The sequence below is a fragment of the Electrophorus electricus genome, chromosome 13 (genome assembly GCF_041902795.1).
Source record: "Electrophorus electricus isolate QZ-2024a chromosome 13, ASM4190279v1, whole genome shotgun sequence".
Taxonomy (NCBI): Eukaryota; Metazoa; Chordata; class Actinopteri; order Gymnotiformes; family Gymnotidae; genus Electrophorus; species Electrophorus electricus.
In genome coordinates, this window is record NC_137509.1 from 9,522,680 (window position 1) to 9,592,850 (window position 70,171).

The window sequence follows — 70,171 nt, forward strand, 5'->3', positions numbered from 1 at the left end:
TATGTCTGTATACTAACTGATCGTTTCATGTTCGTGCACCCACGTGGCATTAAGGTAACAAGTTTATTGCCAGTGTCCCATAAAGTAACGGACCATTCCTCTAATGAAGACGTCTGTAGTGCAAAGGAAAACCACTGTAGTGAAGAGGACAGACTTCACACCGAATGGAGATCTGTGTGCGTTTGACTGAGGGAGATCTCTGATGAATTCATACACAGGTGTGCAACAGCAACAGGAACTGCCACTGTAACCGAGGCTGGGCGCCGCCCTTCTGTGACAAACCGGGGCTCGGAGGAAGCGTGGACAGCGGCCCGGTGGAGTATGACAGTGAGCTCCCCTCCCCTGCCCCCCTACTCCCCTCCCCTCCCCCTCTACACCCCTCCCCTTGCCCCCTACTCTCCTCTACTCCCCTCCCCTCCCCCCTACTCCCCTCCTCTCCCCTCCCCCTCTACACCCCTCCCCTTGCCCCCTACTCTCCTCTACTCCCCTCCCCTCCCCCCTACTCCCCTCCTCTCCCCTCCCCCTCTACACCCCTCCCCTTGCCCCCTACTCTCCTCTACTCCCCTCCCCTCGCCCCTACTCTCCCCCCCTCGCCCCTACTCTCCTCCCCTTACCCTCTACTCTCCTCTACTCCCCTCCCCTCGCCCCTACTCTCCTCTCCTCGACCCCTACTCTCCCCCCTTCGCGCCTTACTCCCCTCCCCTCGCTCCCTACCTCACTCCGGCTCCTGCTCCTTTCTCTCTCCTAGCCTCAGCTTCATCCTCTTTCATGCTGTCCTTCATCCTCTTCCTCTCTCTCTCTCTCTCTCTCTCACCCAAACATTTATCTCACTATATCTTCTTGGCATATCTGCGCCTCTGTCTCCCCTCAGCCTTTCTGACTGTCTCTCTGATTCTTTTTCTCTCACACTTACCTTTTATCAGAATGTCACCTTCAGCATTAATCTCCATCTTTCCTCCTCTTTCCCTTCTTGCCCAGCTCACGGCTTTTTCATGTCTCAGATGATTTAAAAAAAATAAAACTCTCTTTGTAATATAAACTATGGTTGGTCATAGCGTTATATAGTGATTGCAAGTGCTCTGTTATATTAAGATGTCTTCACGTCTCAGCAGAAGTGGTATGCCGAGTCTGTCTGAAACATCTCTTTCCGTATTTTGTCCTGCTTCCCAGGCCAGGTGGGGCTGGTTACTGGTCTGCTCTTTGCTTTTCTGGTCGTGATCCCTGCTGTTCTCATTGCTTTTTACTGCATCAAGATCAAGACCTCCTATTACCACAAGTGGCTGTCACAGAGGGAGAAGACCAAAGCCAGCAGGTATTTCAGCAGCAACAGAATTAAAGTTGCCCTCTCAAGAAAATGGGGAGACCAGATGTTTGATTGAGGAAGCTTATGACAGATTTTTGGAAAGAAGAAGAAAAAAACACAAACCTGAATCATATTGTGGCGTGGGCACTGCAGCAGAAACTGCCAGACAGTAAAGTTTAGAGGGGTGGAGCCTAACCTGCAGCAGGTTGCTATTAAGGTAGCAAGGTGGGGCCCAACCCTTAGAGGGGGTGGGGCAATGAGGCAGGGACTGGTAATGAAAACCTGGAGCTTTCAAAGTATTCACGCTGGAAACAAGACTCGGAAGTGTCTGAGTCTTTTAACAGGTCTGCATGCTGTCTATATGTAACATTGAAGGTGCGTGGTGGAGAATAATTTCAGTGAGTGGACTTATTCTATTAATCTACTCTTAAGTGCACGGAAGCACACACACACACACACACACACACACACACACTTCAGTCTACCACATAGGTTCCCAATGCACTTTCTCATACCTTAAAAATTTGTCTAGATATGTCTCACCGATTTTGTTGAGAGTTTGCAATATTGTCTGGTTTCTGAAAAGGAGCTGTGCCATTGGCTTTCACAAACCATTAAGAGGTTAATTTGTGTTCAGAAAAAAAAAATGTTTTTGAAAAACTCAGCCCTCAAAATGTCAGCCCTTTTCAGCAGAGTCCTGTGAAATGAACTGAATGTGCTTTTGACGTACTTTTCCCTGTCACATGAAACTCTGTGTGTGCGCGTGTGTGTGTGTGCATGTGTGTGTGCATGTGTGTGCGCGTGTGTGTGTGTGCATGTGTGTGTGCATGTGTGTGCGCGTGCGTGTATGTGTGCATGCTGTCCTCCTTCAGTAGACGTGCGAGCTCCATAGAAAAGGGGAAGAATGGACAATTAAATCCAGCCTTCCATCTGAAGGTTGTTGGCCCTCCCAACAAAACTACAAATCTTAAGGTTAGGAGAAGCCTCAGGTTTATGGATCCATCAGCTCTCATGATTAATGTCTTGTTACAAGTTACTGTCTAGTGACTATCTGATAATGCAGACCACTAATAAGGCAGACTGTACTTTTTGTTCCATTGCCCTCTACAGCTACCTCACACCAGCAAGGAGGTGCTTCCCCTCCGACCAGGTCCCGCCTCCAATGGCACCCAGCCGGTCAACATCGTCCGGCCCCTCCGGCCTGCCCCTTCTCCCCATCTCCGTGATGTCAAAGTGCCTCGGCCTCCCCCACCCATCAGCAGACCTCTGGAGGCGGCGAAGTCCAGCCCCTCTGCTCCCAAACTGAGCCCGCCCAGGAAGCCACTGCCCCTCAACCCCACGCGCAGCCCGCCGGTAAGGGCATCAATTGAATGGCATGCTCCTTCATTCGCTCCGACAGGTTCACTGAGCAGCCCTCCCTTCCGGCATAGAGCCCCCAGAGGCTAGTTTCCCTCAAGTGCGGCAGCCTTCAGATCACTTTTACCTTCAAAGTAGAGATTTTACAGCTCCAGTCCAGGGCCCGCAGTGCAGCCCGTAGTTTTATCTTCCTCCTCTTTAAGTGCATCTACTTCATCTGATCATCATCACACCGTTTATGAAGTGAAACAGAAGGGTACAGCAGGGGAACATTCATTTGTACAGGCCACTGGAGCCCCAGCCTTTAAAAAAAGCTGCATCAGAAAACGAAAAAAAACCCAGCGTTCTTTGTGCTTTATGAAAACCCTAGTCAGGGCTGGTGATGTGTGTTGTAGTATTTATGATGGATCTCTCCAAATGATCTTGAATGCCACAGAAAAGCAGGTGCATGTCTGTGGAAACGTCTTCCGTGCGAAGCTACATCAGTGTGCGTTTGTTTCGACACACCGTTTTCTAAAGTCTGTTTTCAACTGTCATGGATCTGGATGGTGCTCAGGGCAAAGGACAGTATTTTACAGCCTTTTCTGATTGTTCTGAATCACACTTTCTGCCCGTTTCCCTCCCACAGGTGGTGTCACAGCTGCAGCCCAAGCCTTCCCCCACCCCGCCCCAGAGGCCCCTTCCTGTGAGCCCCGCTCGGGGAACGCCAACCAGGCCGTCAGGTGGGGGTCTGCTGGTGATGATGCCCCCTACTATGGGCCCCAAGCCTGTGGGCAAGGTGACCACCATCCCCCCTCTCAAAGTACTCAGGTACGAAAGTACTCACCACACAAGTCTTAGTAGTCTTTCGTTCTTTTTGGTAACAAATGTGACATTTTCCTTCTGCCTTATTTAATTCAAGAATGTCCTTGGGCTAAGCGCGAACGTACCGGACACATAATCAGATAAGTCACTCGACGGGTCACGGGTACAATCTGCCATCCTTGACCTAGTTGGAGGGGGTGGAGTCCTTTCATGCTGCTGCACCAAAACAACACTTGAATAACTCCGGATAACCTGGCGGCCACCAACCTATGGAAGTCTTTTCAAAAGAGGCGTCGCCAGAGCCCTCTACTGTAGTCCCCACAGCGGCTCCACGCCTTTCTGTTATCTCCCCGCAGAAAAGCGTCATCATATCACACTTAATTCTCCAGATACAGCCTGTAGAGCTTAAGCCTGTAAGGCCGCTTAATGCCTCTCCGCACAGGAGCGAGGCTCCGCTCGGAAGCTCTCCTTTGACGCAGACGAGGGCGCCGTTTCTCCCTGCCCGCTTTCAGAAAAAGGAAGGGGGGGGGGGGGGGGGGAAGTCGCAGAAGGTTTTCCTGGGCTGGCCTCGGCCTTCGCGAACTGGCCAACGGAATATCGATTTGTTATGGACGTACGGTTCATAAGGAGGAATCCGCAACAGCGAATGATCGCCGGTGTGCGGCGGCAGGCTCGAAAGAGTCTGGCTCTTGTTTCAGGAGCTGGATTGGGTCCTGATGAGCTCGGCGGGGGCGTTTGTCCCGTGACGGGTGTTCGTGTGCGTGCAGGCAGGTGTGGGAGGGCGCCATTATTATTTCCCTTCAGCCTGTGTGGGCACAGATGGGATTGGAATGGAGAAGGAGGAAAGAGTTTAGACTGAGCCAAGGTCAGCGTGTGAGAGATGCACAATATTCACAGCCTTCACCTCCGTGGTGCATTTACAAGTAAAAGGTCAACAAAGATTCATCGAACCGACATGCACGGACTTCTAAACACTGTAACAGAAAGCAGGCCTTTGCAAAACAGCTGCTAGGCAACAATTGCAAAATGGGATGTTTTTTAAACGGCATATGTCAAGTAGTATGTAAGACAATTCATTATGCACCGAGAAAGGTGCTTTTAAGGAAATAACGTCGTGTTAATCAATGTGTTTTTCCCCTTTCAGACCTGTTCCTGGACCCAAACCGAGCGCAGTCTCACAGTCTCCTTTTCGAAAATGACCTTTGTGGGGATCGACTGTAGAAAGCAGCAGCAAGCCTATTTGCACTATAACAAGGCCTTTGGTTTGGAGAGCAAGACTGGTACTAGATTGCAAAGGAGGGAGTGCAAGAGTCCGGTGCTAAGGCCAGAATTTTCTAGGCCTTGTTTTTCAGCCAGAGTACAATCCAGCCCAAACGCAGTTTTGCATGGACGACAATGCAGACTTAGACAAGATATTTCAGGAGGGCCATCACATCGCCAAAACCGTGATTTTATGTTGTTGTTTTTTTTCTTTCCTGTTTTTAAACTTACAATTTCCTGTATGATGTTGACTTACTGTTGCGTTATGACATTGTTTACATGTTTTTTTATCATGAATTTTATGTCATGTGCCAAAGATGTTTTGATTGTTGATTTAACGTGTTGTTTGCTGTTTGTGCATTTGTTATATAAAATGCCCCATTACAAGTTTTTACTAAAACAGCACCATTCTCATTTTTTATAAAGAAACCCCCCCCCCCCCCCCCCCCACTTTATTAGGAAAATGCCTTACAAGTGTAAAATTATACAGTACAACCTGTCCTTTGCACATTCTCTTCATCACTCGTAGATTTCGGACCACTGAGCTGCTATGGGGTAGATATTTTTGGGATAGCAGACCACTCTCAACCCTGCAGTGTTACCAATGTTTAAAAACTCCAGCTGGGGGAAGCCTGCAAGGCCAAACAAATGGCGCCATCGAACCTTCCAGACTGCGCGTTAGTGAAAAGGCCTCGCAGGTAGGGTGTGCCTCAGCCTGCCGCTGAGGCGAGAAGGTCGACACTCTCCACCTCCGGGGAGGGCAAACGGAGTGGGAATTAGAGCTGGCGCACGCGGGGAGCACCAGGTGGGGTGGGCGTAGTACAAACACACCCCGGCTTGCCGTCGCTCTCCATAATAGATTCCAGTGAGCAGAAAAAAAAAAAATCAGTGGAAAATGTATTTGGGGAGCGCCAGGCTTCGGTGCAGTCCAGCAGGAGAGCTAGCTGTGGGCACACACGGAAGAGATTTATTGACGCAGACATTTTCCAAGCCATTACCGAGATGCCCAACCAGCCCCCGAGGCAGGACACCGTGTTGGTGATGTGATCTAAATGAAAGATGGGCTGTTTGCTGAGAGGCTGGATACTAATCACAGGGTCTGCCTCTCATAGGTGATTCAGGAATGGATGTGTGGTAACTGGTCTTTTCATTAAAAAAAAAAAAAAAGAGCCAAATGTCTATGAGTGGACAGTTGCCAGACAGCTATAGGAGTGTTTAAAAGGGAACCAATGCACCATAATACAGCAAGCTTTTGATGTAATGGTCCGTTCCTCCAGGTGGGGAACAGAGGATGTCAGTAAACACTCTTTTTAAGGCACATATTTGCTGTTCATATTTGCTGGATAACAGGCAAGTTCCCCTCTGTCCATGCTGTTGGTTAAGTAAAAGGAAGTTAAAGCATTGCATTAATGGAATGTCTTCCCTCATTTCTTGAATCTTAAACATTTACACCAAAGCCTACCACATTCACAAGAGGAATATGGAGAGAATATTGATGAGATTTTTGGAAAATGTTTCAAAGGTCTGAAGATGAACTAAGTTATTTAGTTTTTTGAGGGAGTTTACACAATAATGTTCAAAGGAATCAGACATCGTGTAGGATATTGTGCTATCATGCTATTAAGTATGCTCAAAACCACCAAAAACAAAACAACATCAACACAAAAACGCACATCATAAGAGGTTCTCCCTTTAATAGTGAGATAAGACTGTTTACAAGGTCTTTCATATGCTTCAACACTGTTTAGCATTTATTTGCCAAGCATTTTCACAGCTTTTTAGTCACAAATCTCTAACTTGGTAGTATTTGTCATGCTGTAAACAACTCCGTTAAGGTTGCAAATAAACTGCATCTTGTGGCCAAATTGTAGAGTTCTGAAAAAACAAACCAGAAATGTCTGCATCTGCAAAGGCAAAATGGAGAATGAAACACTGGCACTTACAAGACTGATCATGTTTCGGAATAAATCGGTCAAGCGTCATTACCAATGAGCAAAGGTCCTACAGCTACCGCACAGTGAGAATGCTGTCATCCTCCAAACCTCAGGGGAAGCACATCCACGTGACCAGCGGCTAGATCTGCTCATCTCCTGGCTTGTGTTAAATGATCAACCAGTTCTGCAAGATTTATTTGTTGCCGGCCCCTGTCCATCCCTGTCCATCTCACTCTCGTTGCGAGCTTGGGCGTAATTCCTCTGCTCCAGTAGTCCTTCACAACTCCTTTAACCGTATTCAGACATATTTGTTTGTGTACATTTGTGTGTGTTTCGGTTCTCCACGTAAGGACTTGGTAGTACTTCTTTACTTCTTTAAAAGGATGGATAGTTCACATTATCTGGGCCTAGAACTAAAGTCAAACCTAAAATTGCCTCATCATTTCTCTTAACTTCCTTTAACTTCAGCCTACAGAAACCTTTTACTGGCTGCAGTAAGAGTGGGACAACTTTTAATGGGCTATTTTTTTAAGGGTACACTTTTACAGCATATTTTCACCCTCTCTGCAAAGGTTGTCTTAGCACTGATCTGGGACAAGCTTCACCCTTTATGGAGTGAATGGAGCAGAAAGATATGCAGTCCTGGAGCAGCACCCAGCCAGCAGGAGTAAACCTGAAGCTGTTTTCACCAAAACCCCCCCAGTGTTTTGGGGGGAGTTCAGCTTTGCTGAAACATGAGCAGCAAGGAGAGATGGGACAGTTCTGTTCTGATCATCCTCCACTCCCACTCACTAATGCACCCACTCAGACGGAGACCCATGACTGAACATGGTTGTGTCCATGACTGGACGTGCTCTCGACGTCTTCTTGCTCTCCCTCCATCTCTCTCCCTCCTTCTCGCTCTCTCTCTGTCCATCTTACAAAACACTACTGGAGTTTTTCGAGTCGTTTCCTTTAAAGCTATCTTTGAGTATGCACATATCTTACTTCTTCACTGATCCCTTAAGGTATATTTACACACATTTTTTTTCCACCCATCCATTATTGCCAAAGAAGCTTTGAGCATATTGAGCATGTCAATTACTCTACAGTGTACTAAAAAAGTAATATAAAATTCATTATAACAATACAGCTGTTTCTGTACAAATGAAACATATTTTACCATCTCCAGACACTGTCACTACTGCACAGCACTCGGAATTAATGCTACAGGCCTTTGAAAAGTTCAGGTTGATTTGTAGTGTGGCGGTTTTTGCCCCATTTCATTTCATAAGCTACAGTAAAGTTTCTCTGACAGGGATGTCTATTGCAAACTCAGGGTAGAACACAAAATCTCCTGTCAGCAAAAACTCTCGTCGTCCCGAATTGTTGAACACCGTCACTGCATTAATTTATTTTTTTTAAACCCCAAACTAAAGTGTGTGAAGTGTCCAGGCCTCTTTGCTGACCCGACAGATCTAACCAAGCTGTGCGCTTTCTATTGTATTGGTTTTAATTAGATTCAGTTCACAGCGCTCTCTCTCTGCCAGCCCTGAGTGGATCTCCCCGGAGTGTGTGGGAGATGACGTGTGATTAATTATGGAAAGAGAGAGAGAGGGAGAGAGGGTGGAGGTGTTAATCCAGGTGCCAAAGGAGTTTGGGATGGAGCAAGACTGGAGCAGGCGAGACATGTGATGGAAAATCCCACACGTTCCCTCTCTTGTGCTGGGGAACGCTGGAGAACTGATGTACGCCATCAGGCCTCTGTGTATGCAGCTGAAACATAGTTTAACTGTTTTTGAATGCATTCAAAGATTCGGACAAAGTAGAAGAAAATTACTTTGATGTTATTTATATAAAGCCAGGGACCCTGGTCTGTGCCGGCGACTGTCAAATCTTGACTGGACTGTGCTGCGAGGAATTCATTTGCATGAAAATGTGCAAATAAAATAATTTAAAAAGAAGGCCAAGATATGATGGATTGGCTGTAGCGTTGCAGCGCGGGGCACTGCAAGAAGTGGGTGGCCGAGAACAGAGTGAAGTTCCTTAGGCTCATAGAGAAGGTGGAGGCACCGGCTGACTCCATGCTGCGATGCTTAGCCTTGCATCTGTGACGGAGGCTGATCAGGGACCTGCTCGTTCCAGAGTCCAGCAGAGAGCAGCGGTCCAGCGGAAGGTGTTCGTTTACTTGAGACTCGACAAAATGAATCATGTTCAAAAAATGTATTAGGCAATAATGCGGGGCTGAATAATACATAAAGCCGTGACTAGTGCTCAAGGAAACCTTTTTTTTTCTGTTATGTCAGTAATTTAAAAATAGGCTCTGGCCAAGTTCATCTTGACTTTTGAGAGCAGGTGAGAAGCTGGTGCCTTGTTCGGATCGTCACCACACAATTACATCTATTTTTAACAGTCAGATATTGACAGAAGTAGACCAGGCTATTTGCAGGCGAGTGCTTCTTGAACACACTCTGGGCTGACAGCTGAGCTTCCTTTGTTCTGTTCCCTCCTCGGAGTTGCGGACTGATTACAAAGGCAGGGTCCTCTTTTCCGTGCAGAGATGATGTGTGGAGACCTTCACTTCCACTTCTGCTCAAGGTTACCGCCCCAAACGAGGGCCGCCGAGGGCGCTCGTGGTGGGCTGTGTGGGGACCGGACCCACCCCGCCCACACAGGCGCGAGTGGGACAGCAATATACTGAGTTGCATTCCACATTTAAGTCACGTTAGAGACGTGAATAATTGATATACGCCATCATTCTTATACGTCTGAATACCGTCTGTTATTGTAAAGCTGATCAACCCTGCCTCCGCAGATTGCCAACCGAGGCAGAAACAGAGTCGGGGGCAGATGGCGCCCAGAGCTTGTCAGCCTCTTCACCCAGCACGGTGAACAAAACAAGAATTAGCTCATCACAAAGCGACTGTTCCTGTAAGGAAGACAGCTTCATGTACTATTGCCTTGCTTTCACTGCCAGAGCTTTACATGGGCTTATGCACATCTGCTTAGGCAGTTTATTTCAGCAGTTGTTCACAGAAGGCCAGTGTTGGCTTTCAGCTGTGGGGACCATCCACCCCGTCCCTTCACCTGTTAGGATAGAGACCCATGTGTTCAGCAAGCACCTGTCCCAGATAGCTGGTTCGCCTGCTGATGACACATAGAATGTTTCTCAGAATGTGATGTTTCACCAGACAATATTGAAGCAAGTGTATTCATGTGTCTACAGACGGTGTGAATAAGTCACATCCCCTGTGAAAAAGGCAGGGCTCTCCTGGTCAGCGAAGCTGCTGTCATCCACGAGAGAGAGCGAGAGAGAGAGAGAGAGAGAGAGAGAGAGAGAGAGAGAGAGAGAGAGAGAGAGAGAGGATATGTGTGAAACAAATAGCCCTTTTGACACAGTGTTTACTACACATAAAATTTGAAGTTTACAGTTACAGATGGCAGGACGAACCTTGCTGGGTTTGTAAACTTTCCTGTGTTCCCTAAGACACCCATGTCTTCTTCAGTCGAGTCATGGTGAAAAGTTTCCACAGCTTGCTGAAGGTGTTTAGGAACAGATCATGATCCTGTCCTACACGGTATGTGATGCTCTGAGACTGTACCATGGGCACCTTACATTCACCATCTTAGCAGTGAAGAGTGATGGTTAACCAGCTTAATCTTTAAGAACATGCAATATTCATACTGGCCATGTGTTGGCTCTTAATTCTCCTGTGCACCTTTGCCAAGGCAACACCCCCACCTGTCTATGTCACACCTGGCCATATCACAGGCAGCTGTGTGTTGGGAGGTTGATTGTCGGAGTGCCGGGCAGCGATGTTCAAAGGGCTCTTGTAATCTGCCTGCGTTAAGTTTCCGTTTTTGCATGCAGAATGCCACAGAGCCTGCACAGATATGCCAGTGAAGCACCACTTCTGAAGTAACACTCTCCCATATTACTCTCCTCTGGGTCCATTTCCAGCTACAAGTGTACACTAAACAGAGATCGACAGTTAAGGACAAAATGGGTTGTTATATCATTGCAGCCATTCCTATCCCTAGCGTATCTTATCCAAGTTCACATTTGCTTGTTATCCAGAGAATGTAAATTTAAATGTGCATTGATCTGCATGCAGTCTTTAGCTCTGCACTCCTGCACACAAATACACTGGATACAGGCACATTGGATATTATGATCATAGATATACTATTTCATTTGAGGGTGATGATATCTGTATTTAGTTACCTGTACAAGACTCACTTAAAGTCTGCAACCCACAGACATAACCAGGCAGCAGGCATCCTCCCTGGTGCTCAGCCAGACCTGTAATGCTGCCATTTTTAGCGCTGCTTTGTTTCAGCCTTTTATCTTTGGTCTTCTCATCAGGAAGTGAAACACACGCTCTCAGGTCAGGGGGCCTGCCGAGAACTACGGTCAGTTTTTTAGATCCTCTATGACCCTGAAATGCTCCATAGTTACTTCAGTATTGTTTCAGCTCATTGTTCTGTTATGAAGCACCACACAGAGTTCTGAGACCTTAGGTTTCAAGTGCAGCACAAAGGTGCTTCTGCACAGAACTCATCCTGCGGCTGCTGATGGGGGGGGAGGTATTTTCTTCAATAAAAAGGGAGCTCCACCAGCATTCATACATATGCACACCGCCATGCTTCACCCATGGGATGGTGCACTCTGAGCAGGTGCGGTTTGGCTCCACGCTTACCTCATTTCATCATTCTGCTACAATTTAATCTTTCTTTTTCGATCGATAAGACCTCATGGAAATCTCCAAGACTTTATGAAACTTTTAAGCAAGCTGTAACCTTGAGTTTCTGGTTGCAAGGCTTACTGGATGTCATGCTTTATTGTCCATGCCTCCGTCCTGGACAGTGTTCTTGATCTATTGCACTGTTTTTCATTACGGCAAAGCATTCTTCAGCCATATACTACTGTGGTCTTCCTAGGACTGTCAGGTTGGCTACTATTGATAAGCTCTTCAGAAAGTGAACTTTTTAAAGTTCACTGATTAATTACAATACGATACTTCAAACAAACGGCCTTCACATACCGATGTCTTTAATCCAAATAGTGATATTTTGAGAAAGAGAAAAAAGTAAATAAATAAAAACTGCAGAGCTAAACAGCAACTAAAAATATAATCACAGATTGCATTACATAATTAGGAGAGAGGGTCTTTGGACAGGGGTTCGGATGGAGGCTGTGGAACTGAAGCGTGGGAGTGGACGCCTTTAGCGCCTAAGATCTGTAAAATTCATTGCAGCAGCTTCAACAATGTTCCAAGTGCTTGATTGTCACACTTAAGGTAGGTTTCCCAGACACGTATCTGTCTTAGACAGTAGTGCCATTGTTGAATAACCATTGGAAATGATTTTAAGTCTAGGCCTAGCCTGTAATATTTCACCTGTCACTCTCTGTGGCCTGTTTTGCCAGCATTGACAGTTCTTTGGTTTTCACAGTTAGAAACAAGAGCAATGGACTGTAGACACAAATACAACAACAACAAAAAAATCAACTTTAGACATTTTGGGAACACTTCAGTATGTGAACTTCTCTCCTCTTACTCATGGTCCGTTGAAACAATTGGTTGATTGCCATTTCTGTATAGTTCACTTAATACTGATGTAAACACCCTTGAATCAACACTGAAATTCTGCACTCTAGCATACGAGAACACACAAAAACAGGAATTGCAACACGCACTAGTCCAATACTTAGCGAGTGTTTTATCTCCATGTCGTTCTTGGTGCTCAAGCGCTTGCATTGGCTTATCATAACACTCTAATGACTTCCAACTTATCTGCAGTCTGCCACTACCACTCCTATGCAAGAGTAATTACCTGCGGAAAACCAATTAACTTTGCATTGTAATAGACACCAGATTATAGACATAATTAATTTTCAATTACAAACAAGTACCAACGAAACGATTATACAAGGACTACCTCAGCAATGATGTTCCGTTTGCTGTCAAATAAATACTTTGCGTACATCCGTCATCTTGAAGTGTGGTGATTATGGGGGGGAGGAATAAAAGAGTCATCTTGTCCGATTCACATTTCCTTTTAATTTTCTTTTGACCCTTTTGAACCATTTGCCCACAGTGCAGTGGGCAGGTCATCATTTGAACTATACATCCAAACAGCTGTACATAGATTTTGGAAAAATAGGTGGAAAAACGTAAGCAAGCATTAAAATTTGCTGCTACGAGTTGTTGGGATTCTGAGCAGGAGACTGGACGGGCAGAGAGGTACGGCGGGGTCCTGACGGCGGCAGGTCCAGTAGAGTCTGAACCGTGTGGGCAATGCGGCTCAGCCCTTCGTCTTCCAGGATCAGCTGCGATGAACACAGCGACTCCTAGCAAGGGATTGGAGGACACAAATGAGCATGCAGGCACTTGTCACACTGCTATAATCAGGCACCGAAGCCACTCTGCATGCACAAGCGAATACAGACTCGAGCGTACAGGAAGACACCGGTAGGTTTGGCTCGGTGTGTTGCTCGGCGCCAGTCCTGGGGCAGCCCTGGGCTCCGCTTTGCTGAGGAGCAGGAGGAGGTGCATTCGTCCACAGGGCTCCCCCAGAGCTGGAGCGGAGGGAGACGTTAACGCGCTCGCAGCGTTAGTGAGGAACGTTCAAGCAAAGCGCCAGTGACACGTACCTGGGCCAAACGCACACCCTGCCCCAATGAGGCCGCCATCGCTCAAATCCAGATCCAGATCTGCAGCCAGCATCACTCTTTAGACAAACAGCGAGTAGCCATGCGTCACCCAGTCGGGCTTCAGGACAGCACGCAACACCACATAAGCAGTTCGGAAGCGGAAGGTAGCGTAATGTGTTTCAACCAGACCCGGACTCAATCATGCACCCTGCTTATGTCATTCCGTGCACTTACCTGCACTGCAAGGCAACAGACGTACGAGAGACTAAAAAGATACTGACATAAACCTTAGGAAAGATTACCGGCTTGTGTAAAAATGAGGAAAAACAAACATACAAACAAACAAACAATTGCAGGCAGAATGAAATCACATATGCACATTAAAAGCAGCACACAAAACAATAGCATTCTCCTTTTTTAATAACTCATTTACAGAAGAAATCTTAATCTATATAAACTTATAATTAAATACATAAGTAGGATATAAATATTACAAAATACATCTCGGGTTTTTTTTCTTCTTTTTAACCATTTCTTTTAAGATTGAATTTCAACTATAAACTAGTGAGTATGGTGCTTTCAAGATTTGCTTCATTGTAATAGATAATTTGGCTGAAACATTGCAAATCTCACTCCAATCAAAAAAAAAAATAAAATAAAAAATAAAAGAGATTTGTGCATTTTAAGTAGAACATTTGCAGCTAGTCTCAGAATCTGAACGCATGCTGGGTATTGAAGCCACACTCGTTCTGAATGGCAACAGAGGATCACTTCTAGTGGGTCATTCACTGCTGGGATGAGCCCCTCGAGTAATTTCATTTCCATGCACTGGAAATACGACTGAAAAACTGCAATTTTAGTCGGGACTTTTCAGCGAAGTCTGTTGAGTGCATTCTAGAAATATTATTTCATTCACACAAACTACACGTTTGAACAAGCTAGCTTAAAATGTGTTTAAAGGCATGAAAGAACTCCGTAAGGATTTTTGCGATAATTAGAATAAGTAAAAGTTAATCGATTTCTACACATCTGTCTCTGTACCCACACATCCGTGCCCTTTCACCCCACCCTCGTTTTGCTCTTCGTTCCTCTCTCTCCTCCCCTACGTGCCCTTATCACTGCCTCCAGATGAGGGTCTGTTTGTTAGTCAAACGGTTACGAAGCTGCTTAATCGCATTAAGTATGCGGGGAACACAAAAGCACAACAGCAGCAGGCAGTGGTGAGGAAACATAGCTACTCACAGCGCATCAGACGCCTGATAGCAAACACTGGTCACATGTTTAGGGCTCAGCAGGACAAACCCCGCAAAGGTTTTGGTGGGGTGTCATTCATGGAAATGAATTTATAGGAAATTTCAAATGGTTTCATTATAATTGGCTGCATTTGTGCCTATACATGCAGGAGGAACGCATTTGCTGTATTTCCTGAAGTTTGAGAACTGGGAGGAGTGTGTTCTGCAGGGATTTTCTTTAAGAGGCCTTGTTTCCCCCCCCCACTGCTGCTCAACACAGGAATGCAAGAATAAATAAACAATAACTTAATCTGTTACATAGTAAAATCACCAGAAACAACGAAAACAAAACTACAACTTAACACAGCTTTGAAACATCTTTTTCTGTACCGTAAGACGTAGAAATAGCTTTGAGTGCAGCTGTGCAACACCACTGCCCTCTGGTGGTCACAGTTAAAAGGACAACAAAGAAAAGAACAGCAAACCTAGCAACATTTAATTCCAGTCGCTGACAATCTCCCCCCCTCCCCATCTGCGTTTCAAGGAAGGGTCAGTGTCCAAATGTGACAATGAATAGCTAATGCATATGGATACACTATCTGAGAACTATATCTTAAATAATAAGAACTGGGGGTAACAGAGACTGGAATGGATGTGGACAGTTTAATTTGTAACAGCAGCTATAGTCAGTCATTAGAGGCACTTACATTTGCAAGCACTGAGCAAAAGTGGTTGAAACTTTAAAGCACTTTAAAACAAGATGTGAGGAGATTCGACTATTTGCTTTGACTATTACAGGGACTGAAATGGCGACGTCTGCCATTTATAAAGGACGCCATTCCTTAAGGACAGGTACAAACACTCTGCCATCCTGACAGACAGAGCCTGGATGCACACGAAGGCAAAGCGGTGGAGAAGCCCTTCATTGCGAACACACACACATGCCATTTGAAGTGGGACTGCTTATTTCCACATTAACTTCAGCCAGTCCGGATGGACTGCATAGCTAATCAAGGGCTTAAAACAGATGCTTTTGGTATTCCTTCAGTTTAAAAACTGGATCATAAAACTTCTTAGTCCTTGGGCGAAGCTACGAACGTTCACTTGGCAGACATTTTTGTAACAGTAATCATTTTTATATACAATTCCGATAGTTGGGGATAAAATGACCAGCGTGTTAACTGCAGGTCTCCTTGCTGCAGATGCGATTTACGGAGCACAACAGGGCGGTGGTGGGTAGAAGCAGACATGCGGGACACTGGCACGCTGTCCTGAAGGCAGTGCATCTAGCTCTGCTCCCAGTGTGCGATCCCATCCTGATCCGCGAGCGTGACACACACTGCGCTGGCACACTGCTGTACACACACACACACACACACACCCAGTCTACGCGGTTAAGTAGCAGTAGAGCAGGTAGAGAAGGGTCATGGCGAGGCAGTAGAAGAGCAGGAAGCCGGTGGGGATGAGGGAGAAGGGAGAGGGAGGGAGAGGGAGCGCATTCTCCTCCCCCTTCAGCTCCTCCCCTCCTCCGATCACCAGCAGGGCCTCCACACAGCGGTGCACTGCGCGCAGCTTACTGCAGAGGATATCAGACACTAGGCATACCTCCGTCTGGGAGGAGGGAAGAGAAAAGAGAGAGAGAGGAGGGGAGCGAGAAAGAGGGGGAGAGATCGAGAGAGAGAGAGAGAGAGAGAGAGAGAGAGAGAACGTGGGAAGTAGGGAGCAAAGTTAACGGGCGGAATAAAAGCACAAGGAAACAGAAAGAATGGACAATGGGGAGAAACAGAGCGAGGTGAATGGGCATAAAGCCCAATGCATGGAGAACGCAGACTGCAAAAACACAATAGCAACACGATTCATATTAGCAAACGCACACTTAACACGGGGAACAACAGATTAAAAAAAAAACAAGAAAATGAAGAGGCAGCAAGGCAGGGAGACAGAGAGAGACGAAAGAACGTAATTTACCTCAGGGACGCCCAACCTGCGGCAGGCGGTGACGAAGTTCTCCACGTTAAGGCGACACTTGGCCGCACTCAGTTTGGGCTGAGCAGAACAAATGGGACAGAGTTAAGAAAGCCACATGAGGAGAGACCATGCCTGGTTGCCTCGGCTACGCTGTAGAGCGAGACTCACCACTGCGGGGGAGGGGATGTGGATGATGGAAACGGAGCGAGGGCGTATGTGGTTGACCAGCTGGCACAGAACTGCACCGTTGGCCAGCGCATCACCCAGGTCCTCAGACAGGGTGATCTTCAGCCGCGACTCCAGAGACTGACGTGGGGGGAGGGGGCGCGGGAGGGAAGTGCGAGTTAGACGAGAGTATTTGAGGAGAAACTGGAATAGTAGTGTAGGGGTGTGTAGGGAGGGGGGTGTCCTTTACCTTTCGTAAGTGGGAGATGTCTGCTCTCTCCTCTCGTGGGGATTTGAGGGTAGAACGAGACTCACTGTGACCTGAATCAGCCAGGCACTGCATGGAGCCTGATACACACACACAGACACATCCACGTACATACACACCGTCATGGAACGCTCGCCTCCCGCACATCACGTGGTTTGGCCAGCCACGTGTATGGGGGGCTCTGTTTATGGCCACACATACACACCTGAACCTTGTCTATTGGTGCTTATGCTATTGCATGTTTAATGAGAATGTGTGTGTGTGTGTGTGTGTGTGTGTGTGTGTGCGTGCGCGTGCGTGTGTACCTGAATTCTTGACGCTGCAGCGGGAGGAGGTGCGGAAGAGGAAGCTGTTGGGTTTGGGAGCTGATCCGGTAGGTGAGCACGGCTTGGGCACGTCTGCAAACAAACCAGCAATGCTACAGCTCCGTTTATAGAGAGCAGGAATAGTGCACGGCTAGTGAGAGAGAGTGTGTGTGGATGTGCTTGGGGCCCTTACACTGTGGGCTGTGTGTGTGTGTGGGGAGGATGGCTATACCTATGCGGCTGGTCGAGCGCTGCAGTGATGAGGCCTGGAAGGTCAAACACGTCTGATCCACACTCTGAACAAAAGAAACACAGGTCACAACATACATGGCAAAACGAAGGACAAAAGAACAAAGCGAGAGAGAGTAAAATGAAAGAGGCTGACCTCACATCTTTGGCGGAGGCCATTAATAGATGCGCTGCTGTCTGTTGAATCACCACTAGAGGGAGACAGAGTTGGCATGAGTATTGAATAACTGAAATATTCCAGTATGTAGTGGACTGCATCATGCTCAGAAAGTTTTGTTTTAATGATTACATCTGTTTGGGTTACATGCCTTTAGACATTACATGTCCCAGATTTCAATGAATCCTTCTGTTTCTGGGGTGAGACTGACAGCGGCCAATCCCTAACAGACACTCACACATTCACCATCAACCACAGTGAGCACGACGTTGGCCTCCGCTGACTTACCCAGACACACTTCCTGTCCCTGCCTGTTTCGCAGTCACTGCTGACTGACTTCCTGTTTTCACTGCCATCTTCTGCGAACTATCAAAAAAAAAAAAAAACCCAAAAAAACAAAAAAACAAAACCCAACCCCGAAATGCAGTGAAAAATCACGCATCTAAACAGGATGGAATAAAGCCCGACAATCATGTACAGAGAAGCGTTATGGCATATGGGCTGGTCATCACACCAGCACTATTTTTAGTTTCTAGTTCAATTATCCATAATTCTGTTCTAATATGATGGAGGACAGATGGAGTAATACCATGTTCCCTGTAGAGCTGAACATTATGTTACAGTTATCTGATGGATTTTTAATGTAGCAGACAGGTGTGATTTTTTTAAATGTATTTTTAATGTAGCAGACAGATGTGATTTTTTTTTGTTATGTATTTTTGAATGTAGCAGCAGGTGTTATTAACCCTTCCTGTGCTGAGGCCAAGTCCTCCTCCTGTGCTGCTTCCTAATGAGATGAGGGTGCCGTGCATGCTCAGGCTCACGAGCGGTGTCCAAGTGTGGGTGGCGTGCACACTCACGTGCTGTCCCGTACTCGCTCCCGGTCCCGTTGCTGCTGCGCCCGCTCACGATCCTGCCAGAGCTGCAGCGTGCCTGGTCTCCTCCGCTCCTCCAGTGTGGGGCTGGACAGGGAGCCCACGTCTGCCGACTCACTGCCAACACTCCTGAATGTGAAGACAGGGCAGGTTAGATGAGATGAGCAAAACGACAGCGCTAGAAGGGCAGCCACAACGCCCTCAGAAATGCCAGGAGCTGTTCAAAACGATAGCTCTGCTGGAGGGCCGCACTCACGACCTTATGCACTCTGTGTGCGTCTACAGAATCAGAATCACTGCAATAGCACAGACATAAGACTGACCTTACAGCAGTGCTGGTAAGGCTAAATGTGCTAATGGTAGCTGTGCTGATACAGTGAGCTGATAGCAGATGAACGAGCACACAGCTGTATCTACATGTAACAGAATGAACGGAAAGTGAAGCCACGAGTGAGCAGCGAGGGTGAGACATTACAGTGAGTGAGTGAGCAGCGAGGGTGAGACATTACAGTGAGTGAGTGAGCAGCGAGGGTGAGACATTACAGTGAGTGAGTGAACGGCGAGGGTGAGACATTACAGTGAGTGAGTGAACGGCGAGGGTGGGCCTTTACGGCGAGTGAACGGCGAGGGTGGGCCTTTACGGCGAGTGAACGGCGAGGGTGGGCCTTTACGGCGAGTGAACGGTGTGGATGGGCCTTTACGGCGAGTGAACGGTGTGGATGGGCCTTTACGGCGAGTGAACGGTGTGGATGAACCTTTACGGCGTGTGAACTGTGAGGGTGGGCCTTTACAGCGAGTGAACGGCGAGAGTGGGCCATTACGGCGTGTGAACAGTGAGGGTGGGCCTTTACAGTGAGTGAACAGTGAGGATGAACCTTTAGAGCGTGTGAACAGCGAGAGTGGGCCATTACAGCGAGAGTGGGCCATTATGGCGAGTGAACGGCGAGAGTGGGCCTTTACAGCGAGTGAACAGCGAGGGTGGGCCTTTACAGCAAGTGAACAGCGATAGTGGGCCTTTACGGCGAGTGAACAGCAAGGATGAACCTTTACAGCGTGTGAACAGCGAGGGTGGGCCATTACAGCGAGTGAACGGCGAGGGTGGGCCATTACGGCGAGTGAACGGCGAGGGTGGGCCATTACGGCGAGTGAACGGCGAGGGTGGGCCATTACGGCGAGTGAACGGCGAGGGTGGGCCATTACGGCGAGTGAACGGCGAGGGTGGGCCATTACGGCGAGTGAACGGCGAGAGTGGGCCATTACGGCGAGTGAACGGCGAGAGTGGGCCATTACGGCGAGTGAACGGCGAGGGTGGGCCATTACGGCGAGTGAACGGCGAGAGTGGGCCATTACGGCGAGTGAACGGCGAGGGTGGGCCATTACGGCGAGTGAACGGCGAGAGTGGGCCATTACGGCGAGTGAACGGCGAGAGTGGGCCATTACGGCGAGTGAACGGCGAGGGTGGGCCATTACGGCGAGTGAACGGCGAGGGTGGGCCATTACAGCGAGTGAACAGCGAGAGTGGGCCAATACGGCGAGTGAACAGCGAGAGTGGGCCATTACGGCGAGTGAACAGCGAGAGTGGGCCTTTACAGCGAGTGAACAGTGAGGATGAACCTTTACAGCGTGAGAACAGTGAGGGTGGCCCATTACAGCGTGAGAACAGTGAGGGTGGGCCTTTACAGCGAGTGAACAGCCAGTGACATTACAGTGTCAGGGCACCAGCTGAGCTTCTGCTGCTACACTGCGTAACCCAGGACTGGAGCGTGCAGTGGTAGAGCCATGGACTGCGGGAGGAAATAAAGGAGGGGGACTGTTGACTTTTCCCAGCTCTTCAAACACACAGAGAGGCTGACCTTGTCAAATACACAATGGAGGATAACAGAGGGAGAGAACAGGAGGGAGAAAGAAAGAGGGACAGAGACAGGGGAGTGGGAAAAAAAAAAGCAAGGATGATGGCCGGAGTCCTGTTTCAAACTAACTCATTTTATGTAAACATGAGTCAGAGTGTGACGCACAGTATTTGGAAAGAACTGTGCAGCTTAAGAAACCCAATCGGCAGAGCAGAGGTACGGAACTGGTTGAGCAGGTGTGGTGTGCACTGCGGTGGCCATATGTACCTGCTGCACATGAAGACTGGACTATGGGCGGGCGTGGACCTGCTGCTATCACTCTTCCCCTGCAAGTCACGACCCAGAAACAACAACAAATGAGTATAGATCGCACACTGTTTCAGTGGCAGCAGAGCAAGAAAATCAACATGCATTTCCCAGGTTTGGTAGAACAGTTTTTAAAAAAGATGTTATCCAATCGACGTGAGCTTAGACTGCCGATGTTTGGGCAACACCCCCCTCTGACCTGCGGGGGTGACGTTTGTGCAGGAGTAGGAGGCTTGTGCTTGCTGCTCTCGTCCTCCTCTTCTGTTATGCTGCTATCAATGAAGTCCACCTGCTCCAGGTCTCCGTTCACTACAGAGAGGGGAACGAGACAAGGGGAAGATACAGAACTGGAAGAGCCAATCACTTCTATATGCACCTTCCCTTTGCTGGCACTGAACACAGGAAGGAGTTGGCCTGTGTGTGTGTGTGTGTGTGTCTGAGAGAGAGTGAGTGAGTGAGTGAGTGAGTGAGTGAGTGTGAGTTAATACTTCTGGGTGTGTCTTGTGGGGTATCTTTCTCCTCTTCTTCCTGAAGGTTTGTTCGTTCACGAGAAATTTCAGCCAATCGCAGAGATCGTTCGGAGAAATCATCAGCAGACTGGAGAGAGATACAGGGTAAAAGGGTCATGCAGGACACAGGGTAAAAGGGTCATGCATCGACTCTATTCCTCTGCTGAACCTAACAGATATGCTTACAATCAAACTCAAATGTAAAATGACAGTAGATAATGGCAACACATAGTTGGAACCCAGCTGAAACTGGTTTGGTTGTCATTCATTCTGCTTACCTCATTTCCTGACCACCTCTTGCTGCCACTGTCAACACTGTTGAAGCCAGAGTCCAGACCACCGTACTGACCAGGGAACAGTTCCTGATCCGAAAGGCTGGAACAACACACACACACAAAACAGAATATTCTTCCCATCTTTATCCTGGTTCCATTCAACTCTTCTCTCCTCCTTTCTTAAATATTTTCACAGTATTCCAGACCAGTTCTGCTGTACTACAGTTCAAACCACAAATTACAAGAGCACCCAAGCAAATGCATCAAGTTCACAAAATGTTCCTTCAAGGAGGTCCACAGATTCAGTACATCACCATGAACAACCCCTCAATCCCTCCACCCTCCCTCCTTCCTCCTCATTCCCTCCACCCTGCCCTCACCAGGTGTTGAAGCCGCTGGGTCGGAGCACTCTCTCCAGCTGGTCATGGCTCCTCTTGCATGCCTCCATGTTCAGGTACTTAAAGAAGTGGATCTTCCCCTTGGAGCAGATCTGGGCTGGGGGCATCTGCAGGGGGTTGTTGTCCAGGATGATGGTCTGCAGGTGCCGTAGGTGCCGGTAGCACACGGGGACGCGGGAGATGCGGTTGCATGAGACGTCCAGGCGGACGAGCGGTAGCTCGGACAGTTCTGCAGGAGGAGGGGTTCGACTGACTAGTAAACCCAGCCTCCTGAGCAGTACTGCCCTTAGCTTCAGGACCCAGAAGAGACAGGTAGGGTGTGTGTGTGTGTGTGTGTGTGTGTGTGTGTGTGTGTGTGTGTGTGTGTGTGTGTGTGTGTGTGTGTGTGTGTGTGTGTGTGTGTGTGAGAGAGAGAGAGAGTGAGTGATGAACTAACCCTCTGGCAGAGTGGTGAGCTGGTTTCTCCTCAGGTTCAGGTCCCGTAAAGACTCCAGCTGCCCTAGCTCCATCGGCAGGCTCTGTAGCTCATTACAGCTCACATCCTACAGGCAGACAGAAGCCCATTGCTGGCATTCACCACCACCGGCGGATGGGTATTTCTCCCAATTTCATGTTTAAGAAATTTAGACCCATTTGGATATGTTGCAGATAGAACAGATGTGACAGAAGGAAAGAGTGATAGAAAAAATAAGAGTGAGAGAATGAGAGAGTGAGGCTGGGAAAGGCAAGGCAGAGATGGGATGCAATGGGAGGAGTACGTACCAGCTGGCGGAGATGGGTGAGAGTGTGGATAGAAGCAGGCAGGAGGGATAACTTGTTGTTGCTGAGGTTGAGGACCCGTAACAGAGGGAGCTGGCATACTGCCAGAGGCAAACTGGACAGCTGGTTGCGACTGAAACACACAGACAACTGGACTTTAAGCCCTGTGCGCATAGCTGGTGTAGTCATCAAAAGTAAGAAGGCTCCAGTGGAGACATACACAGTATAAACCTTTTCAAATAATCCTAGAGCAAAAGTTTTGCAGTTCCCCAACCACAGAGCCCAAGCTTGTTATTTTACCACTGTTGTGTTGGTATATTTATACGTAGAGACAACAAAATTATGAAAGGAATCACACACAAGAGACGAGATTTTTTTTTCTTTAATTACATCTAAGATCATGTGTTTCATTCATTTATTACCTGTTATGACAAAAATGACAGTTTGGTACAATACAGTTGGTAATGTTCTGAAAGGTGATTCCTTTTAACTAGCCTCTCACAGGATGGGCAGGGTGTTCTTGTCTGTCATGGGTAAGGCCTTGGAGAGAGAGAGAGAGAGAGAGAGAGAGAGAGAGAGAGAGAGAGAGAGAGAGAGAGAGAGAGCGAGAGAGAGAGAGCGAGCGAGAGAGAGCATACCTGAGGTTGAGGTAGGTGAGGGCTTGTAGCTGACAGAGCGAGGAAGGGAGTGAGCGCACACAGTTGTGATAGACGCTGAGCGTCTCCAGGGAGATGAACTGACACACCTCCTCAGGCAGCTCACACAGCCGGTTCTTCGACAAGTCTGCAGGAAACAGCCATCAAGCACCAGCAGTGACCACAGCTGCTGCAGCCTGTGCTCCACGAGCACTGGCAACAGAAGCCACAACTCACTCGGCAGTGCTCATAGTAAAAGGTGCTCGTACTTGAGCATTCGTCTAAGCACTAAATATCGGTGAAATCCGCATATCAAACGGATGCAGATATGGTTATTTCATATAACAATATGCAGAAACTGACATGGCATTGACACTTTACTTATTTACATATTAATGCTATGCACTGCGTGGGTGCATGGTGACCATTATGAAGGGGACTTTAGCTGAACGCTGCGAAATCAGACAAACCACTGAAAACATGCAAAGGGTAAATCACCAGGAACAAACAACTTAGTACAATAGCATATATGTGAAATATAGCAAAAAAATATCTAGAAATGAACATAAGGAAAATGATCTTTGCTTTTAGATCTATTTTCACTTTTTCCTGCACACGGCATGCTCCCAAATATAGCTCCCTTTGTTCAGCTATAAACGCACACTCTCTTTCCTTACATGTTTGCCACCCCATCAGGCCTCCTACGGATCATTCCGGTTTAGGCACTCCAACCAATCGGAGAAGGAACAGCACCTCTCCACACAGGAGCGCTGATCTTCTCACACCCCTTTAAGAAACACTCTCCTTCACACGCCCCATTACTCCTCCAGTTCCCCATTTTTGTTTCTCAGGTTTCACAAAGCCTTACACGCACACACATGCATTTGTACACACGCACGCACTGTCTGTGGCTCTCCCTGCAGGGTCATGATGTTATTTATAGAGAAGAGAGGATGTTAATTACAGAGTCTGTGCAAGTCCAGGACACATCATAGTCAGTGTGTGGGTGTGTGTGGCTCCTTGCTCTCCTCTCCCTTGACTCTCAGTCCATGTCTTTTGTTCAGCTGTTTAATCTGGCAAGGAAGTCCTTCCCTTCCCACACGCAGACATGCACACAGACGTGTACGCACGCAGGCGTACACGTGCACGCATACCCTCCCATTCTCCATTTCAACACGAGTGCCTGTGGTTGCCCAGGGGTTTTATACGCTTTCATACCGTCAGTCACTGATGCACTTTGTACCCCCAGCACCCAGGCAGAGCTTAGAAGAGACCCAAATGCATTCACATCATGGAGAAGGCTTCAGAGCCATCGCAGGACAAACTCCACTTCTTGTTCTAGCAATTGCATGTACACTGAGTGGCACATGCAGCCCATCCTTAACCCATGCTGTGCTCTCACTCTCAGGATTATGGCGCAAGTAAACAGGTTTCAGCGTGTGACCGCAGAAGATAAATACGGGGTGGGGGAAAGGAAAAAAAAACAAAAAACAAAAAAAACAAAGGGCATGACTTTAAGCGTCTGACACAGGCAGGAATCAGGTGAAATCCTGCAGGGTGCAGTCAGGCTTGGAGAGGAGCCAAGCAGCATAGTTCAGTACTGGAGAATACAGAACATGCAGTCAGTTTCAGTAGTGGGGAATAAAGAACATGCAGTCACTTTCAGCAGAACAGGGCGAACACCTCCCGCATGATGTCAGCAGCACAGCAAATCTCCTGAAATCACACTAAAAATACCCATTTTGGTAAGAAACATGTCAGCCCTACTTCTATTTTAACACGAGGGTCTCAAGGGTCTTCAAGTTTCCCTTCACTTTTCGCGTGCATGTCAGAATGCATGCAGACGTGTGTTTGCGCGTGCGCATCTCACACAGCAGATGCACGGACATCTTAAGTTACACTACAGAGAAGTAATTAACAAAAAATGCCCACATAAGCATGACACTGAAAGACAGAGAGAGGGGGTAGGGCAGAGTGAGACAGAGGGAGATGGAGAAAAGAAAACGTGTGTGTGTGTGTGTGTGTGTGTGTGTGTGTGTGTGTGTGTGTGTGTGTGTGTGTGTGTGAGAAAGAGAGGGAGAGAAGAAGAGGTGCACCTGCCACCTCCACATGTGTGTACACACAGACCCAACCCCAAGCAACTCTCTCATGTCCTCAAGTTCACTGCTCCCACATACATGCAGACACATCCTGCTTGTTCCTGGACAGTAATCCTACACTACCAAACCTAATCAGTGCTCACATCTCTGATATTAACCTTCTACCCCAGGCACTGTGTGTGCGTGCGTGTTCGTTCACAAACTTGATGCGTCACACTCCGGGTCACTGCTGGTGGGGGGAGACGGAGAAAGTGCAGGGCTTGAATGAATAAAGGCACCCTGACAATAGCAGAAGAGGTGGGGGAGGATGTGTGACAGAGCATGACTCAGCTCTACAGCCAGATCATTACTGAGAGACAAGCAGTGTTTTAAGATCCAGTAACAGGGATTTGTTCGGGGAGCTGATAACGGGATTTGTGCTTCCAGATCAGATACTGTAGATTACCACTATCTGACGTTCCCCTTTCACTGATGAATCAGTATTTTATCGCACTGGCTCTCTGCAGGAAACCCCCTTCACTGAAGCTCTGAATTTTCCCTGGTCCAAAACAACCAGTGTCAACAACTAATTATCAAGGTTTATCGAATTATCGAATAAGGTTTAAAAAACAACAATTACCACCATCAAAACATGAAACTACGTACTGAAGTGTCCCGTGTGTCTGGAGATGGCCATGGCAGGCCTTTTTACTCCAAAACCTCCCATTTGATAAAAGGCCTAGTAAACGTTACAGGTTAAAAGTACGCTTGTCTGTGAAGTATTTTATATAACAAACAGGAAACAAAATATGTTTTTATACTTTGAAAAATTCAATGTTTATAACATTTCTAATAAATGCTTTATTTTGTAATAAGCAAGCTAGCCCACAGTGAAATCAAACTACCAAACCACCACAAAACAGGTTGGATAAATGAGCTGCAAATATCACGTGTTAATAGCCGAAACAGACATGTTTTCTCTGGGAGTGCCCAGAGCTGCCAGTCAGAACACCAGGCTGCCCTGCGGAGCCGGGGGAAGCGATGTTATTACCTGACAGCTGAGGCTCCCCCTGCAGCGTGCTCAATGCCGCCTTCCCCTCTGCCCCCTCCCACGCTGGGAACACGGGCTCGGTTTCGAGCTCGGCATCGGCCTCTGCATGCGTTCGCAATAAAGCACAACCCACAGCACAGAACGACCTTTGTCTTCAACACGAGCGAGGGCATCCTGACTTGTAAGTGGCCCTACTTCACCAGCAGTGCACAGTGAAGTGTGTGTGTGTGTGTGTGTGTGTGTGTGTATCATGTTACTTATTTCTTACCCTTTTTCCCTGATGCTGCCTTCTATAGCAGCCTCTTAATGTTAAAAACACATAATATGAAGGCAAGTCATAATGTGCAGAAATGTCAGTTATGATAGGGGTGTGTGTTTATGGTAGATGAGCAGAGCTGATGGGTTTGAAATACGGACACTAGCAGACAGGAACCCTGCTCACTGGGTCTCTGCAGTATATGCAAAGGCTGGCATGCAAAACTGGAGCCTGAATACAGGAGAGCCATAGTTAACATCCCGGAGCATTTATGTAACACCTCTGCACCAGGCCAAAAATGGCCCAAGCGCTCCATCAGACTGTAGTGGGAGCCCCACCGCAGGTCTATCAGAGATCAGACTGAAGCGTGAGCATCACTACAGCTCAGCATGAGTGATGCACAGCTGTGGGACTGGCTGTGCTCGGGGTAAGCACAACCCGACCCGGCCAGGTCAACAACATACCTCATCAAGCAGGAATGTGGAGGCAATTAATATTCAAATTTTTAAGCACAATATTCAAGCTCTGAATGTTCCAGTACTAACTGGAGCACAGGGTCATCATTCACAAGCATTTCCTTCACACAGAGCTCAATAAGCAAGCCAGTTTAAGCAAAACCACTCCGGCGCTAGTGAACATGCTAGTGCACCTCGTCACCATAACAACTGAATCAGCAAGTGTCAAAACAATGGTGACGCTGTGTAACAGATCACCTTGCCCCATAAAACATGCAGCATGACTGAATTCAGTCCATTACAAAAACAAGTAACTTCTGTGAACTTTGATAATGGTGGAAACGAAACGTTCCCTTTTTGGGCATGAAGAAATCTGCCAGCTATAAATGAGAAACAGACCATCATCTTCAGAAACGCGCTGCTTATGGCTCCTAGCCAACAAAAAGCAAAACCCTGAGTACTGGAACCATATCATTGCTCAAGACTGCACAGCCGTAAAAGCAGGTTCAAAGAATGGCACGTTTTAATGAAGGGCTGCTACAAAACTTGGAAAAGCTTAAAAGGGGAGTTCACCTTAGTTAACAATAGATCCCTTCTAACTATTTACTGGTTAATTTCTAGGCATCTCTGACAGTTTTACATCAATTACTTAAATAATTTCTTAAAGCTGATTCAGGTAAAACTTTCCCCCATTCACACTAAACACAATGTTTAATGATGTTCAATGTCAAAATACATATTGCGCACACACATTTTAGCCGGTGGACATACACGCTTCTATAATGCTGGGTTTTTGTTGTTTTTCCTCTTGTTTTGCCTTTGCACAGTGAACAACTGTATCCATCCGCTGTGCTGGGACTACTTCCCGGAGGAGTGTTTTACAGAACATGTTGCTAGTATTCTGCAAGTTGCTAGGCAAGCAGCGTTTATAGAAATGTGATTGCTGAAGAGTATGTGACGAAGATTCTGATACAGGTCACATGGCGTTGTCGTGCCTTATCTGATTGAGCCGTATTCAGGGGGTCATGTTCTTTATAGTAATAATTGGCACAAAGTTCTGTCTCTTAATGGAAAAGACTGAAAACAAACTTACAATTGATCTTGATGGAAAATTTCCACCATACATGTTGCTGACCACTGAGCTAGCTAACTCGCAACAGCAACTAAAACAAATACCTCCAATGAGCATGTTCAACTGATGCAATTTCTTGCTTGTAAACCAATCAAAACTTGAACAGTCTGTCCCACCTTCAGCAACCCAAAACTATAAAACCACAGAGGAGAAAACAGACAGAGCACATTAACCAGCAAGACGGAAAAGGCACTTTTTTTTGGGTACTTTTTAAAAATAAATTAACATTCACAAATTAATTAGCATACATAAAACAATAATTCGTCCGATTATGTTTTCCAAACTTTGGTCATTGGAACTTTAGTTATTCAGCATTACAATTCTATGCCCCTAAATTCCATCTTAGATAAAAGTATGCCACCCTTCGTCCTCATGCCTGCGCGCACGCGCCCACGCACGCGCAGCACCCTGTCTAGGTTCTCAAATAGGAGGTGCTGAGTACACCATCTGGACACACCAAAGTCAAGCCAGCAGGAGAGGAAAGGGCTTTTAGTTACATAAGAGAACAGACCAGCATTTATGATTCACAGCCATTAGAACCCACGAGTCTTCACCCTTTCACTCCACTAAAACTGCAGCTGTACAGAAAAGCCAGTTCATGTGTAGGCTAGAGGTATTGTGGTCTTCGCAGAACATGTCACAGGCAAGATCAGGAAAGCAAAACAGAGAGAAATTAGATGACATTCAGAGTTGAATAATTCTTCTTGCTCAATATCCTTTCCTGCTTCAAGTTTCTTCTGTCACTACTCACTTTGGGGGGGGGGGGGGGGGGGTGTCGTGTGTGTAAAATGTAGATCTGGTATAAGATTTCAGAATTCTAGCTTTGATGTGCCAACGCCTTCGTCGGGGGAGGAGCATTTTTCCATTGTCTTCCGTATCAGTCACCCATAACACATAACAGAGAATGTTTCTTACAACTGCCTGGATTTGCTAATTAGCTCAACCAGGCATAACTCATCAGTGGGTGCCGCCCTTATGGCAGGACTTTTACTTTATGAACAGAGGCCTCATCCTCTACAACCAAAGAATGGGACAGAGGCACATGATCTCTGGAGTTGGTCCGACCTGGTCTCATTACTCGCCATTTAAACAGCGAGGAAACGTGGGACAGTTTTGTCTGATGTGATTTATATGATGATACAGGAGAGCTCTTTCTGGATCACGCTTTATTTCACACATGGTTGATAGGAAAGGTTGCTCAGTGTGGCCAAATTCTATTCTGGATGAGGGACCCAGAACATTTCTCATACTGACTCAAATCTACCTTTCAATATGAGTCAGATGAGGGTTATGCTAATTTTGGCATACTATTTGGAACATTTAGCTTGTCAACCCACAGTAACCAAATAAATAAGTTTACTGCATGCCTGGGCAACAATGAATTTCATGTCCAAATTAGCTAGTCTGCAAACAAGTAAAGGCCTAACATTGTGAATGGGTGAGCCAGAGTATGCATAACAGATTCCTACAATAACGTATAACAGTCCTATTCTGCTAGGACTAGGCCTGCTGTTTCTCCAACAAATATCACAAACAACACTTTTACATTCACGCATGGCTCTTCTCATACATCATCCAGTCAACCAATGAACCTGTAGACAAATGTACCCTCATGACTTGGATGTGAGTAAATTATTTCTTGAGGAAGAATGGTACTACATAGTAGATGTTTACTGTGAAATTGCTTTTGTTTACGCTAGCTCTACTGGAAAATCAGTTGTATTTTTAAACCCACGATCAGAATAATTCGATTCATTCATCCTTTTCACAGGAACTAGTGAAGTTGTCCTAGGGTTTTCACTTTTCCTGTATCAAACAGGTAGTGAAAGCAAATCCATCTGGATTTGTTTGCTCTGAACAACATCCAGCAAGGCCTTTTTTAAAACCCATTAGTTGACTCTGATGCCAGATTGAGTACGTTCCTGCTGATCAGTTTACATCCGGTTTTTAACACCCAGAAAATAGTTTGCATTCATTCTCCTTTCTGGTTCTGTTGGGAACCTGTTATTGCTATGAGGAAACAAGGCAGATTGGTGCGGGTTTGCTGGCAATGGCAGAAAAGTGAAGTAGCTCTCCGAGCAGGAATAATACAGTGCGACATGAATATAACTGCTATGCTTAGGGTTTGTGTGCTAGGCTAGAAATTTGACAGAAGGATAATTTCCCCTCTATGTTTGTTTTAAATTATATGTCCAGACAAATTATTATGCATTTATCCTGCATCCCCCCAGTCAAGATCATATAATGCATTTTTAATACAACACAAAGTGGAAGGGATTCTCTGGACTATCTGTTGCCTTTTCAGACAGAGAGACACAGATACAGAGAGCGAGAGCGAGAGGTGGGTAAGAAGATGCAACTAGAGGAAGAAAAAATAAGCAGAAGCTCTAAAGGGAAAACCCACATCCGCATCCGGCAGAAACATAAAAAGGAAATGCAAGTGTGAGGGAAAGAAGCAGAACACACTACAAACTACGAACACAAACACACACCTCACACTGTGTGAGGTTCTCAAACACAAACACAAACCCACATACCTCACACTGTGTGTGGCTCTCAAACACCCCTACACCACACACTGCACAACTGTGCGTGACACACATATCACACATTGTGCAACTGCGCATACACAACACACTGTGTGTGGCAATCAAACACATATCCACACTGCTCTGGATCATATACACACAGCTTACTGCCCCTGTTTATATGTGCTACAGAAAGCAATGCAGAAGATCCAGACAGACTCCAGAAACTATAACCACATATAGCTATTAAATGAAAGGCACCACCCAACACTATCAGACCGCTAGCTTAAAACAGGAGGAACAGCACTGTCTGGCATTTCAGTACAACTTTTCATCCTGAAACTTAAGCCTCTTCGATATTGTCCCTTCTACACATTGGAAATTAGACAATGAAGGAAGCAATGTATAGGCTAGGAGATTATGGAAGAATGTAAAGTCTTTCAGTTTCTGGCAGGTTCAACTTAAGGGTCTGAACATCTTAACCAAATACACTTTCATGTCATGTCAATATGACATCATTATTATAACCACAATATTAGAATTATTAGAACCACAAAAAAAATCAGCTACAATATTTTATGAGTGTTATTGTCCAGCTTTTGTAGGCGTCAAAAGTCCTTCATCTCTTGCATCGCTCCTGTAAATGAAGCAAAGAATCAGAAGAGTTCTCAATCTCCACTAATATTCTGAGCTGTAATCTAGAGCAGTCTGATGAAGCACTTCACCGCTAGCATTATCCATGGTTAACACCATGCGACGTCCAGACGTCTGGAGGAGTATGCAGGATGAGCTAATCCGTTACCATCTCTGCTCTATGACAACGGCTCCGGCCATTTGTATTTAGCAACCTATTGTATGAATGGGGAACTAGCCTGACATTTTAAGGGGCATGTGAATTTAGTGCTAGAGGTCTCGGTTTAATGGTTCTACCACTCATACCCTACTTGTAAGTTAAAAGTCTATAAAGAAAATGGAAATGGCAACATGCATTTGAAGAATAAATTTGGATCATTACAAAATGAACTGACGGGTCGTGCAGATTTACTGCCACAATAAAATCCAAATGCATTTAAGCCCATCTGCTGATACTAATGTGGATCATATTTTTGTGCACACATTTTAAGGGATTCTAGACTAAATGCGTAAACATGTCAATATGGAGAGAAAGAGAGAGGGGTGAAACAAAAACTGCAGTAAAAAGAATCGCTGAGTAATGGACCTCAAAAGAGAGCAAGGGGTAGATTAAAAGCAGGAGTCAGAGCCTGCAGGAGGGGGTCCTTTAGACACGGGACTCCAGTCAAGGGGGCGGTAAAAGGACATAACAATGGGAACAGGCCATGAGTCCATTTCATGAAGCCCCTCTCCCACCCTACCAAGACCTTCTGTTCTCTCCTCTCTCACTCACTCCCCTCTCCCATCAGCTGCTGCTGAGCTTAGCTGTGGAATGGAGTGTGCATGTCCCTCTAAGTCTTGCATTCTCTCTCTCATTATCAAATGCTTCCTCTGCATCAGTGAGTGACTCTCTCTCTCTCTCTCTCTCTCTCTCTCTCTCTCTCACTCTCTCTCACTCTCTCTCACTCTCACTCTCACTCTCACTCAATGAGTGACTCTGTTGATGTGGGCTACAATGCTCATGCCCCAGGAGTGGTCACAAGTGTATGGGAGCCAGGCGGACACAAATATTTATCAACTGACTGACCGACCAAAACACACACACTTTCACTACCTCTGCTTTGATCTTGGTCTATTCATCTTGCCCTGACTTCGTCATTTCCTTCAAGCCCAACTCTGAGTAGTCATTTGATTCACTTGTTCTTATTTCATTCTTTACCCGTTACTGCCTCTCCTCAGTGTACTTATACATTTTTTTAATCTAATTTCTGCCTCTCCCCTCTCTCTCTCATTCCTTCTTTCTTCATTTGTTTCACAGAAGTGCTCCTGTCTCAGACCTGACTACACAACGTTTCTTAAAAGGATTAGGCTAAAATCTAAAATTACTGTTGCTACAAGCAAAAATCAACAGTCTTTAATATTAATGCTCAGCTTTATTATTAATGCCCAGAAGCTGCCAGACTTTGAACCCCTAAAATAGACCTCTCTGTCTGAATCCAGTGTTATGAAACCAAGCTTTGTTCTCCAGCACAGCCTATACAGCAGAACCTCTGGCCTTCCTGGGCAAAGTTTGTTCATACAGCAGAGAGCTCTTCCATGGAAAGAAGAGGGGTGTGAGCACATGAGAAAGTGTCAAGAGTGTGCACGCGTGACGTGAGTGGACCGAAAGTCCAAAAAAGCAAAAGAAAGCAAGCAATTCTCCATGCATCCATATGTTGTGAGCCACATGGGCCTGCAGGCTTTTGATGGTCTTCACAAGGCTCTCAGTGGCCTCTGCACTAACTACCCCAACACTACTGCCCAGCCTTTAAAAAGATACTACCACTAGTTTCACAGGGTGTGTGAACGTACAGGTACTATAATGCAGTACAAAGGTCCAGGGTTATGGTAAGGCAGGGCTTAATGGACAGAGCTAGGCTGGGCAGGCAGAGAGAGGGGAAAAATTCAGTGAAGTCACCCACATCTGCCTACCAAACACCAGGACTGAGCCCGTCAAACTGTCGCCCTCATTAAGCTAAGGAGAAACCCAGCAATTAGCTTCAACCTGAGTGATCGCACACACTTACAGCAGGAGCCACTACATTATTACGCCACAGAAAAGGCTACAATGTGGAACAGCATGCTCAAACGTGGGAAAGCAGCTAGCCCAATTAGACAAGTCAATCCAACACTATGATGGTCATAAGAAACGGGGTGTGGGGTGTGAATATGCCAGTGTTACACTGCTGGTGTTCTAATCCGAGTGTCAGAAAGAGGGTTTTGATTGAGGGCAGCGTTGCCACAGCAACATGGCAATCTCTCTGTCAATGTTTATGCTGTTACCAGAGGTACTCCACATGATTACATATGGCTTAACATTTAAGAAGGCCGCACCTGAAACAGTGTAATCTGCTCCTGACAAGTTGAGTTTTGCCCTTGAATCATTGACTGGTCCATCAAGTTGCTGTCTCAAAACAAGACTGGGAGGAAATGGGCGCTTTATTAAACTGGACATCACATATTTAAAGAGAATGCTTAGTCATATGGTATCCCCAAAAGGGTGTGTTGTGTGTGTTAGATTTTTTTTTTTACATCACCTACATTATTTAGCGCAACTGGAAATCGTTCCATTAAAAGGTACCACATGAATAAACCAGACATACTGGAATGAATCATGACAACCAAGCCTTGGATAACAATCATAATTTCCATTAAGGAATCAATAGAGCCTAAAATAAGTAAACACAAATGTACTGGAGTAATAAGAATTTGCACACTGCTTACAAGCACTTCCTCTTTCAACGCAGGCCTACTCATGAGCAGCAGATGTTTGTGTATTAGGAGCATCGTGGTTTGTACTGGTGAGTGGCGAGCAAGATGCCTTTCAGTAGTTCCTTCAATTTCAAAGCAAGACATGACCCTGTTATTCAGTGAGCTAGCAGCGGTACAGCCTCCTAGCTATCCGTTTCTGGGCATCTGACAACGGCACTGAGTTGCCAAACTCATGGAATATTATGTTAAACAGAACTGGGTACCAAGTTGGCCCCATCTAGACTGCAAAACCTTGTTTTCCACTACTTAAAAACAGCAGGAAGGGACATAGCCACCTAACATCATCTAGCTAAACAGATGTTTGAAGGTAATAACTAACTCCGAGTAACACAAAGGACAAAAAGCACACACACACACACACACACCATAAAGTAGTAACGGCAGGCATGCTCAACTTCATGCGACATGAACTCTAGCTACAGAAGCAGTGCATGTTCGCTAACGCTCGCTAATTAACGCTAACGTATCTCTGGTCTTTCAGGTTCGGAGGATGTTGGTGTAAACAAATGCTCGCACTTCTCCAAAAGCTAACCACCTTCGCTAGCTCAACCTTACTTCTTCCGCACATCAGCTAGCGTTAGCTATCCTAGCTCCGTGGGCTGCTCCTTCTATCTTGCCTGTCCGTACGACCAAGGCGGTGAGGGATAACGTTAGTTAACGTTATATAGCTGGAGGGAGAGCAGGTGAAAGCGGCCGAACAAAGGGACTTAGCCGGCTAATTAACATGACGCGGCGCGATTTGGAGCTTTTTTTTTCCTCGTTAACTCCGGATTACAGAAGTCTACTTTACCTGCATGCGTAATGTCGGACAAGTCATAGTTCCTAGCGGTCCGGGGAAACTCCTTCAGTTTACGGTTAGACAGGACGAGGGCTCCGCTGAGCGCAGCCTCCTCCAGCGACTTCTCCACGCTCCTGCTGGCCGCTATGGTCGCCGGCAGCTGGGCTCCATCCCCAGCAGCCATGAAACACAAGTAAACCCCCCGAGTGTGACTTTAATTTCTCGCATAGAAGCCACACCTCAACTTTCGCTCCCTTCCGAGTCGCTTGGACGGCGGCTATCACGCGTGAGGAAGGTGTTTAATCCAGCGTAAAGGAGGAGATAAAGTTGAGCTGAAAGGGCTTTCCGCGTGGAGCTAACTGTCAATCTGGCTGCGCGAGTGCAGCGCGAGGCGAGATGTGAAGCGGGAAGGGGCGTGGCCACAGACGGAGTAAGTTATAAACGACCCGAGAGCGAGGGGTTGCCGCGTAATACTGTACCCGCAAAAACAGTGTTTCCAAAGACGTATTAGAGCAAAAAATAAATAAATAAATGAAATAGGCGTAAAAAGTTCAAAGTCAGAAGAGATGGGTGCAATTGAATCTAGTATAGCATAAGGTACTGTTCTAAATGTCCCTTCCACGACAATTAAATAACATTGCTTTCCATAACAAAAACCTCAACCATCTGTCAGTCTGCCCATGCTGTCCGTTTAGCGCTGCCCAACCCTAAAGTGCACACTACGTTTATATTTCAGCATGCATTAACCCGTATATGACCTACGTTTATATTTCAGTATACACTGGCCAACGCATGGGCTGTTATGTAAAACAAGGCCTGCCACCTGCTAACTAGCCCCTTTATTAATTACATGTATTTTGTAGTTGAACAGCTGCAGACTGTTAAAAACTATTGCCATGTAGTTTGTCTCCAACCATTTACCCTGTTTGCTAGTGGCCAGTTTTGGATCACAGGGCCACTGCTGACTGGATATTTCTTGGGTGGCAGACTACTCATAGCGCAGCAGTGCCATGGACACAGTAGTGGCGTAGTAGTGGGTATGAGGCACATCAGTGTTGCTGGGGTTTTGTACATCGCTGAGTTCATCCGTTTAAACACAAAATCATTATTTCCCTAGACCTATGGATTAGTTCATGTGTTTATTTAGCTGAGTGTCAAACTCTCCTCCCATTTTTTTCCCCATTGAGTAATATTGAAACCAGCGTTTTGGGGGTTGTTTGTTTGTTTTCTTCCTTTAACAATAACTGGTCCAGCTATGGCTTTGCAGGTGAGCATCAGTGTTTTATATTCAATATGAACTGCTGCTACAGGGAGCCAGGGAACACTGCAAGGTGACATGGGAGAACTTAGTGAGACTGAAAGCAAGCTGTCTAGCTGCGTTCTGGAGGAGTTGCAGGGGTCTGCTGGCTCACAGGGGAAGACTGGCCAAAAGCAAGTTGCAGTAGTCCAGCTTTGAGATGACAAGGGACTGTCAAACACCTGAGTGGCTTCTGTGCAGAAAAATGCTCAGATTTTCCTGATGTAGAGTGGGAGACTGCATGACCAAGTTACGTTAGCTCTATGAGGAGAGAATGATAGTTGGTTATCCAGAAGCACACCAAGGCTGTATGCTTTGTCAGTTGGAGTGATCCCAAGTGAGAGCCCAAGGTCTTGACTCAAGGGGACATTTCCAGGGATACATGGGAGCTTGTTTTTGTTGAGATTTAGCTTTAGTGATGAGCTTCCTAAGAAGAGATGTCTGCTAGACATGCTGAGACACAAGCAGAAACCGGAGTGACAGAGGGTGGAAAGAAGAAAATCAATTGCGTATCATCAGCATAGAAATGATATGACGAAGCACCTTTGTAAGTTGCTCTTGATAAGAGCGTCTGCCAAATGGCATAAACGTAAATATGAGAAACCGTGAAAGGACACGAGCTAAGAGAGTATAGAGGGAGGACAGGACAAAGTCGAGACATTTTGACTGCATTTGAAATGAAACAATGACTATATAAGCAGATGGTCAGGCTTATTTTGTGGCCATATAGCAGTTGCAGTGTTTTTACTTGTGGACCACACTGAGTTCTAACTAAAAAATTGTAAGTAATTAGATGATTTGTGTTTGTTGTATATTTTCAAGTCAGGAACAAGTGGGTTGGTAGATCCCTTAGTCCTCGGGGAGAATGAAAAGAGGAAAAGAGGGATCACGGGAGCACAGAGCAAGAGACAGAGGGAGGAAAAGAGCGTGGGAAACTGTGATGTCATCTCCACTGCTGTTAAAGTTGGTGCTGAATAATCTATGAGGAAGAGACAGAACGGAGGAACAGGCATCTATCTCAACTCCCCAAGTCCTTAATCAGGAACTACCCTACATGCATTCATTATATTTATTTACATTTTCAGAATTTGGCAGACACGCTTAACCAGAGCGACTTACAAAAGTGCTTTGTCATAGAATGTATCCTAGCCAGTACAGTAGGTTCAGGTCCAAGATGCCACTGAACTAGAATACTGTTGAAATAAAGGGATCAATGCCGATACCTAGAAGTGCAAAATACATATAAGCGCTATATCAGACAATGGTAAGTGCAATAACACACTATATAAAGCTATATGAACTAGTTTCGGTTACCCAACAGGTGCAGGATCAGTGGTCATTCTAAATACTCCACAAATAGATAAGTCTTCAGTTCCTTTTCCTTTAGTGACATTTCATCACAAGTTAGTAGTGCAGATCATTTATGAATATTTATGCAGAGAAATACCAGAAAAAAACAACGACTTTTGTTTAATGGGTGAGGGAAAGTGGATAAATAAGACCCAGATGCTCTATAAAAGAGTGTATTGCACAATGAATGGAAGCGTTCTGCCACTCTTGTAATAATAATAATATGTTTCTTCCCATGTTAACATCCACTTGCAAAAAACCCCTTACGATATCATTATGAAGTCAAGAGATTCTGTTTCCATTGTCATAATGGATGTTAGCGCTCTTAGAAAGAAGTCTCAGTAACTAGACACTTATAAGGCAGGAAGCAGTTGGATTGGCTTTGGATAGACAGCCGTCTGTTTTCAGATTGGAAGTCAAAGCCTTTAAAATAAGTAATAAATTAATATTTACATTTAAAAGAATAGAATATTTACATTTTAAAGAAACATTGAGCACTAAAAAGAAAAAAACTACACATGGAAACGGAAACCAGGATATATATGACAGGACTACAGCACCACCTGCTGTATGTAAAAAGAAATACCTTCAACCAAAAAAAAAAAAAACCCACAACCCAGTCAGAGATATTTGAGTTTCTGACAAATGAATTTTCTCACCAATAGCCTAAAAGAACTGCGTCCCTATCTGAAAAAAAGAAAATTGCACCAATCGCCATCTTGTCATTGCCACGTGAATTGGTATGAGACTAAAACACTCGTAAAAAATTCTAAATAAATAAATAAATAAATAAATAAATAAATAAATACATTCCTTAAAAAAAATCCTAAATCGGATTGTGCTTTTGTCTTAACATAGAAAATTACACCCTTGATTTGAAGGGCCTTTATCTGATATAAACCCACTTTACCCATAAGTTGGCACTGTCTCTCACCAGCTCGAGAACATCCTGCACAGGCTCTCTGTCTCCGACGTGCTTTCCTTTGGATCCACTTTCTGTTCACTGCGTAAGCTGAGCCTAAGCAGCTGCTATGGAAGAAGCTGTACTTTCAACATTCAGATCGCCCTACTCCTAGCAACAACCATGAAACCAACTGGATGAGGCTGACCATCCTGAAGAGTGAGTCAGACAGACGAAACGGTGGTTTCCCGTCCAGGTCTGTGTGATAAATTGCCCCAACTCTCCTGTGCACAGAGAGCCAGAGACTGACCATACAGCGTCTAAGCAGGACTGGTTGTTTGGATAATGGGATCTCCTCTTGGAACCGTGGTGGGAGTCGCCAGCCAACAGTGAACTGTTCATTCAACTCTCCCATTGCACTGGGCTTCCTTAGGGTGGTGCCCATACTTCACCATACCCTTTTCTGGGACCATTCTCATTCTGTTCACACCTCGGTGGAATATAGCATGGACGAGACCTTTCTGCTATTCAGGACTGTGCCACCATGCCAAAGATGTAAGTGTGCTATGCATGGACTTTTACACACACACACACACACACACACACACAGACACACACACACACAGACACACACACACACACAGACACACAGACACACAGACACACAGACACACACACACACACACACACACACACACACACACACACACACACACACACACACACACACACACACACACACATAGTATAATAAAAGTATAATAAATCTATAATACACTAATCCACCTACAATGATCTAATTCTGATGCTTTAACCATGACAACCAATATCTTGTTATCCACTTATACACGTACCGACACATTATGCATGGTGCTTCGTACATCCTGCCAGAGAGCTTTACATTTCGCCTCCCTTTCTAGTTTGCTGTTGACCCCTGCAGTAACCCAATATTCCACCGGTATTTTTATGTGCTGGTGAGTCGGATGGCTGACGGTGCCCCCCGGGCCATGGGAGCAATTGGCTCGGTCCCATACGCCAGGTGCGAATGTGTGGAGGTGTTCCAGTGGAGAAACCACCAAAGATCTTCCGTATGACCTTCCAGGCATCTGAGCTTCACACAAATCCGCCTGAGCAGGCCGGAGACCAAACGTTCTCTGCTGCTGGTCAATAGTCAGTTACCGGAGCTTGGGGGGCTGTGTTCCACTGTAGTCTGTGCCTGTGCCGCTGCACCAGCTTGGAAAGACTACAACAAATTGATTTGTTTGTTTTGGTTACCTCTGAGCACTACTGATAAATTGGTTCAGTTGTGTTTCTTTTCTCTATGTCTTGAAGACACTGGAAAAGTATGCGCTGTCTGTGAATAAGACCCACCTCAATACAGCGAGTGCCTACTCAGTACAGCTGACTGTCAAGAGGATTAGCCATTTGCTACAAGACCTGCCAGTCAAACAGGTCCGTATATAATCTACTGTTTTGTATATTACAGGTAAACTCTTACAATCCCTACAAATGTAAGGCAGAGTGTAAAGCAGACTGTCAGAAATGTTGCTCATTTCATAAACTAGCCACTTGGAGTTACCAGTTGCTTAAAACACACAGAAACAATAACCAGATAAATTATGATATATAGTGGAATAAGATAAACAGCCTCTCTGTGTTCTTGTTGATTTTCTTGCTCCTCTCTTGCCGTGTCCGATAGCTGATGGCTCGGTCTACAGTGAAGTGCAAACTCCAGGAGCATACCGGCAGCTGTTTGGGACTTACGCAGGGCATGACCGCCGTCACCTTCGAGCGGTTCTCCCGATCTCTCTGCCGTACAAGGTAGGCTGCCAACTACCTGATGCTGAAGAAGAGCAAATGTCACACATTTATCTATTTCTCGCTTCCTCATACTCGGATGACCTTGAAGCAGTTGCAATGTCACTGCGACTACACCTGACAGTACATGTGTGTTGAGCTAGTGCTTAAATGTGTCGGGTTCAATATCTGTCTTTTCTAGGTGGTGAGATGCTCCATGGGGGTTAAACACCTCTGCCTGCTCAACGACTGTGGGAGGGTCTTCATGCAAGGTTCCGACCTCTATGGCCAGTTAGGCACTGGAGACAAGATCGATCGCAGAGACCCCACTCTGGTAGTGTGCGTTTGTAAATTTAAGGCCATATCCCATAATAAGTTCAAGTGCGTTGAACACACTGTCCTCTTCTGAAAAGGTGGTAGTGTCCATGGCCCCGATGGACGTGTGGTGTGGACTGAAGCGCACACTGGCCTTACTGGAAGCGGAGACTGGAGACAAGCAGGTGCAGGGCTATGGCTGTGGATCTGGGGGTGGGCTGCCCTGTGTTTGTGAGACTCAATGTTCAGGTGAGTCCTTTTTTCAAAGTGACTGTTAATACCAAACTGTAGCTTCCTTCACACCTCGAATTGTGCGCTGTATCTTTCTGTCTCTCAGGTGCCACGCGCTGCCACCTCTCTTTGACCAGGGAATGCCTGTTTCTCCTCTCCTCCCATGACATCACTGCCATTCGTGCATGCTGCTGCATTCCCCCTGGGAGGGAACACAAGGAGGACGTTGATGGGAATCAGAAGGAAGAAAAGGAACGACTGCACATCCACCTCACACAGATGAGAAGATGCGACAGTACCCAAGGGCAGGTCATCATGTTGCGGTCTGCTATCAGTCAGCACATGACACGCCTAAGTCCTGCCCACAAGACTTTCCTTGACACAGCATTGGCCATAATCCTTGACCACTGGAAAACATAGGAAAAAATAACATTTGTGATCATAATTAGTCTAACACCAACATTTACTTTTAATCACAGAGACCAGTAGCTCTTTACTTTGATGAATAAAGACTGATTAAATGTATAGATAAACCGGTTTAATATAGACCTTTAAGATCACTCAAAATCAGAACTGCACTACTCTTGGCATTAATTTGGGTTAGTATGATGTGTCTTACTGTTTGCTTATCCTACCCTCGTCCAATGCAGTGACTTGTACCGCATATATGGTCGCTGTTATATGCACGTAAAGATCTGCGCGAGCCCAACCACGCTCTGCGATTATTCTGCGTCAGGAATACTGTCAGACTCGCGCGCCCAAACGTCACGCATTGTGTTTGGAATTAAATCAATTGTATGTTTATTTACACACGAATTCTGACAAGACAGATAAATTATATTTCACATTGTTAAGAGGTTCCTGGATTTAAAGACTCAGAAAGGTACGAAGTATTTTAGTATATTTGTATGTAATAACTGGGATATAAAAATCAGGAGGCATGCCGTCTAACGTACGTTTAATTCCTATTTACCTTACGAAAGCCAAAGCTACTGAAGTGTTCACAAATCATCGTTCAAGGATCAGAATATGCAGAAGTCTACCCAAGTTCACCAGAGTGCAGCCGCTGATGTATAGACTCAGCTGCTCGCTGTGTTCTTCCACCCACTGCTTCTTTTACATTACTCTCAGATGGAGTTTAGCTCGGCTTACCGAGACCCCTTGCTAGCGTTCGCGGAGGCCATGTCGCAGTGGTATAGGCGTTACCGGGACACGCTGAGCCAGAATTGTGGAGCCAGTGTTACCCAGCTGCCGGTTGACCGCGCATCTCCACGCTGGATCTTACACCTGCTGAATTGCGCAACACCGCCCCCTGCTGCCAAAGCACGGCTTGAACAGGTCGCAATTGACCCGTCAGAGCTGAGTAAGTGTTACAATGAAAAGAACTGTTGAAACAAAGTATATTAGACACACACGCAGAAATTCTGCATTCAGACTTATGTGACAAAAAAACAAAAACAAAAACACTTTGCCTCTGTCTCTCCCTGTAGGGTTTGAGGGTGTAGACAATGTGCTGATACTGACCAACTCTTCCGGCTTGCCACTGGGCTTTGATGTGTTGCCTGGTGACTGGGCCAGTTCGCTGGGTCGGGGTGAAGCAGGACAGGGTGAGGGTGTGATGGCCACAACACAAAGGATCCTGGAATTGCTCCGCAGCTCAATGAAGGCACCAATGTATGGAGGCCTGGCTCGACGACCGCAGACTCTGACAGTTAGTGATAAGAAGCTGCACAGGTGAGTGCACTGCCATAGCTACCCAATCAATGAAATGATACTCACTCATCCAAAGTCAGCCTCCATTTACTAATAGAAATAGCCATCATACGGAACAGTAATTTGACCCTCTCCATCGCTTGCCCTGTTTCTCTCTCTTTCTTTCTCTCTCTCTCTCTCTCTCTCTCTCTCTCTCTCTCTCTCTCTCTCTCTCTCTCTCTCTCTCTCACTCTCCTCCCAGAGTTCTGAGCAGTGGGGAGAAGTCTCTTTCTGTCCTGAAGGTGGCACTGCTTCCAGAGGCAGTAGGTGGCTGGGTGCCCATCGATGTAGGCCCAGAAACAGGGTCACCACGCCCCAGAGTATTTAACATGCGCTGGCCGCCCACATACTATTGCCGATGTTGTAAGAAACACTCTTTCCTGAGCCAACTGAAACCATGGTAAGGCAAAGAGGAAGGGGGTCAGAGGAAGTAGGGGGAGAAATGGACAAGTTTTATAAGGAAAACACGAAGACTTTGAGCTGCACTGTGGTAGTGCATTCTGATATATCTGTCATATATCTTTACTTTACCTTTGAAGAAGCTGAGAGTAATATAATGTGGTGTGTCAATAAATCAAAAACAAACCGTGTGAGCTGAAGCCTTAAGCCTGAGGCAACATTCCAGATGTTATGAAGACTGTGTGCATGGCTTATGGAATGTAGAAAATAAATGCTAAAAACAAAAAACCCTTTTTGCAATGGAATGCTTACACATGCTCAGTAGAAACAGGTGTACCTTGGCGATTGCTTGGCTTAAATGTGGACTTGTTGAAACAAGAGGATGAGAATGCTTTGTAAAAGTGAGTGCATGAGCTACACACCATGTAGATATGTAGAAATATCAAGGTGTTATTTTTACCTTTGCCACGTCTTCCTCATGCAGTACCCACAGCAAGATTAAGAGATTTAGCCCTTTCTTATTTTCTCTGGGATTTAGGCTGCCAGTCTTGTCAAACATAACAAATGAAGGCAAACGTGTTTATGGCCAACAGTTTTACTTCTTCATACAATGTTCTTTTCTGGTTGTCTCGCCTTGGCCATGGTCTTGGGCCCCCTCCTCTCTCTGCTCTAGTGCTGGGTGCAAGGCTGTGCTGTTCTGTGCAGGCTGCTGCCCAGGTGCCACTCTTCCACAGGCTGCGCTGGACTCCGGCGGCCATCACTGCTGCAAGAGACTCTCCCTCTATATGAGACGTGGAGAACAGCTCGCCCTCCTACCATTCCCCTATGCCACAGGTAGGGGGCATCACACACGCACTTACACACGCGACACACATACATACCAGCGGCTTTCAGTGCATAAAGCAGGTATACCTTCTGGTAAAGGTAACGTACACAGGGGCAGCTTTTCAAGGGGCAGCCACAGCCTAAAGGTCAGAGCAGTTGACATCGGAATGGAAGCTTGGCGGTTCAATTCCCTGAACCAGCATCAGCCGTGGATGAAGTGACCTGGAGCAAGATATCTAACTGACTCTCAGTTGTTCCCCAGGTGGCTGCACACAACCCTTAGTGTGTGTGTGTGTGTGTGTGTTCTCTCCAGATTGGTTAAATGTAAAGAGAGAATTTTCCAAAGGGATTCAATTAAAATAAATACATTTCTTGTCATTTTGCTAATATGCTCACATGGGAGAACTCTTAAGGGTATCAACAGAAGGGGCACATAGTCCCTACTGCCATATTAATGAGCAGTTTTGATTAGTACCACTCTCAGTGTAATAAAGAACATCTAAAGTATTCTATGTTGATTTTTTATTTATTTTACTTATCTATAAATATGTTTTTTTTTCTTTCAACATTTTTGTTACTCCTGACTGCACACCACTTCTAAACACAATAATGCATTAAAATGTCTGGTTCTGGACATTTTTACAAAAAAACAAAAAATATATTAATGCAGTAATGGTAAGCTGTTGTTAAGGAATAGCACTGAGCATGCACGTTAAGAGCCCCTTTGACATGACAGACATGTTTTATGTGGCTGAGTTAACTGACCAGTGACCTAATTTGTTCTTTTCAAGAAACAACGTCTGAGGACTTTGATGTAGAGGACTTTTTGTTCAAGAATAAGCTGAGCAGCGGCTACTGGCTGCACTGGAGCCTGCTTGTGCGCTCACCCCGCTTTCAGCTCCATTCGTCATTGGAACAGTCCAAAGATCTTTGGCTATCAGGTTTGCACAAAACAGTTAGAATAAGATCATTTAATTATACAGTGATCCTCTGTGCTTATTTGTTTGTGTGTATTTATACTGTGTTTTCCAAGATCACTCCGAGCCCTACGGCCCACTGAAAGAGGAGGCAAATATCTTGCTCAGCCACATACCCCACAATTCTCCTTGCCTCAGTGCCCCTTTGGGTAGGCACTGTAATAAAAATAATATTAAAATAATTTAAAAAAAAAACAATATTTAAACTATATTCTGCCTATATATATATATGAACACAGATTAAATACATGTAAGATTATAAAGTGTATTCCTAAAAAGAAAATGATAAGTGAGATTATTTGAGTTTTCCCCTCCCTCCTGCTGTCCTGCAGTGTCCTGGAGTCAGTATATGAGTTGGAGGGGTCTTAGTCTGACATCACCTGTATCTGTTCTACTCTCATCTGCCCTCTCTACATACTACATCATCACCTCTCTGGTGCCACAAGACTGTGAGTGTGAGTGTGTGTGTGTGTGTGGGTCTGCCTGCCTGCCTGTCTGTAAGGAACTCTTACACTCAAAATGTGAGTACAGTCCTGTGTCTCTCAGTCCTGTGTCTCAGTCCTGTGTCTCTCAGTCCTGTGTCTCTCAGTCCTGTGTCTCTTAGTCCTGTGTCTCTCAGTCCTGTGTCTCTCAGTCCTGTGTCTCTCAGTCCTGTGTCTCTGTCCTCCTTCCCCCCAGTCCAAGAGATGAATATTCTGAACAAGCAGTCTTTAAAGATCCACATCATTGAGTCCTACCGAGAATTTCACACACTCATGAGCTTCTGGGTAAGTTATCTTCCTCTTTATTTCTCTGTATGGCCTTCCTTGCATTTGCTGCCATCAGCTGTCAGTGTCTTTGGTTTCAAAGAGAACTGAGACTGCAGAGAAGTGAGAAAAACTCTGAGAAATGTGGTGCTCTGACTGACTCAGTGTTTTGTTTGTGTGTGATAGGAGCTGTCTGTTCTACTTCCTCAAATGACTTTTGAACTTTCGTTCATTGGGGAGAGGCTGCCACAAAAGAGTGATAAACAGCAGCTCTTTCTACAGAAGAAAGTGAGCACACACCCAGCACACGCACACACACACAGTGCATCGAGAAAGTATTCACCGCGCTTCACTTTTTCCATGTTTTATGTTACAGCCTTATTCCAAAATGGATTAAATTCATTTTTTTCCCTCTACATTCTACACACTATACCCCATAATGACAAAGTGAAAAGTTTGTTTGGAATTGTTGAAAATTTATTTTTAAAAAATACCCCAATCACTCAGATCGGGCGGCCAGCTCTAGGAAGAGTCCTGTTGGTTCCAAGCTTCTTCCATTTACAGATGATGGAGGCCACTGTGCTCAATGGGACCTTCAATGCTGCAGACATTTTTCTTTACCCTTCCCCCAATGTGTTCCTCGATACAATCCTGTCTCGGAGGTCTACAGACAATTCTTTGGATTTTGCCGCTTGGTTTGTGCTCTGACATGTACTGTTAACTATGGGACCTTATGTAGACAGGTGTGTGCCTTTCCAAATCATGTCCAATCAACTGGATTTGCCACAGGTGGACTCCAATGAAGTTGTCAAAACAACTGAAGGATGATCAGTGGAAACAGGATGCACCTGAGCTTAGTTTTGAGTGTCATGGCAAAGGCTGTGAATACTTATGTACATGTGATTTTTTTTTTTTTTTATTTGTAAAACTTTTAAGCAAACATTTTTCACTTTGTCATTATGGGGTATTGTGTGTAAAATTTTGAGGGGAAAAAACGAATGTAATCCATTTTGGAATAAGGCTGTAACATAACAAAATATGGAAAAAGTGAAGAGCTGTGAATACTTTCTGGATGCACTGTACATACCTCCCCCAACATTCTATAATGCTCACAGCTGCTTCTGCCACTAAAAATATCATAACCAGACAGTGATATTCTGTTCTTCATTCTCTCTCTCTCTCTCTTTCTCTCACTTGCTCTCCTGCTCGCTCTGTGTCACTGCCACTTAGAGTGGTGGTGTGTCACTGGTGAATCCTGCTGTAGGTTCAGAAGAGAAAGCTGACAGGAGGAGTATTCGCATCAAAGTCTACAAAAGAGCCTATCACATGCTACTGGGGCCCAAACCAGACCTAGTGATTGGTGTGTAAAAAGCACAGAAGCGTGTGTGTGCGAGTGTGTGTGCGTGTGCGTGCGTGCGTGTGCGTGCGTGTGTGAGTGTGCGTGTGTGTGTGTGCGTGAGTGTGTGTGCGAGTGTGTGTGCGTGTGCGTGCGTGCGTGTGTGTGCGTGTGAGTGCGTGTGCGTGTGCGAGTGTGCGTGCGTGTGCGAGCGTGTGTGCGTGTGTGTGTGAGTGTGTGTGTGTGCGTGCGTGCGTGTGCGTGTGTGCGTGTGTGCGTGCGTGCGTGCGTGTGCGTGCGTGTGTGCGTGTGTGTGTGTGCGTGTGTGAGTGTGCGTGCGTGTGTGAGTGTGTGTGTGTGTGTGTGTGTGTGTGTGTGTGTGTGTGTGCGTGTTCATGCGTACATGTGCGGTTTTGAATGATGTGTTTGATCAGCCGCAGCATTCAAAGTGGTGAGTGCGGGGAAGGCAGCAGCGGGTGCCACTCCTATGATCTTCTTTGTTTGCGTGTGAATCAGCGCTCTATGATTTCTGCGTGCCAAGCCTCCCGACACAACATTAAACGATATAGTGCAACAAAGCCCTGAGCAGACAGACTGCTCACAGTGTGACTGTGTCCGTGTGTACGGGTGTGTGTGCATATTCCCGCATGGGAAACAGGATTCTCCCCGGCCATCCCTCTCCACGACTTATGGCTCAGCGCTCTCCCTCGGCTTCAGGTTAGAACCTGGCAAAAGCTTGCGCACTGCCCTCTGCTGCCTGTTCGGTCACTAATTAATTGTTTCCTACGAGGCGTAGCAGAGTGTTCCAGTATGCTCCTCTGTTCCCCAGTCTCTCCGGGTTCCAGCCTATTTTTGTGAGCTCAGTGAACTGAGCTGCGAATCCAGCCAGCAAGTGATGAGTTCTGCCACAGGGGGTGCACTCTCGTCCCCAGCTCTCAACCCCTTCCACTCCCCTCTGAGGATCTGTGGAGGAGACAACCTGCTACCATGGTGAGAGGAACATGGTGTTCACAGCACTCCAACATGCTGCAGTTCATCAGTCAGGCTGATGAAACGTAGATGCAGCCTAAGGCCGGGCTTTATATAGTGCAGTTGAGGACAAGATGCTGCATTTACATAGACTGGTGAGGACCCAACTCCCTCTCTGTCTTTTCTTTCTCGTTTTTCTTTTTCCTCACTTCCGCAGGTACTCCAATGCATTCATTTTTCATCTCATCTATAAGCCTCTTGCACCCTGCCCACAGCGCCCCTCACTGACCAGTAACAAGGCAGGTGTTCACCCTGACCCACAGCAACCGGCCAATCAGAGAGTGGCTACTCCACAGCAGAACCCTCCCCCTGAATCATTCAAGATGACCAGAAGAGAGAGGAAGCGAACAGCCCGGAACACACATCACAAGCGCAAATAAACATATCACATATATAATCACACACACCCACAACTAAATGATTTCCAGTAAACTAGACTGTAAAACAATGCACCCAAAGATATACATATAACAATGGAGTTAAATACAATTAAAGAACCATTTTCTTCTATATAATATAATGTGTTTATTAGTGGTGAAGGATCACACACACACACACACACACACACACACACAGCGGAGTGAACTACTCTGCTCTCTGAGCCGTAGTGCAGGACAGTAGTACAGAATGTCATGTGCATATATGACATCATATGTAACAAGCCACATCACTACTAATTAGATATCTCTGTATTATTTTTAACTACCTTACAAAAAACAAACAAAAAACAGAAAATTGTAGCTGAGTGCATGGGTATGCTAACAAATATCCAATATAAACTGAGCTACATGCCTGGAAATAAGAGCAGAACAACTGCAGCCAATTCCAAGATCAGTATGTTGGGAACGACGCACGAATGGTCTACATCGAACATATGAATATAACAATTCTTTAAAAATTCCTACTCTTGCATTACTTCTAACAGTGTTGTCGGGTTAGACATCTTTAAACCTTGTAGGGGATGTACGAGAGAGAGAGAAAGAGAGAGAGAGCGAGTAGCTGTGAATCAGTAGAGCGCGCTATCTCGGTTCTGGTGGATATAAACGGGGACGCTTTTTTTGTTGTTGTTCAATGAGGCTGACAGCTCGATTCAGCCCTTCACAGCGAGAGTGTTCCTGAGATCACAGACAGGATGGCTTTACCCTGATTCAGACAGGATGGCTTTACCCTGATTCAGTAACGGTGGGGGAAGGACGCACTGCGCATGGCTCGCAGCAACCAACCCCGTCCGTAGTCAGGCGCAGGGGCCGTTGCCCGTGTCGTTTTCATGTGTGAGGAGTCAAGGACAGCACGGGGACACGAGGCTGAGATGCAAAGGGGAGACATCGACGGACCTGTTCGAGAGGGTTTAAACTGTGCTTCCCGGGAATGACAACTCGCTTTCCTGAAAAAGATCGCGCTGTTAGACTGCACCGTGTCGGAGCTGCACGAAGAGAGCACGGCACAAATATCCCGGTAGAGCGGCACGAACCCTCGCGCTAACGTGCGTCCGAGCAAACGCGCACGCGTCGCTCAGTGGAACTGCGGCGCGTCCGAAAGCGCTCAACGTCCCGCCGGACCCGTCTGCTTTTCCGTGACCGTTAAGACAGCGCATGTATGACCTGCAGCTGCGTCTCACGATTACAGCACGTGAATTATGCACAGGAGACCATGAATAAAAGACGGCGCGTCGCACCTCTGCTTCTGAAACCGGCCGGCCGGGACGCGAGCCCGCTTGACCCAGTTTCCGAAATGAGAAGCAGTTGAATCTGTGTTGACCGTCAAGCGAATAGGAGCTTTAACACGTTTAACACGCTAACGGATCCACTTGCTGCTTGTTTTAACGGACGATGGCGATTACATAAATTGCCTGTTGGACGCAAACTTGATAGCCACTTTCGAATCCTATCTGTGTGCCAGGGCAAAAGAAACTTAAAAATGAATAAGAGGCCTTCTGCACTGAAGAGCAGAATAAAATATTAACTGCTTTTTGTTACGACGCTGCTAAAAGACTTTGCTGCTAGTAATGTTTTTTGTTGTTGTTGTTGTTGTTGTTTTTTAAAGTCGTCTAGGAGGAGCAACAACGATGGAAAAAAGAACATTTTTCGAATCCTTGACCCCCGTTTTATATATTTCTTGGTCCCGCAGTTTCGTTACGTTCTGTGGGATATGTCGAGTACCTTCTGAGGCTCAGGGATGCTTGTCATCGACATCCTCTTCAGCACATACAGAGTCTGCTTTAAATGGATTATAATATTGCTGCACAATTAAAAAAAAATCATTTAGGTGGCAACCTACTACACTTTAGTGAGAGTTTTTGGTAAGATCTATTTAATGAGTTTTGTGTATAATGCATAAAATCTGAAAAACCAATACCTGCGTGACTGAGCTTGGACACAACTTGAGAGTATCAATGTAAAACATCATCTTTAAAATCCATTAACGGTAAACAAGAACAAGATGTTAGTGGACAAGAACAAAAACGTTAACCCTCTGTGAGTTTCTGAGCCAGTCAACTAGCTATTCCTGAGTGCAACTTCCAGCCATGTGGTCACTACCTCTCCTTCGTCACACTGATGTCCCACAAAGAGTGACGGAGAACTTCATCCTGTCTGGTTACCGGTTCCCAGACTACAGCCTCCTGCAGTGCCTGGTCTCTGCTTTCCGCCCCACCAACGAGACTGGAAACTTCTGGACACACTTCCTCCCTATTTTTGTCTTTGCCTTCCACTTCCTTGAGATATTTGAGTGGGAGGGAGCCCCGACTCCAGGTGACCCCTTTTTCTACCCTGCCTGGAACTACTTCATTGGAGTTTTTTACCTGTTGCTGGCCAGTAGTCTGGCGCACCTTCTCAACTCCATGTCTCTGATCATCCGCGAAATTTGCTTCTTTGTGGATTATGGAACCATAAGCGCGTACACTGTTGGTTCCTCACTGGCTTACTATTATTACATCCACCCCCAGGCAGGGATACCAAAGACTGAGGTTGGGGCACCAAACGCATCTGACACGCAGCCAGAGAGGGGAGAGTTGCCTTCATTAGTATCCTCCTCACCCTCCTCTTCCTCCACCTCTCTTTTGCCTTTCTGCTCATTCTTTGAGACCTTCTACATCCCCTGCTCATGCCTGGTAGCCATCATCTGCGTGATGACCTGCTGCAACACCAGGCAGCGCTGGAGGAGGTACCGCTATGCTGTCCGCACCCTCGTCTTCCTCCTGCCTTTCTTCATCTCTTCCACGCCGGTTTTCTACCGCCTGCTCAGCCCCTTGCCGTCACCCCCCTGCCCCACGCTGCCTGCCCCTCCTCCGCCCCCCACCATGGCCAGCTTCTTTTATCGCCACTGCTTCTGGCTTTTGGTATCGGCACTCTTCAACATCAGCAAGGTCCCCGAGCGCTTCTCCCCAGGGAACTTTGACATCTGGGGGCACAGCCACCAGTGGTTCCACTGCTGCACCTTCCTCTCCATCCTTGATGAGCTCCACATGATCAAGGTAGAGATGCGAGCCCTGCTGCTCCACCCATCGCTGGTCCTTTCACCAGCTGCACCCCCTGAACTCCCAGGCCCAACTCTCTCCTCCACCTACGGGGTGATGATGCTGTTGCAAGGATGTATAGCCTCCATCATCATCTGGTTTGGGCGGTGCGCATACCAGATTTATGCTCCTCAGCAGAAACTGCTGAAGACGCAGTGAGAAGAGCCATAGACCGCAGTACATGGCTTGGTTTGACATCGGCCATTATTTTTTCGTACAGGGCAAGATTAAGCACTCGTTTCATCATTTCACGCTTTTCATCATTTTGCTCATTTACCATTCCTCAGCGTGTGGTCCACTGCCGAGGATATAGGGCATCCTTTGATAATGCACATTTAACCAGTTTTCCATATGCTGCACACAGCTATCCATGTAGGGTTTAGTTAGAAGCATGCTGTTTCACTGTTGTACGCTAGTTGAGAGTGTTTTGTTAGACTGAGTGTTCTCAATTCAGCAGCCTTGCTCAGCCATTGTCGTCCCTAGGAACTGTGCAGTAATGCTTCCAGAGCATCTGAGAATAAGCTGGTTATTCTATCCTAAGGGGGCTCCCCTAGCACTGGGCAGTATGAAAAGCTTTCAGAGTTTTCTGAGGAAACATGATATCCTGTTAAAGCTTTTTGTTGCTGTCTCTCTGTCACACACGCACGCACGCACACACACACACACACACACACACACACACACACACACACACACACACACACACACACACAAAACTTCCTCTTACTTGTTTATGAGCCCTTTAAACAGGAAGTATAGCCGACAAGCTCAAAAAGTTTCTACCACAGTCTTTTAGAATAGAGGAAATGGTAGGGGAGTGACTCCACTGTTGATGCTGATGCACCTTATTCACTCCATGTTCCACCGGCTTCCTCTCACTGCAAAAATTCTAAACTCTGAATAATATACGAGAAACTATCCTACTCTACTGAACTTCTTTTCGTTTGTAGATGTGATTCTCCAGTGTATTCCCCAGATAAAATGTCTCAGCATGTAAAGTACTGTAACCTATGCATGGCTCATGACTGTACATTAGATGTATTGCTTATAATATGAAAGGGAGGGAGCTGATGATTTGGCAGAGCTGTGGTTTAAAAAGGAGGATTCTGTCTTTAATGGTGACTAGAGAATAAAAAGCCATAACATTTTGCTTATTTGACATATCAGCATGATCTCAGCCGGGGTTCCCCACTGGTGAGATGCATTTGCACTCAACCAACCAGATGCTTTCAGGGAGTGGTACATTAAAGGGCATTTCAAGGAGTGCAGTGAATAATTTAAGAGTGTTTTGCCTATTTTGTTAATTGGTAATCAATTATTAATGTTACCTGCTCACTCCATAGTAAATGACTGTCTACATCGGTCTTTATACTTCTCATCCTTTGCCCTTCTAACCATCACTTGCCTATAGCAGCTGGTTTGGAGGACTACTTGAATCTTTCTGTGATAGTATGAAACAGTGTAAGAAATGCCACCGTGAACGACTAAGTGCTTTTGTTGTTAGGTTCCAGTGCTGAACCTGTTTAGGCCTGTGTTCAGGGAGAATTCCAGAGTAAGGGTGCAGATCTGGCATCAGATCTTTAGTGTACATCATTGTCTGCGTCAGTGTGTGTTCACAGAAAAAAAACAGAAAAAAAAAAAAAAACGAAAAAAAAAAAACAAAAACGAACAAGCGCTCTTAACATGAAATGCTTCCTGAATGCAGATCTTTTTCTAGTGTGTACATTGTTACCTGGTAACATTCTGTCACAAATCTCTCATAATTGTATCATTAATCTCCTGTGTGACCTCATGACTTTTAGGTTGCAAATTACATCGCAAAGCACTTTTTTATCTGCCTTTTCAAAACTGCCCAAAACTAATGTCAGTCACTGTAATGGTTTATTAAATCATGGTAATATATGATAGGTTTATGACAGACTGCGCATTACCTGTAACTGTAGCTGTACATTTGCACAGTTTAAAAGAGTAGTCATTTTGAAAATAAAAGGGTTAGCTATTATCTGTATTATCTATTATCTTCACTTCTGAATGTGACTGCTACATGGGTGTCAATAATGTATGACTGTGTCTTGATTTCAGTCAGTGGTGACTCAGTTTTAGTGTTCACATGGGTATTTTGTCTCTGCTGTCTGTTTATCGCTTGCATAAAAAAACAAAATAGATGCTGTATGTATTCAGAATCACTGCTGAAAGACTGAATTGTATGTGTATGAACAATACATCATGTGTTTTATTAACCATGTTTATTTTAATAACCAACTGATAGCAGGAGACCTTTTGTTTGTTTCAGACTACCATATTACAGAAACCTCATAATGTATGAAATTCACAGTGCTTTTCGTGGTGGACATTTCAGGAGTCACGTCATATTCATTGGCACTGCTATATCTGTACACTGAGATGGCGAGTTGAATGTGAATGTGTTGATATGTTTGCCTTCCTTCAACCATCACTGAAAAGGTGTGTGGTAGCACTGGCATTGTGAGACGGGCCCTAAACAAACCATGGCGCTCTGCTGACTCTCTGAAAAGATGAATCTTCTTAGAAAGACTGTATTTGTTTTCCAGAATGGCTTGTGCAGCTAATACATTTGACATATGAAATGTGCTGTGCAAAACATAATTTAGAGTCAAATGTCCTTGTGAGAGCTTGTGCAAAGGTCACGGATGTTACAGCCATGTGTCTTCCCTTGTACTGCTACCATCGCTTGAAAACAGGGACCTAACTCTTAACATTTGAAAATAATGCACGTGTAAATTAGGAAAGAATATGAAATGCTTTAATCGCCAAGGATTTGCACAATTCTCAGAAAGAGTCACAATAGAATGCAGGAATGCTCCCCTTCATGACATCACCTGTCCTCTTTACCAGCAAGTTGGGAACCCTACATTATTATTGTTGTGGTGTCTGGTTGGAGCACATGTTTGTGGACATTGTGTCTCTTAGTTAAATAAGATTTAATTCCCACAAGTCTGTGTTACTCAAGATAGTGCATAAATTTGTTACTGTTTCTCTAGAAGCTCGTAGCTCCTAAATGATAATTTATTGGGCCTTTGTTCTAAAGCAAATGGACCTAACTGAACTACTAGAACTACTAGCTCTCAGGGTTAGACAAATAGTCAAGATTGTGGTCTTAATTCTGATTTATAACATAGATCATTATAGTTATAACTTGATGACTACTCTTGATGTCTTGATGACAGTCATTGAACTAAAGACTAAGATAATTGTATGTATAGATTATTTTTTATTTTTCACTGTATTAGAAAATAATTTCTTGGAATTAATAAATTAAAAATTTGCTGGATCAACAAAGTCTGTTTAATGAATATGTCTAATATGTATAGAATTTTTCTTTAAAATGTAGATTCGAGTAGTGACAACCCTCTTAGTAAATCAAGGAAGTTTTGATTTTGAAAAATTCATATCTTTAAAGATGTTCTCCAAGCAAAGATAAGGTGGCAGTAATCTCAAATAGGTTTGTGTGTTGAGAGTCTTTCATTGTGCAGGTGTATTTTTTGCATACATTTACATTACTTTGAATGTGTGTGTGTGCACACGTGTGCATATGCACAGGTAATTCACTTTTGCTGAGCTACAGGGGCAGCTGAGAGACAGTGCTATGTTATCTCCCTCTTATACACGAGCATCTCAAATAGGTTTGTGTGTTGAGAGTCTTTCATTGTGCAGGTGTATTTTTTGCATACATTTACATTACTTTGAATGTGTGTGTGTGCGCACGTGTGCATATGCACAGGTAATTCACTTTTGCTGAGCTACAGGGGCAGCTGAGAGACAGTGCTATGTTATCTCCCTCTTATACACGAGCATCTCAAATAGGTTTGTGTGTTGAGAGTCTTTCATTGTGCAGGTGTATTTTTTGCATACATTTACATTACTTTGAATGTGTGTGTGTGCGCACGTGTGCATATGCACAGGTAATTCACTTTTGCTGAGCTACAGGGGCAGCTGAGAGACAGTGCTATGTTATCTCCCTCTTATACATGAGCACGTGCACGCGCACACACACACACACACACACACACACACACACACACACGCACATACATACATACACACACACACACACACACACACACACACACACACATACATACACACACACATACACACTCATAGTAACATGACACTAATGGATGTTATGGTAGACTGGGATGATTGCGGTACAGCAAAAATAGACTGGGCTGTGGGAGAAAGAAATCCTGAATGAATCGGTAATAATTTTCCATTAGTCCTGTTTTGTTTGTTTGTTTGTTTGTTTGTTTAAAAACTTTGTTCCAGCATTGAATATGGCTGCTTGGATCAGCAAGTCCATCTTGTCCACTAGATGGAGACATTCAGGTAGTCATGTCCGCTGGATCCAATTCCTTCTGCTCCGTTCCAGACAATCGCAAGAGATCTGCTTCCTTCATCTCTGTCATCATCAACAGCTCCTTATCTCCTGGATGCGTGCCTACTGCATTCAAAACTGCCAGGGTGGTACCAATCCTCAAGAAGGCCACACTTGACAGCTCCAGCGTTACCAACTACAGACCGGTATCACTTCTCTCTTTCCTCTCAAAAGCCCTTGAACAAGCAGTTTATAATCAATTGTCTCTTTTTCTCACCCAGAACCAGCTGCATGATCCCAATCAATCTGGCTATAAACCGACACATTCTACAGAAACGGCCCTCATAGCAGTGACTGAGAAACTTCATGCCGCTAAAGCTGCCAAACAGTCATCTGTTTTGATTCTTCTAGACCTTTCAGCAGCCTTTGACACAGTGAACCACAACATTCTTCTGTCTGTTCTCTCCAGGCTTCGTGTGACTGGCTCTGCTTGGAGATGGTTTCAGTCCTATCTGGATGGACGGTCCTATCAGGTGACATGGACAGGATCCACATCCAAACTGTGTAGACTCTCCACTGGTGTTCCACAAGGCTCAGTATTGGGCCCCTTCTCTTTGTATACTCGTTCTCTTGGTGATATAATATCTTTTCATGGTTTCTCCTACCACTGTTATACTGATGACACTCAATTATTTCTTTCTTTTCCACCCTCTGACACGCAGGTCTCCAGACTTATCTCGGCATGCTTGACTGACATCGCATCATGGATGACAGCCCACCACTTCAAGCTCAACCCCAGTAAAACTGAGCTTCTGTTCATCCCAGGTACTCACAACCCTTACCCTGACCTCACTCTTTCCTTTGAGAACTCCCTGATATCACCATCCGAAGCTGCCTATAGCCTGGGCATAACTTTGGGCAACCGGTTGTCGTTCTCAACTCATGTTTCTAATCTAACCCGGTTTTGCAGATTCCTCCTTTGTAACATACAAAGGATTCGACCCTTTCTCTCACAGGAAGCTACCCAGGTGCTTGTGCAGTCTCTTGTGATCTCAAAGTTAGACTACTGCAACTCACTACTTGCTGGTCTTCCTCTAGGAGCCATCAAACCTCTACAACTTGTCCAGAATGCAGCAGCACCTCGAGTACTTCAAACCTCAAGTACGGCTCGGCTTGAAATACCTTGCTTCGGGTCTCATGGACGACAAGCATCGAGACTATTTTCTGTCTTGGCTCCAAGATGGTGGAATGAACTCCCGCTTGCTGTCCAGACAGCAGAGTCTCTTGCAGTCTTCAAACGCAGACTGAAGACCCATCTATTTGCAGAATATTTAAAGGACAACTGACACTGCTCCCATATTGACTGACTAAATTAATACTTATTGTAGGGTATTGTTTATGTTGTTTAACAAACTCTAGCACTTATTGTTTATAGCACATATCATTGTTTATGACAGACCTTATTTTGCACTTCTAGGTATCAGCATTCATCCCTGTATTCTACAGTATTCTAGTTCATTGGTTCATTTGATTCTAACCTACTATACTGTATATTCTATGAGTAAACGACAAAGCACTTTTGTAAGTCGCTTTGGATAAGAGCATCTGCTAAATGCCTTAAATGTGAATGTCTCAAATTCCTAATGACCTAGATATTCTAAAGGTTGATCATGTAGAATGATTTATATAGTGACATGTATAAAAGCTAATAAATTATGAGTAAATTTAAAATAAGATAATGAAATACTACTGTTTGATACTAGGGCCTTAATATTCAGCGCAACTCACACAATCACTGCATGTGTCTTAAATCTTGAGTTTTTTTCTTTCTACAAATGATCTGACTTGAACCAAAAGAATCTACTCACTGTAATGTCGTTACATTCTTTAATCATATTTTTAAAGAATATTATAATTTATTAATTACACAATGTCTCATAAGAAGTCGACAGAATTAAAAATAACAGTGATATGTACTTTCTATATACTAGACAATATTTTGCAGTGTAACTAACGAATCCATCAGGTAAAACAGAAAGTAGATAAGTGTGAACACAAAGACAGACTGTACCACTTGAATGAGTGGAATCTTTTCATTTTAACCTTCACATGTACACATCTTGGGAAAGTTCAGAAATGTTCTGGTTTTAATATTTCATTGAATAAACCCTAAATTCCCTGTTTGGGTCAGTAAAACTGAAAACTCGTTTCATTTATAGCAGTGGCACCAGGCTACATGACAATATGTCAAAAACCGCTACACTAGAAGTGCTTTATTTGTTGACCGTTCAGTTTTAAGATGAGGTTGTAATATTCAACCTGGAATATAATTAATGCTGGTTTCCAACACTGTGATTGGTAGAGCAGACGTGAGGTCAGCACTGCCGCTTCGCAAGATTGGCCAGTACCTTGTCGTGCACTGCCTTATGGAGAAGAACAAAGTCGGAAGGGCTCAAAGTGGCTTCTCCCCTTTCATCCACCTGACCCATCAGAACGTAGTTCATTCCTAAGAAAGGGAACAGTTCAGGATTTAGCTTACTTGAAAGAGCAGAGTGCATGCAGCTAGCAAAATCTCTTTTCAGACATGCCGTGGGAAGAGTGTCGTTAGAGTACCTTTACGCAGGGCGGGACACTTGGCGCACTGAGCTGTAATGGTGGCAGACATGGTTTTTCCTTTCTTGGTGATGTTAAGTCTACCTGCCTTATAGGTCTTAATAATGGTCACATCCACATCCACACTGCCATGGGCACCTGGGGTCAGCGACGTCGCCTTACCTGTCACCACTGAGAAAGAAACCGAGGCATTGACCAAGTGTGATGTCCTGAGTGAACGGAAACGCAGTTCTTGTGTATCTGCTTTGTGGAGTCTGTATAGAGGTGTATGGGCAGACGAATCAGCTTTTGTGGTTCTCCGTCTCACTTTCACACCTTTGCAGTCAGTTGCTGAAGGGCAACACTATCACTGCTCGGCTGTCTAGACAAATGGATGGGTCACAAAGTGCACCAAATGTACGACATCAATCAGGCATCATTTTCCATGACGAGCGGAGCAACTGCAGCAGAGGGAAGGGCAAAGGGAGAGATCGGGAAGCAGGAGCCTTACCGAAGTGGCTGGGACAGAAACTGGTCACAAGGGTGCCTGTTCTCCGGCATGACTGCACACAGTGTGGGTTCTGCGCTGGTGCTAAGGAGGAGGACAGATAAGAATGCAGTCGTCATGTGCACCATTCCACAAACACGCTTCTTTTAAGCAACTCATATATATATCTATATATCAGTATGCTAAGCTTCAGATCTACTCACGTTTCCTGTTTCCTGTTATGCCAGTCCTGTTATTAGTGACAGGTTTGGTCTGTGGTTTAGACGTTTTCACACTTGGCTTTGGCTTTGCTTTGGACCCTGAGGTAGGTTTTGCAGGCTTAGTGCCTGGCTTGGCTGCAGGCTTCGCTTTAGGCTTCAGTGTTGGTTTAACCTTGGCCTTCACTGTTGATTTTACTGCAGGTTTTGGGGTGACCCTGGCCACGGGTTTAGGCTTAGGTTTAGGTGTAGGCTTTGAGGGTTTAGGCTTGCTTGCCGGCTTGGGAGTTGGTCTGGGGGTCTTAGGCTTCTGTGGCCTAGATGCAGGTTTTGGTGTTACTTTAGGCCTTACAACAAGCTTAGGCTTGGGTGTAGGTCTAGGTTTGGGCACAGGTCTAACACGTCCAGCTGGACTTGTACGGGGACGAACAGGTGCAGGGTCCACTTGGGGACCAGGCGCAGTATCCAGGCCCACGGTGGCAGTCCGGGACCCACGTGAAATGCTGTTGTAATGGGCCAAGAAGCCCGAACCTGTTACACTCAGGTCAGACACAAACTGCACCAACAACTCATTCCCATTGGTCACAACAACCCTGCAGCAGAAAGAGACAACATAAAGTTATAGCAGTTTTTAATCTATAAAACCAGGTTTTTTCTACACTGAAAGGCCACTTCATTAGAGACACCCATCTAGTAGTACATTGGACCTCCTTTGGCCTTCAGAACCATGGCAATTTGACATGCCATTGTTTCAACTAGGTGCTGAAATTGTTCTGCAGGAATCTTGGCCCATGTGGCCAGGATAGCTTCTTGCAGTTGCCACAAATTGGATGGAGCTACTGACATGCTCTGACCAAACCTGCTCTATCTTGCCCCAGAGATGCTCTATAGGATTACGATCTAGGGACTCTGAAGGCCAGAGAAGCAAGGAAAACATGCTATCAGAGGGTAAACAGCTGCCATAAAGGCATGAACTTACGATGCTTACGTAAGCCCTACCATCCAAACATCCATCCACAGATTTCAGAGGACCCAGGGTGTGCCAAGAAAACATTCCTCAGACCATTACTGCACCTCCACTGGCCTGAACTGTTGACACCTGACAGGAAGGGCTCACCGATTCATGCTGCTGGTGCCAAATTCTGAGCCTCCCATCATCACGGTGCAACAGAAGTCTGGATTCACCTGATCAGGCGATGTTTTCCACTGCTCACCAATCCAATTTTTGTCCACTTTTCACCAAATGGAGTCTTGCCCTTCTTTTTCCCTTAGACAGCAATGGCACTCAAACTGGTCACCTGCTGTTACAGCTGTTTGTAGTCCAGCAGACTGAAACATGGCTCAGCGACAGTATTCCAGACGCCGCCATTCATCTGGATGGATTAGTCCCAATCCATGTCCATAGAGACAATACTCTCTCCGGCAAAAAACGTGGCGGAGGAGTATGCATTTATATCAATGAGTCCTGGTGTAAAAACTCTGTGCTTGTTGTTAAGTACTGCTCACCGCTGGTGGAGTTTGCTATTGTCAGATGCAGACCTCTTTATTTACCGCAGGAATTCACCTCCGTGTTTATAATCGCGCTGTACATTCCACCCAGTGCGAACACACGAGAGGCTCTCCAAGAGCTGTATGGAGCGATTAGTGAACTGCAGAATGTTCATCCAGATGGACTGTTTATTGTCGCTGGAGACTTCAACCACGCAAATCTCAAGTCAGTACTGCCTAAATTCCATCAACATGTGAACTTTGCAACGAGAGGAGCGAACGCGCTGGATCTCGTTTGCACAAACATTTCGGGTGCGTACCGGGCGGAGCCCTGCCCCCACCTCGGATACTCCGATCACATGTCTGTAATGTTGATTACTCCATATAGACCGATCGTCAGACGCTCAAAACCGCTTCTGAAGCAGGTGAGAACCTGGCCAGCAGGAGCCATCTCTGCTCTTCAGGGCTGTTTTGAGCAGACGACTTGGATCACGTTCAAGGAGGCTGCTAGTGACGGTGGCACTGTTAACCTGGAAGAGTATACAGCATCAGTGACTGGCTACATCAGCAAGTGCATTGATGATGTTACTGTCTCCGAAACCATCATCACACGCCCCAACCAGAAGCCATGGATGCCTGCTGAGGAGCGCATGCTACTGAGGACCCGTGACTCAGCCTTCAGAACAGGTGACAGAGATGCTCTCAGGAAAACAAGAACCAAACTGTCACGTGCAATCAGGGAAGCAAAGCGTGCACACGCACAGAGGATCCATGGACACTTCAAAGACACTGGTGACACACGGCGCATGTGGGAGGGCATTCGGGCCATTACTAACTACAGGAAAACACCACCTTCCTGTGACAGTGATGCCATCCTCCCAGATGCACTGACTTCTATGCACGGTTTGAAGCGCAGAACAACGTTGCAGTAGAAAAGTCCATCCCTCCGCAAAATGACCAGGTGCTGTGCCTGACGGTGGCTGATCTGAGGCGTACTCTGCGTGGAGTTAACCCACGGAAAGCTGCTGGACCAGACAACATCCCGGGTCGTGTGCTTAGAGAATGTGCTGACCAGCTTGCAGATGTCCTGACAGACATCTTCAATATCTTTCTGAGCTGCGCCGTGGTCCCAACATGCTTCAATACCACCACCATCGTCCCCGTGCCTAAGAAGCCCACGGTGTCGTGTCTCAACGACTACTGCCCATCGCACTCACATCCATCAACATGAAGTGCTTCGAGAGACTCATCATGAGACACATCAAGACCCAGCTTCCCCCTTCTCTAGACCCCCTGCAGTTCGCGTACCGCCCCAACTGCTCTACAGATGAAGCCATCTCTACCACACTTCATCTGGCACTCACACATCTGGATAAAAAGGGCACCTACATAAGAATGCTGTTCATAGACTTCAGTTCAGCATTCAACATCATTGTTCCTCAGCATCTGATTGGAAAGTTGAGCTTACTGGGCTTGAACACCTCCCTCTGCAACTGGATCCTGGATTTCTTGACTGTTAGACTTCAGTTTGTCCGGATTGGGAGCAGCACTTCCAACACCACCACACTGAGTACTGGTGCTCCCCAGGGCAGCGTACTCAGCCCTCTGCTGTTCACACTGCTGACTCATGACTGTGCAGCGATGCACAGTTCGAATCACATCATCAAATTTGCTGATGACACGACTGTGGTGGGTCTCATCAACAAAGACAACGAGTCAGCATACAGAGAGGAGGTGCGAGAACTGGTGAGCTGGTGTAAGGTCAACAACCTGTATCTGAATGTTGACAAGACAAAAGAAATGGTTATTGACTTCAGGAGAGCAAGGCGAGATCACTCCCCGCTTGCCATCAACGGCTCCTCAGTGGACATCGTCAAGAACATCAAGTTCCTTGGTGTTCACATAGCGGAGAACCTCACCTGGACCCTGAACACCAGTTCCATCACCAAGAGAGCCCAGCATCCAGTCCCGCACCTCCAGACTGTGCAACAGCTTCCTCCCAGAAGCCATTAGACTCCTGAACTCTGGCTAACTCCAATTCCAATTCAGATTCCAAAATGGGCACTTTTATGCATGCTTATAGACAGTCTCTCTCTCTCACACACACACACACACACACACACACAAACACACATTCATATCTATACACACACTCACACATTGTTTTGCATCGGACTAGTGCTGAAGACAAACCTCACACAAATAACTTATGCACTCCTGTTGCAGTCTTGCACATTATCCTACTTGCTGCTAGAGTACTGTACTAAACCAGCGCTGTACTCTGAACTGTTCTGGCTGCTACCGGTGACTGCTATGTTCAGGGTAGCATGTCACTGATTGCTATGCACAACTTGCACTACATATGCCCAGTAATGTGTACTGTACTAAATAATTGCACTGTCTACTCATTTTGTAGTTGTGCTGTCCTGTATTTATTATTGTTTATTTAATGTTTATTTAATGACATTTTGCACTATATTGGACTGTTTGCACTTATGTAGCATGTTGTCTGTTGTTTTTGTGTTGCACCATGGTCCTGGAGGAACATTGTCTCGTTTTTGTTGTGTACTTGTATATAGCTGAAATGACAATAAAACCTCTTTGAACTTGAACTTTGAACCCATCTGTGCTAAGGAACGATGAGTTGTACATTTGGACACATTAGCTGGAACATCAGCGTTGTATTCAGATGCAGTTTGCTTGACTCTGCACCGCCTGTTTGTCAGAATGATTCTTAACATCCTCCTCTGGTCCTCACTGAGTTGTTTACATCTCCTTTTGGATCCTACAGGATCCCCTTTTGCTGGATGCTTCTCCTGGATCATACCACTATCACTACACTGTCAGCACCCCTGCATGAAGCTGGCAGTTTTTGAAATACTGGCCTTGGCTAGTCTAGCCCCAAAGTCACTCAGATCGCTCAGTTTTCCCATTCTAATATGGATTCACAGAAAACAATGGCTTTTATGCTGCACTCCAGGATCATGTCTAATTTCCATACAGGTAAGTTCAAATCATGAATGGGCAGGCATCTCTAATAAAGTGGCCTCTAATACACCTCTAATAAGCTGTATATATCATTTCCTTTCTTTTCAAATCCACTTTGACCTGTAATCATATTCTGAGCTCAGATCAATTTCCTTTTTCAATGGATAAGTGCTCATATGTAACGGGAAATGAGTCTACTATTGTGGCACCCAGACACATTCAGCTTTAAGTTGTGACACTGGCAATGTGAAGTCAGAAAGATGTCAAAAATGGGAAAAACTCTAGAAATCCACCCACCACGTTTGACCTACTGCAGACAAAAAGAAACACGCAGAATGAACAGCACGATCATGGGCTGAAATATCATGTGCCCAGACGTGCTATGAAGGTAACTTAAGGAAGGGCAGTGAGAGACTCACTCCGGGGGCGAGTCTCCGCAGAATTTGCCTATACGCCGAGAGTTGTCTGTTTCACCGCCGTTGAACAGTGCCACGTAGTCATAGCGACAGTACATGTCTGCCTCCAGGTCCAGCTTTTCAAATTTCACTTCAATGATCTGGGGGAATGATTATATGCACAGATGCACAAACATGCACGCACACACACGCACACACACGCACACACACGCACACACACACACACACACACACACACACACACACACGTTTGATATTAATTAATGTTTGTCTTTATGCTTAGCTATATGTAAAGCTCTGAGCAGCTTTGAATGGTGAGGTGGCACATGAAGGCATAAAGAGTCAATTATGCAACTTTTAATTTGGGGGCATGCGTCCACAGCCTGAGGGAATACATGCTCCTTTCCTACTGGCTCCTTCTCTCTCTCTCACACACACACACACACGCTCCATAAACACAACCTATCAATGGGGTCTCTCAGCTTCAGACGTCACAAACACACCCCTGAATACATACATTCGCACAAGCCAGTACACCGATTACTATATCCTCTTCCCAAATCAGATATCAGATCCTGCTGGAAAAGCCAACAGAGAAATTCGCAGTTTCCTGCATCCATAGCATATAAGCAATGGCACACGAGCAGGGGTAGAAGGGGTTGAATAATGTACCAAAACCTGTACCAAAGTTAACATTCCACCTGGAACTTGAACATACCGTATGCTTTTTGGAATGCTGTCTGTGAGTGCACTCAGGAAGCATGGTGACTGGTGCAGAATTGTGTCCGTCAGTCCTCCGCGGCCTGACACCTGTGCCCAGGCCACACTCCACAGACTAACATACGTGCTCAGACCAACTCCTGATTGCACCCCTCCACCCCCACGTGCGTATGCTAGCCTATGAGATCATTTTTGCATTAACAAAGCAAAATAGTGCAACTCTGTCATGCCTGGAGAATCAAAACATTCTGGCTGCACAAATGGAGTACAAAAGGAAACTGCAAAAGGAAGGAAACACACCGAAAACAGAAAGATTCATTTTTAACATTCATTGACTCAGGACAGTCATCCACCAGTAAGTTATGATGGCGCTCGCTAATGCCATTGCTCGACAACAAGAAAGGTACCTCATCCAAAACACCCTCACTACGTTCTAATATAACAAGATGGCAAAAGCATCAATGACACTGGTAAATGGCAACAACAGTTACAAATAAAAGAAAGAGGACCATATCAGGTCAAATGAGCTGATTTCCCCTCTGAGGCAAATGGGAAATTGTAGACTATGGCTTGTTTATTCAATAAGCAAGGATGATATGTTTTGCTTTTTGTTGAAACCTTTTTTGGGTAAGTGGGAGAAAATCATCTCTGGTAAGCAAGGACGGATTTGACATTTTTGGGGCCCCAAGCGAAGCTATGTCTGGGGGCCCCCAAGAGTCCTGATTAGCTAGCTAGTTAATGAGGGTATCTCATTGGTGTCAAACAATGAAAGAAAGAATGTATTTAGTCATTTTTGTTTGTTTGTTTGTTGTTTTCTTTCAGCCAACTACTTGTGGCCAGCAGGGGGCCATCTGATCTCTGGGGCCCCACGCATTTACATGATTTACGTGGTGTTAAAGACCACCACTGCTGCTAAGGGATGTTGTAGACAGGCAAAATACGATATATACTTAGTTCCCACGGAGGATGTAGGAGGTTTTCTTGAATGGAAAGAGCTGATCAACTGACCGTGTAGGAGGTTTTCATGAATGGAAGGAGCTGGTCATGGGGTTGACCTCCCAAAATACAACAAATGTGCAAAACCAGCAGAAAGTATGAGACTATGCATTGGCAGCAAGTGTTTCAGTGTTTGTTGAGTTTAGTCAGAGCAATGACCATGCAAACTTTAGCATTCTAATGGCACAGACAGTAGTTGTTTGAGCACAACAATGGAAATTTCCTCAAACCTGTAGAAACTATAGGTCTTTCTGATGACCTTATGGCTGAACACATTAGGAGGAAATGCATTTAAGGAAATGCATGTTCATTTTGGCAAAGAAATTCAAAATGAAATTGCAGCAATGCTGTCCTTTCAGATTCAGAATGAAATTCTCATTCCCAAGTCAACAAAACACTTAATCATATTTTACACCCGACATGAGCTGAACTGAACAAATAGTTGATTGTACATTTTCTTACAGCAGGGGGAAGCAGCGTGGATATTAGAGAATATTTTTTATGAATTCACAAAGCGAACAAAATCAGGGCCTGGAATGATTGGTTCTGGTGCAGAAAGAGAACTGAGTATTGAGATTACGGATTTGAGAAGTCAGGGCTATGGATCGACTATGAGAGGTAAACAAAGTGGTGTAGACAGTGCTAGACATCCGACGTGTCCTGTGCTCTCTGAGTGTGGTAGTTGGCCTTATGTCGCCTGCAGGCTGTGGACTTCTTTACAGCAGTGCAGGAGTTTTTCCCACGTCTCACTGGGAAGTGTGGAGATGAGACCGCATGGGACAGCATGGCTTTCCCTCCGCAAGCTCAAGCCCGTCCGACTCCTGTTACGAGGGGCGTATGTGATGCTCTGCTGTCAGTAGCAACAGTCACCAGTCTCACTAGTGCACGTGGAGTTAAAAGGAGCTGTGAACTAAGAGGCATTGCAGCTAACATCAAAACCTACATTCATGCGCTCCGGCACTGCACGGTGTGACATTTTGAGTGAGATTAATATTAATGGCAAAACACTACAGACAACAAATGTCGACTCATCTCATGCAGTCACTCAGCTGAGCGTGACTAAGCGATTCCTTCTTGACCACCACACAGACAGCAATTTAGAGAAAGTGAGGAGTTGCAAACAGAATCCCGCTTTCCTTTGCAGCGTGCAGCATGACCAAGAACGAGGAAGCGGGTTTCTTTAACCAAATGCTGGACTGTGCTTTTAATTCTGTGGAAGTGTGTTTTTCTCAACTCCAGGATCATGGGAACATGGCTGGTGTGTTGTATGGTGTTCTGTGGATCAAGGAGAGGACAGCTGAGCCAGTTCTAGGATGCACCACACTGGAAGAAGTACTGGTGCGCAGGGGCTCGAGTCAGGCTGACAGGCGAGAGCTTTTTGAGGCGCTAACAGCTTTGAACAGACGTCTGGCTGATAGAACTAAACCACCTGATGCACTTGTGTTCCTCACTAACAATGGGATGGAATCGGTTTGTCCAGAAGAGTACATCTCACACTTCTCGTCTCAGTGTCTTCAGGAGAACGCAGCTTCACAAAGTTTAAACTGATAAATACCTACACAGTCCAATGGAACATTACAGGCTTAACAGACTACAATTTATGTAGAACATGAACTGATTTATCTGTGAGAACTGATAATAGAAGTAGCAGTTATGACTTGCTTCGACGAAGTTCAGTCACAGACACTTTAAAAAAGCAAGAATTGTTATGCTCTGTAATTAGAATGCTGACTGTACAGGTTGTGTACAAGTGTTCACTGAATCATACAGGCCAAGAACGTACTGCGAAACACAAACGTGCATCATCGTACAAGGGACCAATGGCTATATTCGGAAAAATGTCAGTGTATTTATATTTCATCTTAGTTTTTTCAGCTGATGTATCCTTTGTTATGTTTTCAGAAGTAAAAAGGTTACTATGAGAATTATATGAGGCTATGGCTTATTTCCAGGCATGTAGCTCAATTTATATTGAATATTTGTTATCATACCCATGCACTCACCCTACAATTTTCTGATTTTTGTTTGTTTGTTTTTTGTAAGGTAGTTAAGAGTAATACAGAGATATCTAATTGGCAGTGATGTGGCTTATGTTATATATGATGTCATATATACATATGACATTCTCTAATGGCACCCCCCCCGCCCCGCCGGATGTCCTGCACTACGGCTCAGAGAGCAGAGTAGTTCACTCCGCTATGTGTATGTGTGTGTGTGTGTGTGTGTGTGTGTGTGTGTGTGTGTGTGTGTGTGTGTGTGTGTGTGTGTGTGTGTGTGTGTGAAATAAATGAGAAAGAGGCAGTGCATAGAGGGATTTGCAATGAATTTGTGAGGGGCTCTTAAATGTGCTCTATCTGTCTAACAACTACGTAGTTGTGGATCTAGAATATTTGGTATTTGGAACCGGATAACTGAAGCGATGATGATTGAACTGTGCCTATGTGCTCTTGCACCTGTTTTATAGCCTACTTAATGAGTGTTGAAGTGTATGAGCATGCTAGCACCACAGTATTTATTTTGTGTGCAGGAGGTATTTTGTGTATGGTTGCCTATTGCGGTATTCACCTAGAGCTGCAAATTGGCATGTGCCCTGCCTGCAGCACAGCTAAAGTGTGAGGAGAGAGCAGAGATACGAGGAAGAGGTGTGAAGTGAAGCTTGGCACACCAACCATGTTGGTTGCCACTGAGATATGCCAAGAGCAGCTGATGCCTGCTGGGTAGTCCAAATCTGGCCAGTTTGGAGTCTTCACTGATCCCTGGTGTGCCGTCAGCCTGCCACCACAGAACTGATTATCTGTGGGCATAGAAAGAGAGAGAGAGAGAGAGAGAGAGAGAGAGAGAGAGGGAGAGAGAGAGAGAGAGAGAGAGAGAGAGAGAGAGAGAGAGAGAGAGAGTTCCTTCTGTCTGGTGGTCCTGAGGCTAATTAACCTACTAACCTTTAACATAGACGACCCAAAGATCTGCACTGCGCAATTTCAATTTAGAGCAATCCATATGATCAGACAGGGTAAAAACGGTATGTTTAGAACACTGTAAAAAAAAGTAAAGTTGCAAATATCTTCATTGTCATAAACATAAAGAAACATCCTAGTCAAATATGGGCTCACTGACCAGAGTCAAGCCATAGAAAAGCGCACATAAAATAAATCTTAGTTTCAGTGAGGTAGAGAAAGAAGTGAAGTTGCTCTATGAAACATTTGAAGGGAAAAAGAAAACCCCAGCAACATAGACCCAATATCCCCCAATGTCTCCCAATATCCCCCAATATCCCCCAATGTCTCCCAATGTCTCCCAATATCCCCCAATGTCTCCCAATATCCCACAATGTCTCCCAATATCCCCCAATGTCCCCCAATGTCTCCCAATGTCTCCCATGTCTCTCAATGTCTCCAAGTATCCCCCAATGTCTCCCAAGAGGGAGATATTGCTCCAATAGATCACAGCCTGAGGGTAAGTAAATAACCCACTCTCTTAAAAACAGGTACACACAAAGACCTGCATTCTGTCATAATGTATATATTGCAATTGTCATGTAATGGAAATGCCATTAAAGGGCTGTTGAATTTGTTAAAATTAGTTAAAAAACAAACTCAGAAAGAATGAGAGACAGAATGATTTTGTACCAAGTAATAGGTGACAGTACCAATTAAATATTCTGTACTGTAATAAAACACTAGTGGAAAAACTCAGGTCACAGCAAGCACAACCTAAAACCAAAGAAGCAAGAATATCCAACCATCCACATGTGGCTTCCCTCCGCTGAAGAAGGCCAGGAAGCCTCTCCCGCCCTTGCTGGAATCCGACGCCATCTCCAGCATCATGGTGTTGGAGGTGGAGATGAGCGCGCCGGGCCGGAACGTTCCACAAAAACGTCCGAGCTTCTGCACCGTGTATGAGTGCCCATTATACACGTCCACGTAGTCATAGCGGCATGTGGGATCAGCCTCCAAGTCAAAAATGCGGAACTGCAGCATAACCACGTGACCCTCTGGGACCTGGTGGCGGAGGGTGTGGCTCAGCAAAAAAGCTCTCACGTTTTGTGCTCTGACAGATGGTGTGTCTGATGTTACACAGTCTTTGTATATCATAGGGAGCATTTTTCAGGTCATGTGTCTGTGGTTCAGCTTCTCTGTGTGTGAAGTCTATGTATGCGTGAAATGTAACGCAGTTCTAAATTGACAGAGCTGTAACATAGAGAACTCACAGTGATGTACCAGGTGCATTTGGAGTTGGGTTTGTAGTGAGTGGGGAAATCTTCACTAGCTACGAATCCTGACTCTGTTGCTAAATGACCCCCGCACAGGAAAACAGGCCTAGAGAGTGAGAGTGAGAGGACAGAGAGTGAGAGTGAGAGGACAGAGAGAGAGAGAGAGAGAGAGAGAGAGAGAGAGAGAAAAAGAGAGAGAGGAAGAACAATTTAATGAGATTTAATTTTACAGTTGCAAAAACAACGAAAAGAAGCAGCAATCTAGGAAGGCGGGCTTCTACACACACACACAC

The 70,171-nt window shown here is 45.5% G+C and overlaps 6 protein-coding genes across 12 annotated transcripts in view; 4 read left to right on the plus strand and 2 right to left on the minus strand.

Annotated features, from left to right (window-relative positions):
- The window catches only part of adam19a (ADAM metallopeptidase domain 19a), a 59,153-nt gene extending 54,028 nt beyond the window's left edge, over positions 1–5,125 (plus strand). For 3 of the 6 annotated variants that reach the window (XM_081694408.1, XM_027003780.3, XM_081694410.1), the window contains 6 exons: positions 219–327; positions 1,171–1,312; positions 2,176–2,275; positions 2,414–2,656; positions 3,288–3,469; positions 4,608–5,125. In XM_081694408.1, the coding sequence (XP_081550534.1) occupies positions 219–327; positions 1,171–1,312; positions 2,176–2,275; positions 2,414–2,656; positions 3,288–3,469; positions 4,608–4,662 (831 nt within the window). In that variant the 3' untranslated portion in view covers positions 4,663–5,125. Of the gene's footprint in view, positions 1–218; positions 328–1,170; positions 1,313–2,175; positions 2,276–2,413; positions 2,657–3,287; positions 3,470–4,607 lie in introns of those variants that run through there. The other 3 variants (XM_081694409.1, XM_027003781.3, XM_081694411.1) reach the window with 2 other exon arrangements.
- An 8,573-nt stretch (positions 5,126–13,698) lies between these two features.
- On the minus strand, positions 13,699–35,284 carry lrch4 (leucine-rich repeats and calponin homology (CH) domain containing 4). The gene is made up of 18 exons (XM_027003767.3): positions 34,956–35,284; positions 23,246–23,390; positions 22,611–22,740; positions 22,285–22,390; positions 21,831–22,077; positions 21,454–21,550; positions 21,155–21,263; positions 20,866–20,975; positions 20,628–20,686; positions 18,496–18,639; positions 17,924–18,001; positions 17,615–17,669; positions 17,462–17,525; positions 17,230–17,322; positions 16,907–17,004; positions 16,660–16,797; positions 16,492–16,569; positions 13,699–16,134 (listed from the first exon to the last, which is right to left on the minus strand). The coding sequence occupies exons 1-18, from the start codon at positions 35,125–35,127 to the stop codon at positions 15,910–15,912; spliced, it is 2,148 nt and encodes a 715-aa protein (XP_026859568.3). The 5' UTR covers positions 35,128–35,284; the 3' UTR covers positions 13,699–15,909.
- Positions 35,241–41,260, plus strand: LOC113573481 (F-box only protein 24-like). 2 transcript variants are annotated; one of them, XM_081725432.1, is made up of 7 exons: positions 35,241–35,373; positions 38,528–39,046; positions 39,824–39,943; positions 40,191–40,312; positions 40,491–40,622; positions 40,702–40,852; positions 40,941–41,260. In XM_081725432.1, the coding sequence occupies exons 5-7, from the start codon at positions 40,506–40,508 to the stop codon at positions 41,252–41,254; spliced, it is 582 nt and encodes a 193-aa protein (XP_081581558.1). In that variant the 5' UTR covers positions 35,241–35,373; positions 38,528–39,046; positions 39,824–39,943; positions 40,191–40,312; positions 40,491–40,505; the 3' UTR covers positions 41,255–41,260. The 2 variants fall into 2 exon arrangements, with proteins under 2 accessions (XP_081581558.1, XP_081581559.1); XM_081725433.1 differs by lacking the exon at positions 35,241–35,373 and having other exon boundaries at positions 38,290–39,046.
- Positions 41,261–41,959: 699 nt separating this feature from the next.
- Positions 41,960–48,408, plus strand: LOC113573480 (zinc finger MYND domain-containing protein 15). Its single transcript, XM_027003770.3, has 13 exons — positions 41,960–42,197; positions 42,325–42,568; positions 42,789–42,986; positions 43,659–43,819; positions 44,602–44,751; positions 44,844–44,936; positions 45,120–45,236; positions 45,466–45,554; positions 45,720–45,821; positions 46,764–46,893; positions 47,528–47,586; positions 47,699–47,859; positions 48,056–48,408. Exons 1-13 carry the CDS (start codon positions 41,966–41,968, stop codon positions 48,276–48,278), a joined length of 1,959 nt encoding a protein of 652 aa, XP_026859571.3. The 5' UTR covers positions 41,960–41,965; the 3' UTR covers positions 48,279–48,408.
- A 541-nt stretch (positions 48,409–48,949) lies between these two features.
- Positions 48,950–53,084, plus strand: paqr9 (progestin and adipoQ receptor family member 9). The gene has a single exon (XM_027003768.3). It carries the CDS (start codon positions 50,423–50,425, stop codon positions 51,569–51,571), a length of 1,149 nt encoding a protein of 382 aa, XP_026859569.2. The 5' UTR covers positions 48,950–50,422; the 3' UTR covers positions 51,572–53,084.
- A 4,389-nt stretch (positions 53,085–57,473) lies between these two features.
- The window catches only part of pcolceb (procollagen C-endopeptidase enhancer b), a 14,173-nt gene continuing 1,475 nt past the window's right edge, over positions 57,474–70,171 (minus strand). Inside the window, exons 2-9 of the mRNA XM_027003819.3 lie at positions 69,876–69,984; positions 69,408–69,666; positions 68,341–68,465; positions 63,959–64,095; positions 59,070–59,656; positions 58,870–58,950; positions 58,380–58,550; positions 57,474–58,272 (exon numbers count right to left, since the gene is read on the minus strand). Coding sequence (XP_026859620.2) covers positions 58,142–58,272; positions 58,380–58,550; positions 58,870–58,950; positions 59,070–59,656; positions 63,959–64,095; positions 68,341–68,465; positions 69,408–69,666; positions 69,876–69,984 — 1,600 coding nt within the window. The 3' untranslated portion in view covers positions 57,474–58,141. The remainder of the gene's footprint in view (positions 58,273–58,379; positions 58,551–58,869; positions 58,951–59,069; positions 59,657–63,958; positions 64,096–68,340; positions 68,466–69,407; positions 69,667–69,875; positions 69,985–70,171) is intronic.

Coding starts and splice junctions, on each gene's coding strand:
- lrch4 (XM_027003767.3), bottom strand. CDS start 35,127: ATGGCTGCTGGGGATGGAGCCCAGCTGCCGGCGACCATAGCGGCCAGC. Junction 22,741..23,245: donor CTCACCTACCTCAACCTCAG/GTATGCTCTCTC, acceptor TGTGTGTTTCAG/TCGCAACCAGCTGTCCAGTT. Junction 16,570..16,659: donor ACATCCCCTCCCCCGCAGTG/GTGAGTCTCGCT, acceptor TGTTCTGCTCAG/CCCAAACTGAGTGCGGCCAA.
- LOC113573481 (XM_081725432.1), top strand. CDS start 40,506: ATGGGGGTTAAACACCTCTGCCTGCTCAACGACTGTGGGAGGGTCTTC. Junction 40,623..40,701: donor ATCGCAGAGACCCCACTCTG/GTAGTGTGCGTT, acceptor TCTTCTGAAAAG/GTGGTAGTGTCCATGGCCCC. Junction 40,853..40,940: donor TTGTGAGACTCAATGTTCAG/GTGAGTCCTTTT, acceptor TCTGTCTCTCAG/GTGCCACGCGCTGCCACCTC.
- LOC113573480 (XM_027003770.3), top strand. CDS start 41,966: ATGGAGTTTAGCTCGGCTTACCGAGACCCCTTGCTAGCGTTCGCGGAG. Junction 43,820..44,601: donor ACCATTCCCCTATGCCACAG/GTAGGGGGCATC, acceptor GTTCTTTTCAAG/AAACAACGTCTGAGGACTTT. Junction 44,937..45,119: donor TTGCCTCAGTGCCCCTTTGG/GTAGGCACTGTA, acceptor GCTGTCCTGCAG/TGTCCTGGAGTCAGTATATG.
- paqr9 (XM_027003768.3), top strand. CDS start 50,423: ATGTGGTCACTACCTCTCCTTCGTCACACTGATGTCCCACAAAGAGTG.